Raw genomic sequence first — 68,903 nt, 5'->3', positions numbered from 1 at the left:
CGGCTCAGTAAGAACATCTAAATAGATCTGGCAGAGCGTGTTATTTGTGCTCTCTGGTAGAATACACGATTGTTTGGTGGTGGCTCTGTGGTTTAGGTTTCAACCTGAAGGTGCTAGTGCCAGTGAGTCTGAAGCATTTTGTTAATAAATATAGCAAAGAGCTACACGGGTCTTTTCCTGTTGCATGTAGATTTCCTGCACTTACAGACCACTAACTTTTTTGCAACAAACCCTTTCATGACATGCAAACACATGACTATGACTTTTTATTTATTTTTAAACCAGTGACTTTGTCATGCTCAAAAATAAAAAGCTCATTGTATCCAGAATTTTTTTTTAAAGCTGGAAATTGGTGCATGGAAGTGTGTATACAGTAGATTTAGTAAAAATGCAGAGACGAAATCATATGATAAGGTTGTTTTTCAAATACATATGTGAAAAGTGCTACACAAATAAATTGTAATTAAATTTAATTAAATAAAATATACTAGATGTACAGTAGACTGACATCACAGTGGGACTCAGTGGTGACCTGTGAGAGTTTTGGTGTTGTACAAGAGTTTACTATTAGGCATTTAAATCAAATGTATACAGGTTATGTTGAAGAACATCAGTAAAACCTACTTGTTTTCAGGCTCTGTGCAAGGAAACAAAAAGCATTGACGTAAAACATCCTGTGGCCAAAGGTTTGTGCACCACAGAGTTGTATGCTATATAGCTTTAAGATTTCCCTGCACTGGAACTCACACCTGTGCCAGCATGCCCATGCTATCTCCTACACTGCTTGTATACTGTACCACTTATCCTGTATACAGGGGGGGTCTGGAGCATATCCCAGGAGACTTCGAGCACGAGGAGGACAGGATGCCAATGCATCGCAGGGCGCGCACTTACACATTAAGGCAAATTAAAAACACCAATTAGCAAATCTGTATATCTTTGGACAATTAGAGGAAACCTGAATACCCAGAGGAAACCCAACACTGACCCGAAATAGGAATCGAACCCTTGACGCTGGAGGGGCGAGGCCACCATCACGCCACCCACTGTCTAGATACATATCCATAAAAGCTACAACTGTTAATAGGTGATATATAAACAAGGGCAAAATGTAAAAAAAAATCTTAATAACCTGGTTGCATAAGTTTGCAGCACCTGAATTTATACTTTGCTGAAGCAGCATTGGCTTGTAAATTTGCAGGAGTCGACTCTTCCTTGCAAAAAACGGTCAAAATCTTTTAAACTTCTAGGAGAACTTCTGTGCAAACCCCTTCTCAAGTCACTCCAAAGGTTTTCAATAGGTTTCAATACTTTTGTGAAGTTTCTCCCCATCACTGTACAATGTTCTTGTACCCTGTGATGGACTGGCACCCTATCCGAGTTGTACCCCACCTAGAACCCTGGTTTTATTTATTTTTTGATCACGCAGTTCACACAGATGATTTAGATCTGAACTCTGACTGGGCCGTTTCAAAATATTTAACACTGCTAGTTGGAGCTACTTCAATTAAAGCCCCAGGGAAGCAACTTCATAGTATGATGCTGCCACCACCATGATTAACCATGGGTGTCCAGTTCTTTGGGGGAATATCTGTCTTGTATTTGCACAAACAATTCTTTATGAATTATTCCCGAAAAAGGTCTTATTAAATAATTGTTTCCATGCGGTTTGGTGTAATTTACAGTCCTGTGCAGGAGTCTTGAGCAACCTCATCATTTCCTCATATGTTTTCAAAGAGCCAGACTTTCTGCTATTTTTAATGCAGTCCTGAGAAATACTTCTCCAGACTTCCTGAAGGATTTTTTTTTCTTTTGGCTTTCCTTCTTGGCAAGTTTTTGGTTCTTATTTTCTGTCCAGTCCCTGTACCTGCGCAGTTTCAGAGAAATGTTTTGTGTTTGTTAAGCCACACAGTGACCTACGAATCATTCAAGCGTTAAAAAAAACACATCTAAATTAAGGCATGAAACAGTGAGAAACTTGTGCAGATGATGACAGATGATCAGGCTGATGATTAAAATTGTATTTTAAAAGAACAGCCAATTAAAAAAATTGTATCTTTAGGCACTTTGCAGCCTGTCAAAGTAAAACATTTGTTCATTTCTATGAAGAAACGAAGGTCGGCTTAAGACCTCCACGCAGTACTGTACCTGCACTTGGATGTTGTTTTATTTCATAAGTAAGGGCTTCCATTTGGCCACCGTACCCAAAAGCCCAGATGTGTGAAAAACGTGAGAAATCATTGTCACATGCAGACGGTGACTTGTACTTGTACTTTTACTTGCCAGATGTTTCAGAAGATACTTTGATTTTGCCGTAGATCTCTTGGCAGCTTCACTGTTACATTTTTGTCCTGTTCTTTTAGTCTATTTTGGAAGAACATCCTGTTGTTAATAACTTAATGATGGTCTTCCATGGTGTTCCACGGTACTGTACTTCTAATGTTTTGGGAATTCTTTTGCACAGATTTCCTCCCACATAACCAGAGGTGGAAGGTAACTGAGTACATTTACTTTGTCCCCTATCTTTCACGTATCTGTACTTCACATTAGTGGATTTATTAGTGGATACTTTTTACTTTTAGAAACCGAATAAACTGAAACTGAATAAGCACAAATGTATTTGTACTAGTGATGTGACGTTTGAATCATTTTAGTCTTTGAATCTTGAACATCAAAATGTTTTTGAGTCATTTAGTTCATTACTTTCTTTTGTTCTTCAAATAAAATAAAATGTTACATTTTCAATAAACAGACCCCAAACATGTCTACACGAACAAATTTATAGAGTTCCAGTAATGAAAATATTACAATGCAGCTAAGGACATATATAATAAACAGACTGAGTAGCTCACCTCTCATATCTTCTGGTCTGAGTCGTTTGTTCTTTTGAATCTATTGCACTGCATAGCGTCTATGGGAGTCACGTGTCAAAAGAACGAATGGCTCGGACCAAAAGACTTGAAGGTACCATTCCTGTTTCCTGTACATTCCTGTTTTTTGCGATGCCTTGTGCATTCACGCCCAGAAGAAAATAAACGACTCACTCTCTGAGATACTCATTCTTCTGAGTCACATTAAAGACAAGGTTAAAAAACAACGAATCGTCATGAACGACTCATCGCTAACTTGTACAACTTTCACGTAGCAGCAGTTCATGTAAGTCGATTTATTAGAGGATACTTTTCACTTTTACTCCACTACATCCTCCAAGAAATATCTGTACTCATACTTAACTGCATTTCTGCATGGCCCTGTGAGCTATAGCAAGACCTGTACTTTACATACTTACATAAATGTTAATATAACTACTTCTCTTTTTTACTTTTTCTCAAGTCTACATGTAAAAATGGAGGACTTTTACTACTTTTACTTGAGTTATATTTGCCCTGTGCATTCTCTACATTTTGTCAAGTACAGGATTTGTTTACTTTGCCCAACTTTGCACATACTGTAACTGAACTATAAATGGTTTTCTATAAGTGGACTCTTAAAAACCATAAATTAGCATTAGGAATAATATGTATAATGCAAACCACTGGAACTATTTATGTTAGAAACAGCAGCAAACAAACAAACAAACAAACGTTTTTCCATCCTGCTTATCCCTATAATGCCTATTAAGCATAAGGTAATGCATAACAGCCCGTGACGCATAAAGAGCAGCGCACTGTAGCGTACAGTATGTAGGTCATTCGGTCAGTGCGGACAACCCTAAGAGAAGTAGCTGTATCCGACTCGGTGTTGAGAACCTGCCTGTCTGTTAATGCTCAGTCAGTCTGCAGCCAGAGAGAAGAGACAGAAAACGCAGAGCTGGACAGTTAAGAGAAAAGCATTCAGGTTGGTACATTTTGGGCAGGGCGTGCCGGTGCAGACAAGTCTGCAGTCCCTGCTGTGTCAGCAAGGGTGAGTCTGCAGCTCGATGCACCAAACGTAAAAGCATGACTTAGCCATGGTTTATTTAGCAGCACATGACTGGAAAACTACACCGTGCTGTGTTAATAGAGATTCGCCTGCAGAAAGGATGTGATGCTTGTTGGAGAATATGAATCATGCAATGCAAACTGCAATGCACCAATGCACTCTGAAAATAAATAAAAAACCCTGATATATGAATCAGCAGAAATGAAAATAAACACAGGACGACAGCTGTACCACCACAGCAGAGACACTGTTAAACTGCCTGATGTTTGGGTGGTAAATAAAATGTTGGACGTCAGTGTTCACAGTGCACACAAAGAGCCAGTGTGATCTAACGGCTCACAGCCGCATGCTGGATCATCCCAGTCTAAGTAGGAAGGGGGGGAGATGAGACGGGGTGAATGGTCGTCTGATTGGCTCGGTGGTAAAAGCATGCGAGGGTGATTGATTCGGAAGGAGCTGGCAAGTCACACCTGACGCAGTGCTGCAGCACACCATCGATATGCAGGACATCACACCTCCTCGCCCCCCCCCCCTCCACCGTGTTCCCAACGCCGTCCCTCAGACAGAGAGAGAGGAAGAGACAAGGGTGGAGAAAGGAAGACAAATACAGTACATGGCACACAAAGGATATGAGACGATAGGAGTAGAGTTGAAAAGCAAACTGAAGCGACATAACGGAAAGTGCAGTAGGTTTGTAGACCAGACCGCATTGTCCCATACACACAAACACTGTACATCTGTAAAGGGCTACACGACACACTATAATCTGTGTCCTTTGCACACCATCTTTATGTACAAAGGCTTAAATTAAGCCTGGTCTAAAAATCACTTTACTCCATTATTAGATGAATTCTTGACGTTAATCCATAATGTGTGCAGCACATAATATGGGATAAAGCTAAGAACCTAGAGAAAAGGCAGTCTTGCGGCGTTGTTGCTTTTCATGTACACGGCTGTACTCGGATCAACCTTATTTTCAGAATAGCAGATTTGGAGGTCCGTTGCCATGGTAACTGCAGTGGCTTTATCATGTGAACAAAGAGTCCTACAGTGCTGAGACGGCTGCTCGTCAGCGTATCGTTATAATGAAGAACTTTATCGAAAAACATGCTTTAGGGTTCTTTTTATTCATACAACTGGAAATTGCATTGTGATAAAAAAGAAATATATATATATATATATATGCCCCCTAAATAAATTCTCATGCAGTTCAGTGCTACTAATTATTCTTTCCATGTAGTCAGAGAGAGACAGAGAGAAAGGTGAGAACTGGATCTATTTGTGTCCCTGTATTTTTGAAAGCTATTCAAAATCAGAGATATTATCTGCATCACACGGGAAATTAATTTGCATGAACGCGGGGCTCTTATGTACACGAGGAGTTCTTATGTAAAATGCAAAGCATAATCTTATCAATTTTATATTGGGGGGTTTTATCAAGTGCATAAAAAAATGCACTTCTAACTTTTGATACTGACAGAACAGGACCTTCTTCTCTTCTCAGGACAACTCAACTCAACTTTGCTCAGGGTTTAATGCACCATTAGTTTGTTGGTTCATTGTGCTATAAGCTAGCTGGTTTACTATAGGGAACTAACATTACCTTAAAATTCGCTATTTCTCTTTTCTTCTCTTCGCTCTCACTCGTTTTCCATCCTGCTTATCCTGTACAGGGTCTCAGGAGGCCTGGAGGCCACACCCTGGACATGGTGCCATGTCATTACAGGGCGCAAGCACACAACATACTCACACACTACAGGCAATTTGGAAATGCCAACTCCACACACACAAACCAGAAGGTAAGACTCGAACCCCAGACTCGAACCCTAGACTCTGGGTGTGTCAAAGCCATAGTGCTATCCTTCCCTTCAGAACCTATATTTATCATGAATTCATGTTAAGTGGAACTCTGGTCATGACCTGTGACCTATGTTTATACCTACCAGCTGATGATAATATTATTTCAGTGTCTGATTATGAATAGTCATGACTGACAGGTATAAAATATTCATAGACATACTGTATCTCAGGAATGATAACAGTGGATGAAAACGATGTAGCACGCCATGACCTTATATGGGTGTATTTAAGGAAAAACAGCCACCTGAGGCAGAGATAACAAACAACAACAAAAATGTTTTCTTTTCTATGCATGCAATATAATTTTGGTTTCTTCTTTAAAAAAAATGCACAAAGATATGTACAATAAATTGATGAGGAAAAAGTACATAACCAAATTATTGTGTTTATTTCATATATATATATATATATATATATATATATATATTTTTTTTTATTTTTTTTTTTTTTTAAGTAAGCAAATTTTTCTCAAATAAAAACTTTTCCACCCTAAACAGTTCTCCCTGTAATATTAACCTCAGAATAGTTCCTGCAGTGAGCACACAGTTCTATTTCTAAGCTTCTGTCCAGTTATTGCACGACAACAGTTTTGGAGAATCATTTCAGCATGAGTGAGTAAGTCAGTGTTAGGGGTTTTACACATTTCACGCCCAACTTGTTGATCCATATGATAAAACAAAGTTTGTCAGCTCCAGCACGCTCTCTGAATGAACAGTCGCCAGTGTTATTTGGATGGAGCTTCTGTTTATTTGACTGTATCTTCCTGAACCATGCGAGGCGTGTGTGCAGGCTGTGAATAGATCTTTGTGTGGAGGAACAGTTCGAGTTTTGTTTCCTGGTGCTCCCATTCGCTAGTAAAACAGGACTCATTTAAAGTCAAAACCACTCATTCCACCAGTAAACAGAGTGAGACCACTGGGTTAAACATTAGAGATTTGTGCTCATCTTTATCAGTGTGATTGATAACCGTACAGGATTATTGCTGTGCTTTATAACACGGAGGGAAAATCATTGTTTAAATAACTATTGTCCATCAGCAAGAGAGTATACTGTGTTTATCTTTGTTCTAATAAAATGTTTGAATATTTGCATGTTCTGTAAAAATATAACAACTAAAACAAAATGTTCTTGAATAAATTGTTCATGCAGTGCCCAGCCTGTCCTGTTTGTTTAGCCTGAGGTTTTACACTGATCAGCAATAACATTACAATGCAAAACATGATGCCCAGTACTGTGTAGGTTCCCCTTGTTTCACCAGCTCTGGTCCCTCAGGTCATGACGCAGCAAAACTTCTGGGCGTGTGCCATGGTGTCTGTCATGAAGACGATGGCTGTGGATCCACTGGGTGTTTGTGGGTTGTGGAGTCGTGGCCAGTGTTAACTTTTTTCAGCGATTCGTGCTTCATTGGCTTTTTTGTCGCAGCAGACTGGACGACCTGGCATTTGCTCCCCTCAGGCCAGGAGTTTACTGGTATAATTGATAATCAATGTTAATGGCGGCAGAGTGGTGTAGTGGTTTGCACTGTGGCCTTGCACCTCCAGGGTCAGGGTTTGATTCCTGCCTCAGGGTCTGTGTGTGTGTGTGTGTGTGTGTGTGTGGAGTTTGCATGTTCTCCCCATGTTTCCTCCGGGTGCTCAGGTCTCCTCCCACAGTCCAAAGACATGCAGATTAGGCTAATTAACGTTCCCAATTTGCCTGTAATGTCTCTGTGTGTGTGGAGGTGTTTGTGTGTGTGAATGTTTATCAAATGGGACCAAATGGTCTCACCACAGCCGTAAAAATGTGAATAAATACAATGGTCACTATCGGCCTCCACGGTCCCAAGTTGGACTCCAGAGGTTTCTTGATAGATGGATGGATATAATCAATGTTAATGTGTTAATGTTTTGTAGTGGTCATGTTATGGCTGATCAGTGGATATTTGAGTTTTGTTAGATCCCAGACATTTGCTGATCTGAACAAATCAGATTGTGATACATATGAAAAATTGTATGCACAGGTTAAAAAATATCAATAAATGCAAAAACAGTTAAACAATTAAAAGTTGGACCCATGAACACACTGTTCCACACAGTAAGAAGGATGGCGAAGGTGTAAAAAATGTGTTCAAGGAACAGAAATTCAAAAATAGCCAAAGTAAATCTTTTTATTCCTGCACACACCATGGGCATGTATGGTGACCAAATGGAACTATATACAAGGGGACACTATATACAAGTACATTATATATATATATATATATATATATCAGTGATTTTTTTGGATAAGTTTTGTGACAGCTGGTTCAGACGTTTTGGATTGATTACATACATGCATACATTAATTCCTACATGAAAAGTCATGCTTTGTACCAGACGCATCCTGATTGCCGGCAGATGTTCCAGTTCTGAGAGTGTTTTTAATTACAGCATCCACAAGATCTAACAGAAGTAAAGAATTCTGGGTAAAAATAACACAGGGATTGTCATGCGACTTTAACTATGATTTATAATAATTCATACAGGCACAGCAGTGCAGTGAGTAATATTGTCACACACAACTCCAGGGTGTCCAGTTCACTCACGGGTCTGTGTGGAGGTTTGTATGTTCTCTCCTCTTCCTCTGGGTTTGCTGTGGTTTTCTAAAATAAAAAAAAAACATGATAGTATGTCAAGTGGTGATGTTAAGATGCCACTAGGTGTGAATGAGTGTGTAAGTGTCTACAGTGCCCTGTGTGTTTCCCCACCTCATGTGAAGTGTTCCGGTGCCACCACAACCCTGACCTGAGGGGGGAGTAACTGATGGGGGATTATTTAGTTTTTTCGTAATTTATGTGTCAATAGAACTTGTACCTGTAAATTAATATGTAATACATTTTCACACCGCGTCATAGATAACTTATGGCAAAACTGTAAAAATTCTTTCTTTAGCCAAGGTTATACATATTACTTATATATATATATTATTGCAGGGGGCTTCCAATGGGGGTCAAAACAGCACACTGCACAAACACACAGTCGCACATCCATTACTGAGCAATTTGAATAAATTGATAGATTAGTCAGCCTACACCGCATGTCTTTGCACTATGGGAGAAAAATAAAGTACCCAAAGAAATCTCCACCAAGCACACACACACACACACACACAGACCAGAGACAAAATTCAAACCCATAACTGGGGAGGTGAGAGAGAACTATGCTAATTACTGTGCCATCGGGTATATTATATTCATATTCATATTATGCCATATGGTGGCATGGTGGCGTAGTCATTAGGACTGTGACCTTGCACCTCCAGGGTCAAGGGTTAGATTTCTGCCTCGGGGTCTGTGTGCGTGGTGTATACATGTCCTTCCCATGCTTGGTAGGTTTCCTTCAGGTACTCCGGATGCCAATCCATCACAGGGCACACACTCTCATAGTCTGTCAGACACTAGTGTAATGGCAATTAAACATTTAATCTACAATTAGTGCCTTTGAACTGTTGGAGGAAACCGGAGTACCTGGAGGAAACCCACTAAGCACGGGGAGAAGATGCAAAATCCATGCGCAAGACTTGGGAATCGAACCCAAAACTCAACCAAACTAACCACTACGCCACCGTGCCACCCCTTATAATGAATAAAAAAATAATTTTGGAATGCAACCTGTAAATTTGAAGCATCACTAAAATAAAATAAATGAAATATTTCCTACAGGTCCCTGCTGATGTTATGATTTATATTGAACATTTGCAGTAAAAAAAAAACAAAACATTTTTTGTTAATGCTCGATATCCATAATAATCTCAGCAGTTATCTGTAGTGAAATATTTCAGTGTTTTTTTTTCTTTTTTAAACCCTACAGATGTTAATGGGAATGTTAAGGTTTTTAAAGTGGGCGGGGCCACGCACCTCACGTGTATAAAAGCTTCAGCTGCGCGTGGACGCGCGCGCTCTGAGTGGCGACGCTCCCCAAACAAAGAGCCAGGACGCGCATATACACACACACACACTCACACTCGGAGACGCACCACCACCACCAGTGCCGCAGCAGCATAGAATCACTGAAACACACACTCTCTCTCTCACACACACACACACACACTCTCACCTCTCCATCTCTCTCCCCAGTACCGTAGTGACCCTGCAGCCGACATGACGTCTAACGGGACCAGCGACATGCTGACCATCCAGTTCGGGCTCATCAACTGCGGGAACAAGTACCTGACCGCGGAGACGTTCGGCTTCAAGATCAACGCGTCGGCCACCAGCATGAAGAAGAAGCAGATCTGGACGCTGGAGCAGGACGGCGACGACTCCAACGTCTTCTTCCTGAAGAGCCACCTGGGCCGCTACATCGCGGCGGATAAGGACGGCAACGTGAGCGGGGACGCGGAGACGCCGAGCGACGACTCGCGCTTCGTGGTGACGGCGCACGACGACGGCCGCTGGTCCCTGCAGTCCGAGCCGCACCGCCGCTACCTGGGCGGCACCGAGGACCGGATCACCTGCTTCGCGCAGACCTCGGGGCACGCGGAGAAATGGAGCGTGCACATCGCCATGCACCCGCAGCTCAACCTCTTCAGCGTCACGCGCAAGCGGTACGCGCACCTGAGCGACAAGGCGGACGAGGTGGCCATCGACCGGGACGTGCCGTGGGGCGTGGACTCCCTCATCACGCTCGTCTTCCACGAGCAGAAGTACCACCTGCAGACCGCCGACAACCGCTTCCTCAAGAACGACGGCACGCTCGCGCAGAAGCCCGACAAGAGCACCGGCTACACGCTGGAGTTCCGCTCCGGGAAGGTCGCGTTCCGGGACGGCATGGGGAAGTACCTGGCCCCGTCCGGACCCAGCGGCACCATGAAGTCCGGCAAGAGCACCAAAGTGGGCAAGGATGAGCTGTTCGTCCTGGAGCAGAGCCACCCGCAGGTAGTGCTCACAGCAGCCAACGAAAGGAATGTGTCCACCAGGCAAGGTAGGCATGGGCACATCACTGGGCACATCGTATACCATCACTGGGCACATCGTAAACCATCACTGGGCACATCGTAAACCATCACTGGGCACATCGTAAACCATCACTGGGCACATCGTAAACCATCACTGGGCACATCGTAAACCATCACTGGGCACATCACATACCATCACTGGGCACATATAAAATTGCATATATATATATATATATATATATATATATATATATATATATATATATATATATATAAAATATATATATATATATAAATAAAACATAGGATTATATGTGGATGGATGGTTATACTGTATATACAGCTACATCTCATTGGTCACATCACATTATGCATGGTTGCAGCTAAATATACATGTGTGTGTCTAGATAGATTAAAGCTACATGTCACTGGTCACATCACATCTCTGGTCGGTTTATTCATTATGCATGATTCAGCATAAACCCATAATGTATTATTACCCAGATTTAACTTCTACACCACCATAACCCACCGAGCCATGGATGTCAGTCATCCTGATTCCTTTATGATTATACTTTATCATCCCGTTCTTAATTATAGATCCTGTACTCCATTCCATGGTCTGTGGTCCCTCTGTAGAACCAGAACTCTTGTGCCAAAGAAAAGAAAGGCTACAGCATGCAGACATGCAGAGTTCATTTCAGATGTGAAAAGCTCACATCTGCAGATATTTAAAATAAAAAAAAAATAAAAATGCTGAAGAATTTTTAAACATGTTCTCCATTGCCCCCCCCCCCCCCCCCTTTTTTTTTCGTTTAAAGCCATGGGTTGGACCACTGCATAGCAGCATCCATTTTGTATTTCCTTTCTCCCTGTCTTCCTGTGAATATTGAGATGGCAGGCAGAGAATCTGAGCCGCTGGCCAAGCGTCAGCACTGAGGGCTTGCCTGTTTTTCATGGAATTCCACAACTGCTGCGTTGGTTGAGGATCCAGTTTGGTGTAATTAAATCTGGAGTGAAAGCAGACGTTACAGTAGACTCGGAGGAATATAGTCGGCTGGCGCGAGGCTGTAATAATGGATCTGATTGTGTTGAGACATCTCAAATGTAACAAGATGTCATAATGTTTGGATATGATGACCCCTGACTCCTCCCCTCCTTCAGGGTCAGCTCGTTTTAGGGCCGAGAGGCGTGTGAGTTACAGTGAGCCATGTGTGCACCTAGATTTCCGGTCTTGGGCCTGGTTAGTGTTCAGGGGCATGGTTGGTAGTCCTGAGCCAAAAGCAAGCCCGGTCCACGTGTTCTCTGCATGACAGAATGGAAGAGGGTTGCCTTTGTTTCTCAGGAGTCTTTCGTTTTTTTTTTTTTCCTTTTTCTGCTGGTGATGTGAGGGACTGCTGCGGTGTGTGTGTGTGCTTCATGCTTTAGAGGTTTATTGCCACACACCCACATCTGGCTTGAATTAGGAACTTCATCTTGTAGAAAGTCATCTGCAAGCTTAGCCAGTCGTCTGGAATCAGTGCTTTATGTCCCTCTTGAATAAGATCCTTACAAATAATTTAACTTGTCAACTGCACTTAAAGTTTTTTAGTCATCATGTTCACAGGGGTTTCAGTTTGTTCTTTGTTTGCCAGTTTGTGATTTGTCTTTGGAGGAGGCTGAGATTTTCTTCCTCAGGCATGTGGAGAGTGGTGTGGTGGAGCTGTGAGAGAGAGAGAGTGAGAACAAAGGCGATGTGAGCTGGCCTTGGCTGCCTGTGCACCCCAGCTGCTCGACCTCGTAGGCAGCCGTGTCCGTCAGGACAATGGCGCCTGCCTTGCAAGAGCAGCCGTCTTTTCTTTTAATAACAGCGACTCGCTGTCTGTAGCGGTCTGTCATTTAGCTCAAACGTTAGCAGATTTACCTCTTCCTCATCCTGCTGTTCTTCTCTTGCAGTGCCGTGCTGATGCACCACGAATACGGAAAAGATTTCCTGCATGCTTTTGTTCTAACATATTGATAACATCTGCAGCACTTTTCACACTGCTGGCGAGACAAACGTTTAGCCGAGTAGCTTTGTTAGGAGCAGCAATACCCTCCCTGTCCAAATAACGCACATTTAACCCAACGCTCTCATCTGTTGTGTAACGGCAAACGTCTCGGTTGTGTCTGAAGCCACCCTTTGAGATCTGATTGAATAGCAGCCTTGCTCCCCTGCTCCAGTTGCCATGGTGTGGATGGATCAACTGGGCATCTGTGTGTGTGTTGGGGGCAGGGATGTGTCAGTCAGCAGCTTACAAAAATGTCTGCAGAGGAAGTTTGCTGCTTGGGTCCCTAAAAATGATGAATAACATACTCCCTTTTGGTCAGTCCCTGTTTTAAAGCAAGTTTCTTTTTACAGATTTTTTTTCCCACTCGCAACCATGTGGTTCTCATCGCGGTCATTTATTTTCCTTGCTCGTTCAGGCTTGCATATTTCAGTTGGAAATTTAATCTTGCTTTCCAGGGGCCAGGCGCCTGTTCGGTGCTACTAAACCATTGAGTGGTTGGACGTCTTGGTTGGGTGTCCATGCAGGGACGGATTAGTTAAGACACAAGAAGAGCTAGTTTAAGTTTAAAATGAATATAGTGTGTGTGTGTGTGTGTGTTGCTCACCCAAAAGTAACCTACATTAGCTCATCTTCATGTGGGGGTTCGGCAGGGAATGCATGACTCATACATTGTGTGTCTGTAATTGCAGTGTAATGATTTAGGAGAAGTCTGCATATAACCCGGTGCTCTGCTTTTTCTTGGTCTTTTGTAAACCGGATGCATTCTGCTAGACTGAGTCACAGCTGTTCTGCCAAGATGCTCAGTGGGAGACATGAGATGGGCCACAACTCATGAAGAAGATTAACTCTTGTTTAGTGCCTGCATGCCTCTGTATTTAGGAGTGAAACAAAAGTGTTTTAAACTTGGATGCATTCAGCGCAAATAACCGTTTAAATCCGACAGGAAATCTTCCCTAATCTCAGAGATCGGCTTTTGTTACAGACACGATCTGCTCATTTAAACCGATAACCAGAACGAAGATCTAGCTTATCTGATCAGATGACATGACCTTTGATTTATCCTGATTAACAAGACTTGATGTCCCCCTATCAGGCATGGACCTGTCCGCCAACCAGGACGAAGAAAGTGATCAAGAGACCTTTCAGATGGAGATCAGTAAAGATACGAAGAAGTGCGCTTTCAGGACCTGCGCCGGAAAGTACTGGACCCTCACCGCCACCGGCGGACTGCAGTGCACCGCGTCCACCAAGTAAGTCCTGGGCAAACGGTTCGTTTCATTGGTCTGTGTAACATAACGTCCTGTTCCCTATTGAAGGCTGGGTAAACATCACAGAGGCAAGAGCTCCAGGCAGATTGTTTCTGCGAAAGCTCTGGCCTTGATTTGTGTGTTTTGATCAATATGAACATGTATTTGTGTAGCCTTGTATAGAGCGTGTGATGATTATTTGTGAAGCAGTTTGTTGTTAAAGTGCTAAACAAATAAACTTGAGTTGAGTGTAAGGGGTGGGTGAGGATTAGTTGGAGTGTAAGGACGATGCACGCCAAGGAGAAACGTTACAGCATTCACTGTTACCTCTTCCTTTTTATTTTTTTTATTTTTAATTAACTCTGGATTCAAATTTTATTTTTCACAAAATAAAAGAATAGGAAATTCAGAAATGTGGGACAGTAAAACGGTTTTATTCTTATTCTGGACGATCATACACGTTTATAACTTGTCTCGTCATTTCCTCACAATCAGGACGGCAAACTGCTATTTCGATATCGAATGGCGAGGCAAGAAGATTACCCTCCGTGCCGCCAACGGGAAATACGTGGCAGCCAAGAAGAACGGGCAGCTAGCTGCTAGCATCGACTCCGCCGGTGAGTTCTGACCTCCAGCGTTTCAGTAATGTGGTGAAAATGTCTAAAAAAATGTTTTTATAAAAATTGGGAACAAAAGAGCCATGCTAAAAAAACTCACACGGCTTCAATCCCGTAACCTGTTAATGAACCTAAAACCATCATTATGGAGTCGCTTGCAGAGGAACGAGCAGCGCTTGGAGAACGCTGTGGAATGTTCTCACATGGTGGAACGCAGGCGGTGTACAGGGCAGGTTCAGGAAAAAGAGATGAGAATCTGCAGTAAAAACAAATCGTCACAGTCTCGACAAGTTCACAGTTCATTCCATCATCTCCTCATTCCTCTAATCCTTTTTAAAATTCTTCTCCAATTATCCTTTCTTCCTTCCCACATTTCTCCTCCTCCTTATCCCTCCCTTTCTTTATCTGTTTTTCACTATTTTTCTTTCTCCTCCCTTCCTCATTCTTTTCCTTTCATTTTTCTTTTTCCTTTCATTCTCATTTTTACCTTTATTCTTTTCTGACTCATTTTTTCCTTTCTCCTTCATTTTCCTTCCCTTCGTTCTGCCTCTCTCCCTCATTACTCTCAACCTTCAACTTTTTTTCTTTTCTTACCTATCCTTCTGTGTCGTTGTTCTTTTTTTCCCCTCCTCCTTTCTTCCTTCCTTTGTTTCTTGGTCTGATCATTCATTCACTCTCTTCTTTCTTTATTCTCTTCTTCTTCCTATTCATAATGTTAACATTGACTTGAAAAAGTCCCAATATTTTGAAATACTAAATGAATAGAAATAAAGGAGGGAAAAGAAAGGAAGGAGAAAGAAAGGATGCAAGTAAGAAAAAATTAAAAGCAAAGAATGAAAGGGAAAGAAAAAGAATGAAGAGTAATGAGATGACTATGTAGGTGTTCAGGGTAAGAAACGTTCCCATAAGTACCTTCTTTCTTCTCTGTAGGAGAGACCGAGGAGTTCCTGATGAAGCTGATAAACAGGCCGCTCATCGTGCTGAGGGGAGAGCATGGATTCATCGGCTGCAGGAAGGTCACCGGGACTCTGGACTCGAACCGATCCTCTTACGATGTCTTCGGCCTGGAGTTCCGCGACGGAGCCTACAGTCTCCAAGGTGAGTTCTTCACTCGTTACATCTGACTGGAGATCCAAGAGTGTGAAGGTCTACAGTTGGGGATTGTTCAAAAATCTGTAACAAAGCATTCATTGTTTTGAAGAAATAAAATAAATAAAAGGCTTCTGATGGTGTGTGTCTGGTTAGATTCCACTGGGAAATACTGGATGGTAGGAAGCGAGTCTTCGGTGGTGAGCAGCAGCGACACCCCGGTCGATTTCTTCCTGGAGTTCTGCGACTACAACAAGGTGGCCATCAAGTCGAGTGAAGGAAAATACCTGAAAGGAGACCATGCTGGTGTTCTGAAGGCCAATGCCGACGACCTGGACAGCTCCACTATGTGGGAGTATTAGAAGTGCTCTAGTGACCACCGTTTATTTTGTATTTTTCTTTTTGTTTTGTTTTTTCTTTCTACATATTAAATATGTTTTTTGTTTGTTTTTGTTTCTCACCATGAGCACAAGTGGGTAGGAGAGTAAAAATGAAGCTTTTTGATGGTTTAAATGGACTCCATGATCTATGATATGATATAATAATGAAGACTTTCCTCTAAAATACAGTAAGCATCTTCATACTCCAGCATTCTGGTTCTGTGGGATTAGTGGCGTTACGCGGGTTTCGTTAGCCAAAACTCGGTATGTGTCGTCACTCGTACAGTTTCTAGGGGCTTCACTGTATCAGCTCCCCAAATTTTTGTATACCGTGGTAACTAACGTCTTGTGATTTGTTTAAATGAAATTTCAACTGGAATTAAGATTCGCTAGCGAGTCCGAGGAGAAGCGTGTAGCGAAGTGTTCTCACCGGTTTGCTGGATCTCCTCAGAGGGAAGAAAAAAAAAAAAAAAATGTTGGCTGGGTTTTTTGCGATCCCTTTCCTTGTCTTTGCACAGTTCTGTAAGAGCCTTTCTCTTTGGATATGTTGTATGTTAGGAGAATGTTGTGTCTCCCGACGCCTTGTCGAGCCCTGTGAGTGAGGATTAGGTCTTTAGGTCGTTCCCCTTCTCCACAATTATTGCCAGGAGTTAGAATATCAGTGAGCAGACGACTAACGGCAATATTTATTGGTAGTTGTATGAATGTTGATGTCTGACTGTTCAGCCGTACGCGGTTAAAGTGCGTCCTTTAACCACTGGAATGTCCTGTTCTCGGCACTGAAGACGCTGACCTGGTAGTTTAGCTTTTTTTTTTTTTTTTGACATATGGCGACGTGTGTATTGGAACCTTTTTTTTTTTTAAATGTGCCATTTACATTTCATTTCCCTGTAAAATCAAACTGTGAAGAGAGGCATAATGATACAGCTCTTCATTTAATCTCTGGATTCACATCCTGATGCCGACAGGAGAGGAAAGTGTTAATGCTGCATCTGAAAGGTTTGTTAGTGTTGTTCAGATACAAGGCTGATGTTTCTCATCTGTTTGATCCAGTATGTTGTTGCAGGTTCAACGCTATATTTATGGTAAATTAAGACCGACCTGGACGGGTCAAAGCAGAAGGGCGTGTCTTCACTGCGTTTGGAGGGGAAGGAGGGAGGGGGGGGGGTTTAATCTGGAAAATGCGCTAAAAACTCTTAAACTGGAAGAAAAACACAAAATGTACAAGTTTTTAGTTAGAAGGCACAGACATTATCATATACCTTTTATCTACAATTTGGAGGAATAAGTGTCTACACCAAACACACAAAATATATAAATATATATACAGAGAGAGATCCTATTATTAAATGTATATTTACTATTAAAAGTAATATCTAGAGAGAGCATCACTAATGAACCAAGAGTGAGATGTGACCAAGACCACCTGATTTGGTTTAAATTATATTATAAAATTCTAATATTATCTCGCTTACACTGTGTCAGTAGTTCAGTCTGACACGTGCACCAGTCGACCCCAAATCAGGTGCTTGGTTCTGTTTAGAAAAATCCTGGAAATAATAATAATACTAACCAATGGCGCTGGTTCGGTGAGGACGGTGCAACCGCATGAACACCGTACATGTCATTAGTCACATCTAGATATGTAGAGTAAATTAGTTTGCAAAATCATATAATCTGCCCCTACAGCAGTAGGGTTTGTGATCACGCTTTCATACAAGGGAGTGGTAATGACTGTGCCTTACTGGTCATACTGGAAATAAACACAACATTCCACATACATACTATACTTTGTAAAACTTTACTGACTTCCTTTTTTTATATTGTTTTGATATTATGGTTGCTTTTTTTTTTCCTCTTCATGTGCCATGGGTACAAAAAAAAAGATAAATTGGATTATGAAAACTTAACCTGTGGGTTTGTCATCATTTGTTCTCCCTGTACGTACAGAGGCGGAGAGACGCATCAACAGATTTGGTTATTAATAAAGGTAGAACCATTAACCATATAATGGTAAGAAGACATTAGGAACATGTGTGTGTGGAGTGGCTTAGTCAGACAGCTGCCCTCTAAACTCACTGATGTATGACTGGACCTTCCTGAGTTTATTTTGGAACTCTATCCAGTGGAGCTCAGGAGCAGCGAGAGCAGAGTGTTTCCACACGACCCAGATTGCTCCTGAGAGCAGATTCTCTTTTTTTCTCCTCCTGCTTTTCTGGCCACTGTTCTGCTCATCAATGCAGCCTTTGTGTTGCGTTATTGCCGGAGCCGCAGTTGGCTCGTGATTTCCAAACTCATCCGTCACGTCCTTAATTAATACCCGACTAATCACAGTCTGTTACGCGACACATCCACATTCATAATAATAATCGTTTTGCATTGCGAGACTTTATAAAGCCTTAGAACTGTTCCATTTAACTCTGAGACGTTTCTGTCCACGCGGCCTCTTCCCCTCCTCCACCTCCACCTCCTCCTCCTGCACCGGGGAGACGCCTAACCCAATAAAGGAGCACCCACCAGAGCGGGCCTTTAATCTGCTTTACTGTGCGCTGAGACCCAAAACAGGCTGTGAAATGTTAGTGAGGTTAATGATCAGAGCCCCCAGGGGTCCAGGCTCCGCGCAACATATGCGATATACATTAGTGACGGAGCGCTTAATAGGATACTTATCTTATTAAAATATCGATGTAGGCAAGAAAACAGCCTACACGAGCGAGTGGTTTACATGCGAGCATAAATTTAAGTATATTTATAATTAAAATGACTCGACTTGTGTTCAGTCTGTAATCTTATCATGTGCATGCTGTAATAAATCAAGTGTTTAAAGATAAAGCCGGAGCGTGCCCGGGTAGGGGGGGGGATAATAATACTGAAAGGGTTAAATAATCTAGAGGCAGGCTGCCATCATGGGGTAAGGTTTCCATAGAAACCAAGAGTGTGTCAGTTTAAGAGGCTGTGTGTGTGTGTTGTATGCATTCTAAAAAGAAGGAGGTGGTCGGTGTTGGAAACAGACATCTCGCAGTAATTATCTCGTTCAGTCTCGATCTGGATATGATTATGATTTCACAAGACTCTACAGTCTGTACTGGTCTTTAATTAGTGTAAATCAGGAGCACAGATGGAGTTCAGGTGCACGCTGTATCCATTGGTTTTGGATTTACTCGATCGAAACAAAGCAAATAAGTGAGGGACAGTCAGAGCAGCCTGCATTATTGTATTAGTTCAGTGAAGTCCAACAGGAAGGGAGGATCAGCTGTCCATAAACTGTTCCAACTCAAGGGCCTCGAAAAGAAAAAAAAAAAACACTATCTGAAAGGGTGCCAAAAGTTTTTCCATTATGCAACTGGACATTTTCAAAACACTACTAAATACAATCAGACAAGAAAGACAAAATGGTAAGACAAAAGGGGGGACAGAAAAGGGGGAACGTGAGGAACACAGGAGCCCATGTGCACGCAGACACACACACGGTCGTCTTCACACTGTTTCTGGGTCGAAGGAGATCCTTCAGCTAATGGCTGCATGAGAAACGGGCAGCAGCTGCACTGATCACATGTCTGACCCCAGGAAGTTAATCAAAGACCGTCATGCTACATCTGACCACCCCCTGAGGCGCCGCGGCCGTGCATCACCAGCATCTCATGACCGTTAGCACAGAGACGTCTCCATCTCCATAATGGACATTAGCTTTATCTGGCCAAAGCATCATTAGGAAAGCATAAGATGGTCACGAATAGAGGCCATGTGGCCCGTGGTGGTGGTGGTGGCCTCATGGCCATGTGGCCCGTGGTGGCCTCTATACGTGACCATCTTATGCTTTCCTAATGATGCTTGGGCCAGATAAAGCTAATGTCCATTATGGAGACGGAGAAATACAAAAAGGATAAAAAAAAAAAAAATAAGCACTGCCTTTAGGGTTCCTAAACACAAACATAAAAACTGCAGTTACACTTTATTCACACGTTAGACTTTCAGACTTCCTTAAAAGAAAAGGAAAACACATCTCTCGTACACGCTTCAGGAAGAGAGATCAGCATTACGCCTTATGAACATAAACTGGAGTTAATGAAGCCACAGACACGCGTGCCTTTAACGCTCATAAACCTCACGCTTCTTCACGCCAAGACATAAACTTTGGTTTAACAGCTTAGAAAACCGAGACAGCTTGCAGGATGAAAGGCAGGGCTCCGGTTTCAGGAGGGTCTCGGGCTGTGGGCAGACGGTCAGCAAGCTGCCAAGGAGCCTCAGGAGCTTCAGGAGCCTCCATACCTGCAGGCGTGACCTCGTGACCCCACCAACAGATGGAAGTCAATAGTGTCAAACTGAGCCACCGCATGGTTACGATCAAACCCAGCTCCAGGTCCGACTTAATCTCAGAGACCGAGTAACCTCATCATTATGGTTGTTGAGTTACTCAGATTTTGTGCTGAAAAGCGTTTTAATATTAACGAGGTGATACACTGATCAGCCATAACATTAAAACCACCAACACCACACCTCCGCCTCCTCAGGGCGTGGCTCTGCAGGACATCTGGTGGTGTCCAGTGGTGTCTGGCATTTAGTACGAAAGTCTACATTAATGTATTTTGGTGAAAATTTTTTAAAAAGTGAGATATTTTTTCTTTTTTTCCTCTCTGTATATTTGTTTCTAAATACATAACTATGAATATATAACCAAAATATATTCAAATATTACATTTGCAATACCACATTGGTTAGACACACCTTGGCATCAGAACCTGTTAGTCAGAAAATTCAAATATGACCGTACACACCAGGTCAAAATAATAAAATTAGAATTTTTCCTATGATTTCATTAAACAATTTGGCTGTAAGTTTGTGGTCACATGACCGTCATGTTCACACGGCTCCGACCGAAATCCCTAAACACCCCTCTGCTGGAGGGCGGAGATCCAGCAATCTGTGCCTCGCTTGTTCTTTATCTGGGCCCTGAATGACGGGGCTGTTCACTGCAGGGACCCGGGGTCGGCCTGGAGTCACATGACACAAACATCAGTAATAAGATTTTCTGCTCTTACAACAGCTCAGCATTGTTTAATTCTCAAGTCAGATTGGTTTTATATAAAACACACCAGATCTTCAGAGGTAGAGCTTTGGAGTGGTCAGCGAGTCTTCCTTCACGAAAAGCTTCCAGACAGAGGACTCGATGGTTTCTTATTAACATGACAAGCTGGGTTTATCTGATCTTATTAACTTTAATAAAGAATAAAAGCTTTATTAAGGCTGAAAAGAGAACAAGGTTTATAGCTGTTAGAACAGAACAGGAACTCGGTCACATTAGAAGTAGCCGGCTGAAAAGCAGTATATGTTGTTTATTAATAAAATAAAGTGGTATAAGGGGAATAAAACACTCAGGGATGTGCAGTTATTGAGAAATATGAACTTTTTGAACGGTAATGAAGTCCAGTTGTGTATCGAGCCTCATGGCATCACTACAGCGCTGATCATTTTCATAAAGCATGTCATGTTTCAGTCCTCACACAGTAACCAGGCAACCAGTCACGCTTCCTTGAAATACAACTTCAAAGGAAGATCAGACAAATATGCAAAAAAATAATAAAAAAAAAAAATCATAAAAACTAAAGAGAAACAGTGTAGGACTAGATTCATCAGTGATCAATGGCAGGAAGAGGTCTATAAAAATAACCATATGGGGAAAACACCTAAAAACCCCGAGCAGTATTAGTCAGAATGGTCGTTAGAGCGTTACCGGTTTGGGCTGGACATATGAGGGTGAGTCAAAAATTATCCGCACTCTGGCGGTGCAATTTATTTGAATTAACTTTTTCGTTAATTTATTTTTCGACATAATATTTTTGCTTTTCAATACACCTTGTTCGGTTTACAAGCTTTCGTTTTCCCCTCATTCAAAAAGTCTGAGCTGTGAGCTACGAATGCACTGCTGTCTTCACTCGTAGGACCAAACAGGTGAAAGTCTGATGGCGTGAGATTAGGACTATAGTAAGGAGCTTTAACACCACAGAGTGTCGACAGTGTGGCGCAGAAGTGTGCGGACGTGCATTAAGATCACAACAGACCTCAGATATCGGTGCTCTGTGTTTACTCCGAAGTTTAGAGCACTGTTGATTGTTGAACCGTTTTCCCGATGATGTTCCAATACCTTTGGCCCTTGGAGAATCACAGAAAACTGTAAGTGTTGATGAATTTTCCAGCTGATGGTCGACTTTTGAACTTTTTCTCGGTCAGTGATTGAGGATGTTTCTGTTCCATACATGCCTTTTACTCTCAGGCTCGTAGTGATGAATCCGTGTCTCGTCACCAGTAATGATTCTGTTTAAGGAACTTCCACCTTCTGTAGAGTATCGCTCCACATTTAGTTTACAGATATCCAAACACCTGCGTTTATGCTCTTCAGCACCAGATACACCTTCAGACTGTAAAGAACGATTCCATTTTTGCTCACACTGCAGTTACAAATGACTAATGTAACTAACACACACAGGTGTACAGCAGCGACTGGGGAAACAGGAGACTTGAACGGCTAGCGCTAATAACAGGAGTGCGGATCATTTTTGACTCACCCTCATAAGATTTATTTTTAGATGCCTGGGCTAAAGTCGAGGAAAAACAATAAAGGAGAAATTATAGAATTTTTTTTTTAAACAGATTTAATTGCTTAAAAAATCTAAAGCTCACAATTTTTGTACTCCTAGATGACAAGCCTTAAAAACTCATCATTAAGAAATTACTAGTAGATGTACAGTGTCTTTATTTCAGGTTTTGTTTAAATTCCTTTTTTTGATCTTGCTTCAAAATAAAAACTATAAATGGGGGAAAAAATACCCACCCAATATATTTTATTCAAAGGAAAAAAAAAAATCATTTGACAGATTATTTTGTGTGCATGAGCATAATGTGATTTGTCCACAAATAATAATAGGGTAAAGAAATAAAATGAATTAAACAGGGTAAATTTCCTTTGCAGTTTTTTTTTTTCACACATTAGAAAAGGAAGAAAAAAAAAAATCATAAAAAAAAAAAAATCAACGTGAATAGAATAAGGGGCCGAGGTTATAGGATAGTAGATTCTGGAGCAAAACATGGTTTTAGTCCAAGTCTAGGTCTCAGCATCACCGAGTGTTCAGAGACCCCTAAAGAAGCGATGTGGAGGGCCATAGTGCATAGGCATGTTGAAATCAAAGTTGGCGTTGGGAACGTTGTAGTTGAGAGGAGGCAGGTTGGGTAGCTGGGGCACGTAGGGGGCGGCGACGGGCTGCAGGAAGAGCCGCTGGGGGCCGGGGAGCAGCACCTGAGGGAGGAACAGAGGGGGGCGCACGCCCTGCGGGGCGGCATTGGGAGGCGGAGCGTGTTCCGCCCGTGGCCTTTTTGGAGGGGTGGGTTCAGGGGGAGGACCCACTCTCTTACCGGTGGAGTCTGAAGCAGAGCAACATCATGAGTCATCACTACTAATGTTACATCACAAAGATTCCAAAGGTATAAAGAGAAGATGTTAAAGGGTAAAAGGGTCACCTGACTGATTGTTCTTCTTGTTCAATTCGGCTTCACCCTCCTTCTGGATCTCCTGGATGATTCGCTCGTCATCTTGCTGAAGAGAGAAAGTTAAAAATTAACAACAGGAATCTGAAGAAAAGGAACACACACACACTCTTCACTGAAGAGAACAAGTCTGAGGTTTCGTTGAACGGAAACAGAAACGCGACTGATAAACCTGAGGTGCTTCATCTGAAAACAGAAAAAAAGCCACACGAACACAATGCGACAGCGCAGTGATGCTAAATCCAGTCTGTGTGGGACAAGATGATGCGCAGAGATAATCAGATAATTAGCGCAGTCGTATCCAGACAGAGTTTTAACAACAAGGCCGGTTTCAAAAATCCGCCCACACCTGACACTTAGCTTCGGGATCTCGAATACAGCGATCTGATTAGCGATCTTCATGTCTGTATACGTGTAATTCCGTACACTTGTTTCAGGCAAACGATGAACAAACGCTCATAGGACCGTCCGAAAAATTATAAATTATACAAAATGGTGAAAACACAAATTTGTATTTCACTTTTCACTATGCGTCCGTATTCTAAAAATAATCTAATTGAATTTAAAAAAATCCGGTCGCTATTCATCAAACTGTTATAATGTGCGAGTGATCAGAGCTCATCCATTACACAGGCAGCTCAAAGCTACAGCGCTAACGTGCGCGGACCTCTGGACTCTCGGGGATCACCTCAGAACATAAATTACATGCAGTGTTTACTTTTTGTTATACAACAGTCACAACTCAGGAGGTAAATGAGCCTGGATGTATACACACTGCTGTCACACAAGCATCATTCATATATAATAAATATAAAATAATATATATATACAGTGAGGTCAATAATTATTTGATCACCCTGTGACTTTGCAAGTTCTTTTACTTAGAAATCATGGAGGGGTCTACAATTTTCAGCATAGGTGCATTTCCACTGTGAGCGACAGAATCTAAAAAGAAAAATCCGGAAATCACATTGTATGATTTTTGAACAGTTTATTTGATCACTTGCTTATCAGACAGATTTCTGACCCTCAAAGACCTGTTAGTTTGCTGTTAAATAGTCCATATGCTTCTTACGGAGCCACTCCTTGGTTTTCCTGGCTGTGTGCTTTGGGTCATTGTCATGTTAGAAGACCCAGCCACGACCCATCTTTAATGCTCTGACTGAGGAAAGGAGGTTTTTGCCCAATATGTCACAATACATGGCCCCGTTCATCCTCTCCTTAACACAGTGCAGTCGCCCTGTCCCCTGTGCAGAAAAACACCCCCAGAGCATGATGCTTCCAGCCCCATGCTTCACTGTAGGTATGGTATTATTGGGATATCACTCATCGTTCTTCTTCCTCCAAACACGGCGAATGGAGTTAGGACTAAAAAGTTCTACTTTGGTCTTATCAGACCACAGGACTTTATCCCATGACTCCTCTGGATCATCCAGATGGTCCCTGGCAAACTTCAGACAGTCCTGGGCTGACTTAAGCAGGGGAACCTTCCGTGCGATGCAAGATTTTCAACCATGACTTCTTAGTGCATTACTGACAGTAGCCTTAGAAACGATGGTCCCAGCTCTCTTCACGGCATTGACCAGCTCCTTCCGTGTAGTTCTGGGCTGATTCTTCACCATTCTTAGCATCATTGATACCCCATGTATCTACTTAGACTTTGGCTGATTGTGGGGTACACAGGTGTCTTTATGACAGCTAACAACCTCAAACAGGTGCTGCTAATTTAGAATCATGAGCAGGGTGTAGCTGGACTATTTAAAAGCAAAATAACAGGTTTTTGAGGGTCAGAAATCTGGCTAATAAGCAAGTGATCAAATACGCATTTGACACAGTAATTCACAAATAAATTGTTCAAAAATCATACAATGTGATTTCCGGATTTTTAGATTCTGTCTCTCACAGTGGAAATGCACCTATACTGAAAAGTGTAGACTCCTCCATGAGTTCAAAGTAAGAGAACTTGCAAAATCACAGGGTGATCAAATACTTATTGCCCTCACTGCGTGTGTGTGTGTGTGTGTATATATATATATATATATATATATATATATAAATGAATGATGCTTGTGTGACAGCAGTGTGTATATGAGCAGTTCACCCTGGAACAAGCTGCACCTGAATACAGAAATGTTTTTTTCAAAGTCTAACCACTTACACAATAAATAAAGCTCAGTGGCGGTGTGTATCATGTTACTGCAGTACGTAAGAGGCCCTGCAGCGCGAACTGCACACAGAGAACACTGAATAGAGCTTAGGGAAAGACCAAGGTGAGCTCAGATTATCCTCTCCCACTGACGTGGCTCGGGTCCTGGTGCTGATCCAAAGAATGAAACTGAATCTCTGTTGGTTTAAGAGATGCGAGTGTGTGTGAGGAAATTAGGGATGTGTATAAGCATTTAAAGTACGTGCAGCACTATTTATCTTTATTAACAATTTTTTTTAAAGTCATGTCCGGCGGGGTTGTAATGAGAGTGCGTGACTACAGGGTGAGCATCGGGTTTTACTCAGGAATGGCTTTGAGCGGGCGCTCGTGTGTGTATCATTCACTAGGGTTAGGGTTATAACGTGCCAAAATATCTACAGTGAAAGTATGGCTGTAAGCTTAAATATTGAGTGAACAGTGAGTGAGTTCTTGTGTGAACTTCATATATTCATATTTATATGTTCATTATATTTTTAAACTCTAACACTTGCAAAGTGGAAAATGACAAAAATACAGACTAAAGGCGTTTTCACACCAGGCACAACTGATTCTTACCATGCTCAGAAATTAACGCTTCCCCTCCCCACTGGTCACACTGTTCACTTTGTTTTTTGATCTGAGGAAGTTAACTGCCTAATATTACTGATATTTCGGGAAAAACATCAACAATGGTGCTCTTGCGTGCCTTTTTTACTGTATCAGAGATGGCTATGTAGGTCAGATGATGAGATCAGAGCATGCTACACACACACACACACACAACACTGATAACGTTGCATCTAAACCGTGCTTTATTTCAATTCTTGGGTCCGACTGCCTCCGTATTTGATTCACTCCACGTCCCCGTAAACGCTGTATTGTTCCAACTCTTCTATCAGACTCTGGAACGGTTCCTGAGCGCAGAACTATTGTGGTCTCGCTAATCAAAATGGATCGTCCTCTGGGATCAAGTGTTCTCGGAAACGATCCCGAGGTCCTGATGTGAAAGCGCCCGAAACCACACACACCCTAAACTCCGCCCATAACGCCAGCTGAGCCCCTGTAGCTACTTCTTTTACTCTTTATTGAAGAGGATATAGACTGGTCTTCATTTAGATTAGCTTCAAATTGCTTTCTAATGTATAATCATTAAACTGATTTTTACAAAATGTTTTATTAACATTGCATAATCAAATTTATGTATTTAACTTAAATTAACTAATGTATTTAGTCTGAACAGTGTAATCTTTAAGATAATTAGTACCGAGTCAATTTTATAAATAAATTTTATTCAAACTCACAATCTCTCACAGGACATAAAAGGTTTTCACAGCGTTCTCTGTCCACATTCGGCTCGATAACAGCGCGAGGCGTAAATATATCGTACAAAAGTTTCTTAAGCATGACTTAAGATGACTCTGGACTTTTCCTGTTATTTCAACATCATCACTGCAGCTCCTGTTAATCTTCTTATAGGAACCAGTGATAGTTTATTTTTCTTTCTTTACATAATTTTTAAATCCTAAGATACTTATTAATTCATGAAAATAATTCGAGTTGCTTATACTAGTTGTCACAGAGGCAAAAAGACCCTAAAGACCCTGAAATCGCTCATTTTTGGTTTTGAATTTTGCAAAATGGGAAGCAGGTTTGCCAGGTGGACATAAGAAAAAGACAAAGAGAGAAAGACAGGAAAACAGAAAGAGAGAGGGAGACAGAAAAAGAGAGAGAAAGACAAAAAGAGAGGGAGACGGAAAGAGAGGGAGAGATGGACTTGCTGTCTCTTTAATGCTTTTCCACTTTAGGGAAACGGTGGGGGACGTGACTTTACCGTGGGATCTGTCCAGAGCGAACACTTCTTGCACTGGCGGCAGGGGGCGCCGGGTGAGCGCGCATGCTGGCAGAAGTGGTTGTAGCCGTTGATGGGCTCGCGGCAGAGGTAGCACATGAAGGCGCCGCACCGGCACGACATTCGGTTGCAGCCTTCGGACTTGACGAGACCTGCCGAACACTTATGGCACTTCCGGACGCGGGCCGCCGTCATCCGCTCCTCACTGCGTGTGGCACAAACACACAAGCAACAAGCGCGTTTACACATCATCATCATCATCACCGACAAGACCGACCATACAAACACCAATAGTGTGATCACAGCCTGCTAAGAAAAGAACATTCAGTTTAGCCACTATATGCAAGTATTTCCTGTAAGGGGGCGAGAAAAGAAAAAGGTGTCAAAGGTGCGAGGTAAACAGGATACGCCATCTTTGGACTGGACCTGCTGTTTCCTTCAACCAGATGCAGGAAGGAAGCCATGTTTTTACACATCCTGAACAGACCAGGAAGTGACTGGACACATTTATTCAGACTTATATTCTGTTTGTTTTTCTTTAACACACTGCAGCACTGTCTACCCAAAATGGCTGTCTAACTGTACAGAGGCAATTCTAATGATGATAATGATGATCTTCCCTGTGTTACATTAGTTATTGAATACATTGTCTGTTTTTTGTTTTTTGTTTTCTTTCCCCCCAGACAGGCACTTACAAAGCCACCCGGAGCCGGATCTCATCCCTCTCCAGCACCTGCTCGCATGTCTTTCCTGCATGCTCCTTCCACAACACGTGGCACTTCCGGCAGCTCTCCTGAGGAAAAGGACACAAACAAACCAAACAGAAAAAAAAAAAAAGTCATCAGCTGAATGGGTCTCATATATATATATATATATTTGAAGGCGAGTGCTCCAGCTGTTACACCACTCATTACTCGGATGTACATTAGAGTTTTTGTTTGTGCACGGGGAAGCGACTCAAGTTCCCAGCATTGTGTCTGAGCTACGGGCTTTTGTGTTTTATATCCTAGGAGTCGTTTGATATTAGCAGGAAACCCATTAGGAAAAAAAGGTCTGCGCGGATTAAAAGGACATAGACGCATTAGCAGTAAACAAACAAGACGCGTTCGTATGGATACCATACGGACGTGACTCGTCTGTCAGGCAGCGAGCTTGACGTGTTTGGACAAGAGAACAATGCCGGGGCACTGGTGCTGATTTGCGTGCCAGCGTTATGAGAATTAGAGTACAGTAAATGCCTAAACAAATCTGAAACCCATGAGTTCACAGTCGTGCGGCAGGAGGAGCAACCGGTCTCTGTCTGCGCCCGTATTCGAGTTGCCTGGAGACGGAGTGTTTCATCTGTTCTGTTTTAGTCATGCTTGTCCACAAAGCTTTGCCTTTCAGCTGACTGCAGAGGACATCTGTCCCTGTGCAAGTGTGTGAAGCGGGGCGCCGCTGAAATACCGCAGGGACGCCCACGCGGTTCACACGTTACTGCGAGTCGTCTTACTGCAGGAGATTCGCATGAGGAGGTTCTGATCCACGGAACTCGCTGTACGTTTTATATATATTCTACTGCTGCTGTTTGTTCAAGAAGGAACACACTTTATAGAAGCACACCAGCTTCATTCTCTCCCTCACACACACAGACACGCAGTCCAATAAGGACCCTTTAGCGTGTGTGCTCAGTTGCCTAGTAACCACTCCCCTTAACTAAATGCTGGTAGACATCAATATTTAAAGATGGAAGAAGGTGAAGTCTAATCCCATGACATTTGACGGCTCGGGAGTCTCTGGGAGAAGTCCATGTCCCTGTATACCCATCTACACCAGTCTCCAGTGAGACAGAATGGACTTGAACACATGGTTCTTATAGATTATGAAATGACAGACTCAATCGTTTTTCCACACACACACACACACACACACACACACACACACACACACTGCTGATATAATGGGGTGTATCTAGGTTTTAAAACAAAACTAAAGAACGTAAACATTAATGTAAAGCAGCTACATTACTGAGCATCTGTCTCTTCTTTACTATCTGGGACAAAAGCCAATCAGACACACAAGCAAGAGTAAAGAGAGAGAGAGAGAGAGAGAGAGATGGGCGGGGTGGTTTGCAGTTCAACACCAAACAGAGGAGGGAGCGCCCCCTGCTGGAGATCAACAACACGGCAAGGGAGGGACAAAATGCTAAAACTAAAGAGGGACAAATACCAGGTCTTACACAGTCTTCAGGAACAGGAATAACCTGGATGTATGAAAACTTAACTGTCAACAATCATCATTAATTTAAATTTCTATAATTACTTTACGCTGAACTGTACTGTTCACGCTACAGACCTGGGCTTGCTTGCTTTTCTGAGTCATTTCCTCTTAACATGTATGAAAGGTTTCACAGGAATCTGGGCAGGAGTCGGTACTTTCTTTTGTACGCTTTCTAAAAAGAAAACTTAAACAGCTTTGGGCTGGACGGATGGATGGTGTAATGATAAATCTAAAGTCAGGCTTCTTACATGACTAGGGTTTGTGCAGATGTCTTACATGTCTTGAGACTTTTACACAGTACTTTATGTTTAAATCACTATTTAAAAAAAAACAAATAGGAATAGTTCCCCAGGTCCTTCCCAAGTCCACATGGTACCATACAGTAGGTGTATAGAGGGGGTGAATATAGTGGGTATGAATGATGTCATGTCATACAAAATAGCCAGTATAAACTCAAACCTGACCAGGATAATGCTGTTCAATGAAGCTGAATCAATGAACAATTTAATAAACAAATGAGTTTTAAATAATAATAATAATAATAAGGCGCCATTTGAGAAAAGTTAAATTATTGGGCTGCATCAAGCAAAGAAAACAACTAATGAAATTTTAGGAGAAATTACCGGAAATGGGTTAAGAATTCTTCAATACATTATAACATCCCAGACTTTGTGAAAAAAGTGTGATTAAAGGGGGAACACCCCCCCCGCCCAAAAAAAACCCAAAACATTAATGATCACTAAAACACTTGAAGTCGCATAACAAAAATAATATAAAATCAACAGTAAAAGAAAAGAGCCATGAAAGTAAGAGCATTTCCATACTCAGTTCAGTGGTTAAGAGACTAGTAATGCAAAGGTCCCAGGTTCAAACCCACAACCACCAAGTTGCCACTGTTGAGCCCTTGAGCAAGGCCCATGACCCTTCTCCCATAATGTATAATGAGATAAAAATGTAAGTAAGGACGTCTGCCAAATACTTAAATGCAAATGCGTGTAAAACCACTTATTATTGAGACTCATCAGAAAAAAAGGCTTCAATTTGCTAGAGATCATAAAGACTGGACTTTAGAGCGATGGATGGAGGTCATGTGACCTGACTTGTCCAGACTGACCCTATTCCAGAGTGATGGGCGTGTCAGGGTGAGAAGGGAAGGACATGAAGCGATGCTCCCATCATGCATAGTGTCCACTGTACAAACCTCTGGAGACAGTGTTATGATCTGGGGTTGATCAGTTACTCAGGTCTAGACTCAGTAACGTTATGGGGCAATAAAATAAAGTCAGCTGACCACCTGAATGTACCGAATCACCAGGTTATCACATCTATGGAGGGTTTCTGACAGCATGACACAGCATTTCCACTCATGAACTACTAATCAAATCAAAAGGCGGCTCAATAAATTCATAAAGAGTTAGATTTCTTTTTTTGGGGCCAGACAGTGTATAAATAAATCCTTATGTGCCGCATCAGTAGACTTGTTATATGTAGCTCATGTTATTTGTGTCAGAGGTCATTTAAAAGGGCAACATGTTTTCCAAAAAAAAAAGAGTCAATTTTTCTTTCACTCGAACCATAAAAACCGTCATCAGTTAGTGAAAAGTACAGAGACTGTAAATCCACCCTGCAATTGTACACACTGCAGCACAGAAGCATGAAGGAGGTGATGACTACACCGAACCTGCATGACTGTCTGAGAGACATTACCGTCCTGGCACCTTCGCTTATATAGCATGACTAAAAATACCACAGTGACATCAGGCTTGTGAAGAAACACACACCTCTAAGCCGCACAGCCACTTCCTGGATGGTTCAGAAGGTGCTGGTGATAAGAGGTGGAGACGACGTTCTCAAAACCTCCACTTCCATGAAATTTATCATTATTTTCCCCCCTTCATTTCCTGGTCAGCTAAGCTCCATCATGTTCCACACACACACACATACAAGATGTTCTCTGTTTCTGGATCGCACCCTATCAGTGGCCCATTAGCTTGATATATTTGTTTGGTTCTGTCGAGAATCCTTCTCTGTCCTTGTCTCGGCTCACAGGTTTAAGTGGAAAACTACCAGGCCGCAGGTTTTCCGCTGGCATGTTGAGGGAAACCACACGGTGGATTTTATAACTGTGCCATTTTATCCTTATCTTTCAATCCAGCCTTTGGTTCGAGTCAAAGTGAAGGCAGTGTTTATCAGGGGACAAAGCTGTCCTAGAGCAGGAACCGTTTCAACCACACAGGATGTGTGCATGTACCAACCTCTCTCTCTCTTTTTTTTTTTTGACTGATGTTTTTTTTATTTAAACACAAGATGAAAACCGATATAACGGCAACAACCTTTATCTGGAGACACACTGGGTCGGGTTGCTGCTGCAGTTAGTGAAATGTTCTCACGGCTGAACCTCGAGTCGTCTGGCCTCAGGTTCGGGTCGGAATCGTGTGAAGTGAACGCGGGTCTTCCTGTAACAGATTTCTAACTCTGGCAGGCTGCGATGAATGTACGCAGTGTGTTAAAAATGCACAAGCGTGCAAAAGCCTGCCGTGTCTCTGCTCTTCTCTGTGGCGTTTCCTCCAAGCCAGCGCAAAAAAAAAAAAGGAGGCAGCAGCATCAGACCTTATATGGCAGAAGAAGACATTAGCAGCGCCTCTGATTGGGGAGCTGCTGCCGCTGCAGTCTGCGCTCGCTCTCTCTCTCTCTCTCTCTGTGTGTAAGAGTGCTGGTCTGTAGCAGCCTGGGGGACACTACACACACACACACCCACAAACACCAACACACACACACGCACAAAATCAGGAGATGACAGAAATGAAACTAAAGGTGTGAAATCGGGTGATGTGATGAATCTCGCGTGTATTATTCATGGATTACTCGGGTGGAGCAAACCCAGTGCGACACGTTTCGACAAGATCGCCTTGTTAAAAAAAATCTTTGCCTTAAAAGGTACGATGCTAGCATGTGGAAAAAGGAAATCAAAAGTCAAAAGTCAAAAGTGTGAAGACATTTCATTAAATTTTACTCCAATGCACAAACCGGTTAACATAAGGGAAACAAATAAAATCTACAGCCTGTTATGGCTCCGAACCGTATAACAGATTTAAAGTACGGGTTATTTTTTTTAACAGAATGTAAAACACAAAAAAATTAATATTTTACACATGAAACAAGATCTGATGCGAACATAAACTGCAGGGCATTTTAAATTTCAAGGCTTCGGTATCAGCCAATCGGAGGTCGGGAGTAGGTGAAAGGGGTGGGGCTATAGGCGAAGAAAGTGTGTCGGTTATATAACGGCGTTTCGTCTAATGCATGAGGAGGGTCGAAGTTCACCAACAGGAAGTTTAAGATTTAAGCAGACCAGTCTACGTGTGTGTTTGTGTGTGTGTCAGGAGCGTGACAGCTCAGGGTGCTCATGCCACTGATACACACGAGGGCAGAATAACAACCTGCTCCACCTTTCTGTTGAAGCAAAGTCTTTAATCCGAGTACACGAGGTCTATAAAAGCTGAAACTCAAAAGCTTTGAGAAGTCAGGGAACAGACCGAGTTCAGAATTTTCTGTGCAGTTTGCACATTTTTGGTGAAAAAAAAAAAAGAAAAAAGAGCAGAAAAAAAAAAAATATATATATATATATAATATATATATATATATATATATATATATATATATATGAGTGAAAGGATATGACTCAGATCTAGCTGAACTGTGCTGGTCGTTACACTTCACAAGAATGGCGTAAAGCGGGCCAGAAAAAAATAAATAAAAAGGAAGAGAAAATGGGTCAGGAGATGAAACTTAAGCCACCCTGTTTTGCTCGCCATTTCCTCTTTCCTCTGTCCTGTGACGCGCAGAAGAGAGAGCTGGAGAGAGTGAGAGAGAGAGAGAGAGAGAGAGAGAGAGAGAGAGAGAGAGAGAAACAAAATGGAGGCCTGGCCTGAGAGCAATAAATTGACCAGGAGTAGCCAGGACCATGATGATGGAGGGTGCCTCCCTCCCCCCTCTCTCTCTGGGGTGAAGGTACACCAGGGGTGGAGTGGATGTCTGGGGGAGGAAGTGTGTAATCAGAGGCAGCTGTGGAGCTGGGCGAGGCGACACTCTTCCTCATAATGGATGAACACTGCCATCCAGTGGGCTAATTATGTACTACCAAAAAAATAAATAGAAATGACATTTTACAGAAAAAACAAGAAAGGGAGAGAAAGACAGTAGCAGAGTAGGAGGACAAATTGTAAGGCGTTAGGACTCCCCAGGTCCCGGCATTCTTCTGAGGTTCACCGGGTTGAGTAATCGGCTGCTAACGTGGAGTCGCTCGTACGACTCCCTTCTCCTAACCCTGCCTGGTACATTCCAGCCGAGTCCTCCCACATGCAGCTCAGATAAAACAACAGAAAACCAACAGATCACACACGCTCATGCCTAACATGAAAATCCCACAAGCTCACGATTCTTTAAATGCTGTTTGAGGTTTTTGCACAATGTTATTTACACAGAATCCAACATTGGCCATTGGTTTAAAAAAAAAACATGCAACACCAGCAGGACAAGCACTTATAACTATACGATTCTGCTGGTTTGGGCTGAATAATTAAATCAGGACGCAGCGGTCAAAGCTCTGAGTGGTGCAGACATTTACAGCCGACACTATGAAAGCTCGTCTTTGTTTTCCGTTAGTGCAGAAAGGCCTGGTAGTCCGTTTCCCTGCACTAATCATTACATCGCATTAAAGGCCATGCAAGTGCCTTTATTACAAAGTCAATTACGGTTTCTACTCCACTGTGCTGCGTCTCTTCGCCACTGTCTGGTGTGATTTCTTTTGGTGTCTGTGGTAACTCAGTAGACCTTGTTGGAGTTTACTTTTATTGAAATTACTGCAACTCAGAACCTCAGAAACGAGAAAAGACGTCAGACGAAACAGTCAGTACGATGTTCAACTCAATTAGAACATAGAAGAGTAGAAAAAGCAAGTCTGTGTCTCTGCAACGTGTGGTCAAGTTTGTGTGGAGGTGCACGTTAGGCTAAAAAAAAAACTACGACGCAGAAACGTAAATCACACTGAAATCTAGCAGGACGGGACCTAGAACTATTTTCAGGTTAACATCAAGATTAGCAGAGGTCAAGATATTAAGACATGCTTAAAAAAAAATCTGTCAGATGATCAAGTTCATTAACAAAAAAATTAATAAAAAGACACAGTCGTCCCTGACTTACTGTATGAACTTTTAAGTTACGAAATTTCCACAGATACGAACAGACCACGGTTCCATGTGAACAAATGATGCGTGTGGGTTGCGGAGAAATGAGTCGGCTTCACCGGTTTCAACAAATCAGTTTCAATTTCAGACAATAGAAAATATCTGTCCTGTAAAGCTGTCCTGATGGAGAATAATCCTAATTTCAGAAAATCCTCAACAAAACAGAGTTCACAGTCCAATGGAAAACAGCTCTGAGACAAAATGTTTTCCGTTCAAGCGCACAGTAAACACCATGTAGCGTTGTCTCTCACTCCCAGGTTGGATTTAAACATGGTCAGCTGAACCAAAACACCAATTGTGTGCGTTTTTTTAATGCTTTACTTTGTATATTTGTGTCAAAGGCCTACATGACTCACTTTGTCGGACTTGAGAACAAATCCGATTTAGAAACGTGCTGCCGGGAACGGAAATCGATTGTAAGTCGGGGACTCCTTGTACAGAGTATTATACACTGTGTGTACTAGGGACGGGAATCACCAGTCACCACCCGATACTTTAAAATTACAATTCCTCGGCGCAGATTTTATTAAAATTGCAGATTCAATATCAGATATTTTCCCAATTTTGTTACAATTTTAAATCTTAATTTTAAATCTTCAAATACAAGAGTTTAACATTTAACATCAAATTTAAATTAAAAACAAAGCTACAGTGTTACTGCACAGCGCGTATCTCAGTTACATCATCCGCAATAGTTATTATTTCAAAACAAACTTGCCAATTAATTCCCTTCTACCTTTCATGCCGATGTGGGAATAGTTTGGAATGTACCGCCTGTAGGATTATAACGAAAGGGTGACGTTTTATCTCCTAGCACATGGGGTGAGTGACTGTGACCATGTGGGCATGTGCGGCTTATAACGCACAGGATTTTAGATTAATTTGCCCCCGCTGTGTTTTTAGTCTGGTGTAAGCGTGTGCCAGTGCGGCGATACGTGAAAGTGTGACTTTACACACTTAATACAAACCGTACTATCACTTCCTCCTCACGGCTACAGATCATCGCCCCCTCACTACACAGTTTCTCTTTCTGTGAGTAAATCAACGAAAAACTGAAACTTAATCTGTACAATTCACAAGAATGTTTAATGGTAATCTTAATAAACCCTCGCAAATATTTTGTAAGTAGAAGCTGTTAACGGTCATTACATTTGTCAGGACACACCAAGAAAAATGAAAAAAAAAAAAGTGAAAAGTGTCAGAGCTTATGTACTTGATATCCACATTACCTGAATTTTACAGTAAATTAACATAAACCCCCTGTGGCTCTTTTACATATCTGTTGTTTTCAATCCTCACTATCATTCTACATGGAACCCTCCCCTTAAATTAAATGAAAAAATCTTTTTTTTGTTTGTTTGTTGTTTAATCCATGTTGTTTGGTAGAATATAATTATATTACTTTTTTATAATGGTTTTATTATTATTATTATTTCTAAATCAAGCATTACTGTTTTAGCCAATCTATTTATTGTAATGTTATAAATATATTACAGAATAAAAATAAATCTGTTTTGCTCTCTCTTTGTTGGTTTAATTTTCACACAAGTCTTTAAAGCTGAACTCTGATTAGAGTACAGTACAACAGTACTATCAGACTTTCACCTCACCATAACCAAGTGCATATAAAAGGAAAAGTAATGCACTGTGTGTGGTTTTGTTCCTGAGGATTAACTTCAAGTGTTGAACAAATACGACACTCTTGGTCAGTCAAAGATCTTTAGAAACCTCAAGAAGCAGTAAGTTAGTGTGCAGCTATGAGTCTGTAGAATTATTACACAACTAAATGAAATTTTCTTTTAAGTGGTAAGCATACCAAATAAAAATAAAAAAATCATAATTAAGAAAAACTCATATTTTTGGGGATTATTATACAATTTTCTCATTTCAGTTTTTTTTTTTAAGTGAGATTTCCTGTTTTAATAATTACTCTGCATTGTTCATCGCCACACATGAAACGTACAAAGTGGAAGTTTCAGTACTGTGCAAAAGTCTTAACCCACCCTTATTTCGTCACATTAAATTTATTTAAACAGCGTGGATTGAATTTAAAAAACGCGAATAAATGTTTTTACTGTGACGGGCTGCAAAAAGCGTAAATATATAAAAATAGGTCGTTTCTGTAACAATCTCAGCAGCAGCAACTTCATATGAGGAAAAGAGGGGTGGGTCAAAACTTTTTCACAGTACTGTATGTGGAAGACTCAGTTACACACTTTACTTCAGTTATTTCCTGTTAAGACGTGAACACGACTGAACACACAAAGATGCAAGACATAAACAGGCCCCTAAAGTTTTATAATAAAATTGAAGCACTGAACATGTGATGTTAATATTATGACTACGGCTTGAAGTGGACCCCCAACCCTTTTAAACATTCCTAGGAGATCTGTCTGATTTAAGAGCGGACTCTTCCAGAGACTAACAGCTAGATCTAGAAATCCTCCTTTTCACCATTAACACTACTACAGTTCATTTTAAAATAAAAGTGATTATAATAAAGTGATTTCCATCTGGTGATAAGAACAAGAACAACTAAAAATACGGGTGTCTTTATTTCCTGCATGTCATGTACATATAACATCCTTTTAAATAAGCAATAAAAAATTTGCTAAAAAATTCATAAACGCTCTCCAAATTGATTTTCTGAACTGCTCTCTCTCTCTCTCCGGCCCTGTGGCTCGTCTCTGCTTCCAAAACAGCGGTCTTCTGCTACAAACGGCTTTAAACGTGTGTGTTTGAAACATGTATTGCACACACTAACCTTTCTGCAGCGGGGATTGGGGCAGCTGAACAGAGAGATCTCTTTATCCAAAAGTGCAGGGAAGTTACAAAACGGACACCTGACCAGCTCGTCCGCGCAAGTGGCGGCCACGGCCTCCTCGGCCTGACGCTCGTAGTATTTACACAGGATGTTCTCCGGTAAGATCTTCTCCAGCTCGCTGGTGGGGAAGGAGCAGGTACAGTTGCCGTCCATACAGCTCAACTCCGACTGCAACGCAAAGCACACCCACGATTAAACACTGCTTAATATATAAATTAATTATAAATATATATATATATATAATTTTTTTTTTTTCATTTGGAAAGGTGAGTTAGTGTATCAGGGGATTATATAGAGAAATAAAGGGAGTTTTTACTCTCAGAACTGTGTTTTGTTATTCTGTACAATCAAAAGTCCCGGCTTAACTTTGGTCAATTTCAGTATTAAATCAACACCAGGTTTAATATCAGCCGTTAAAGTTTCATTTTTACCACAAATCGAATTAAAACAGAAGCAAGCTGAAAGTGAAAGTTTTTAAGAAACGATGCTGAAAACATAAACACGGGGGATTTCAAACAGCCAAGAGTGAAAAGAATTGATTTAAATAGTGCATACACACAGTGTAATTCCCCTAATGCCAGGCAATGTTTTGACAGTTTTAGTCATGTTCTGGTTGAACTGTGGTAAACAATCATGTAATCTCTCTTTCTGAAAAACACAGATTGTTATTGCACAGGGAAACCACGACGTGTAAACTCCTCCGAGACTTACGAAGCCCTTACACAAACCAGACTTCTGCCATAAATGCTAAAAATATATATTTTTTTAAATCACCACATCCACAATTTTATATTCTGTTCACTGTTAAACAACATATTTGTTTATTATTATTATTATTAGTTTTAGATTATGTGATTTGTCTGCTGTATATGTACCTGTGTATGAACACATACTAAAGAAATGAATCACGTATCGAAATGTATTTTACACACACATGAATGTATAAAATATTAATTAATTGTTTATGTTGCAGCTATGCGAGTTGTTGAGTTATACCAAAAATAATGCACTACTTCTAACCAATCAGATTCAAGCATTCAACCATATAGCGGGTCATGTCTAGCGGATCGTTGGACGTTTGAAGATTGGTTTATTCTGTAAATTCAGACGACCCTGATGCTTACCCGCCCTGATCCGAACACGGCCTCCTGCGCGTACTTCACCAGGCACTCCTTACAGAACAGATGGCCGTCGCTGCACTGGGTCATCTCCTCAAAGGCGAATTCCCCGCAGCAGCAGCCGCACTCGATCAGCTGACCGTCCTGAGGAGTACACGCCCACAAAATGATTAAGACGCAAACAGTTTACCCAGGAGGTGCGCTGAATTTAGTTGACAGGACACGAGTGAAAGCTAGGAGCTGCCTTTATAGCTAGTTCCTTAATAATAGTAGTTTTATTACTCTTGAAGAAAGTCATTTCCAATTTGGTTATCAAATTGTACAGTTTTATTATAACAACTGAATCAGTCATGTTAATACTAAGATTAAGTTGAGATCATCAACAAAGATGTTGTTTTAATTGTATTAATCTTTATATATTTTTTTAAAATCATTAAACTCCAAAAAGTGATTTGAAAACAACCAAATCAGCTCTTTAATATCATTAATAGGTCCTTTCTCTAACAAGTGGACAGGTCTCTGAGCTCCTTCCCCTAACTCTGTGGTAAAGCTCTGGCTGGAAAAACGCTTAGATACAGCATTTTTTTTTTAAACCTGGAACTTCTTTTATTTCACTACTCCTCCAAATCACTGTTTAAGCGTCTAATGTAAATTAGGTACTGCTGAGCCACGCCCTTTCACAGGACAGCAAAGCAGAGCAACAAGTTGGGGGAGGGTAAGTACTTATATGATGTCACATTAGGGGGAAAAAAAAAAGGCTAATCGACTTGTTTAAACACCAGGCGGGAATCCCCCCCCCCAAAAAAAATTTTTTTTTAGTTTGTACGAATATGAATGTTCAAAAAAGTCTTTAAAAAAAAAAAAGAAAAAAAAAAAAAAAAGGTACTCATATTTGCAACTACATCGCTGAATGCAAAAAGGAACATGCACTAATCATTTCCCTTAATTTTGAGCTGCTCAGCTGTTTTCAATTTTTATGGCAACAACAGGGTGAAAGTGTTAGACATGGAAAAGAAATCTTAAATTAGTTAAAAAAAAAATAATAACATCACTAGGAACAAGCTGATAAATGTTCCTTTACACATCTATAACTGTGACCTGACAGGCTTACCTTTTGATACTGCTCCTCGTTCACTTGCAGCGCCAGAAGGAAATCTTCGTGCTGGAAGCAAAATCAAACATATTAAAAATATAAACACACCAAATTTTTTTACTTTTCCTAAATTTATTTTCCAGGATGTTGAATATACACTGCCTAGGCAACATGAAGTCATTGTTTTAGGATGACCTGCGTCAAGCAAAGACAACAACTAAGGAGATGGAATGAAATGACTGCGATTGGGTTGAAAACTGTCCAGTGCATTAATAAAACTTGAAAAAATATGGAGATGAACGATTAATCCAACGTAATAAAAACCTCTCTTATATATTTAAAAAAAATCAGGAATAAGCATGATTGGAGATGACTTGGTGAAACTGCATCACAAAAAATCTACAGTAGAAAGTACAATGGATTGGAACTAAACATCTGTGTGTCCATTAAAAAAAGCACTTGTTGGTGAGACTCATCAGAAAAAAGGCTTCAGTTTGTTAGAAAGACTTGACTTTGGAAGGATGGAAAAGAAGCGATGCTCCCATCATGTACTGAATCACCAGGTTATCACATCTATGGATTGTGACCAGATATTGTCCTTATATATATATAATGAGAAGCTGCGATTTTGTAAACACTTCATTAACAAATCTGAAACATTATGATATCTTTGTGGTGTCTGGTTCAGGTTACTCTCATGAAAACTGCAGCTGTTTGTGACATTTCATGATGAGTATAGCGAAACCACTCAATTAATACTGTATATATGGTGTTACAGTTATGCTATTGTACAAACTAAAATAGCTGATACGTTCACAGTAATGCAGCCTCCATATCCAAGAAACTTCTCACCACCTTCAGTCCTCTAAATCTTTCTTTTTGACTCGACTAAAACTAAAAAGTTATCTTAAAACATTTAAGTTAACAGATCTTGAGATCCACTTCCTAACTTCCTATTAATCCTTCTATTAAATGTTATTTACTTCTCAATTATTAGCCAATTAAATTTTTTAACAACACAAATTATATTATTGATGTATTGGTCGTTCTTTTTCATGTCCTTTCGGCACAGAGAGTGAGCTCATGTCTGAGTGAAGATGTTATCTTCCCATACGCCGTTATGTCTGGGGGTGATGTCAGTGTAAGGATGGGAGTGTTCCCTAAAATTCCTTTTCCTAAAACATTTTCCCCTAATGTCCCAGTTTGGCTGCAGTTTTCATGGAGTGACCCTTATCTTTCTCCCATATCGCACGTCCTGACATACGGCTCAAGATAAACACATTCCTTCCGAGTGCTCGTGGTATTCCTCATATGAAAGTAAATGCCAAGGGGAAATTAAAATCTGTTAAAAATAAATAAATAAATAAATAAATAAATAAACTAATCGTACCTCAGCCATTTCCTTTGCTTTCTGCTCATAAAACTGAAGCTCTTTCATTAGAGAAGGCTCAAGCGGCATGTCGAAACTCCGGCACCATCTCCGGTTCTTCTCTAGAAAGAACATTTTCCTTTCCAGTTTGAAGGAACCTGGAAAGTTATAAATAAATAAAAGGCAATTCATAACCTGCGACAAGGTGGATGAATGTGCTGTTGTGAGGAAACCCAGAGAAGTTCAACAGATTTGAAACCCACAGTACAGTGTTAGATACCACCTGGGGTTGCCAGATCACAGTAAAAAAAATAAAATAATAATCAACCCTAAGTAGTGCTAAAAAGTAGGGATGGGAATCACTGCGAGGGGTGTTGGGTGCCAATTACATTTGTAATACGATTCTGCAACTATCACTATTTTATAAATATCTAGATTAGATATTAATTCTTCCAACTAGATTTTGTTACAATTCTAAATAAACTGCGAATAATTCACCCTTACCCTGGGATGCTGTGACGCCTGTCATTTTAGAAATAGTTTAGAGCGCCACCTTTAGGATTATACTGGAACTATGAATTGAACTATGAAACAAATTTTTTTTTTTGTGCCAAACTCCGTGAAAAGCCACTCAATCTGGCAACACAAATCCCAGCATCTAAGTGTTCCTCCCCAGAGTGTTGTGATGGACAGACCCACTAAATGTAACATCGTCAGAAATGTTGGGATCTTGTGTGTGTCTGCTTATTACTTTGTCCCCTTATGGGTTCACACTCACACCCCATGTTGAATGCGATCTGGAAAAATTATAGTTTTTTTTTTAATCAGATGTACATAACTGCACAGTGACATTGATTCTTGGCGTATCACAGCGAAACAGTGGTCAGAGCGCAGATGGGGCACCTGAGCAAGGCTCTTAACCCTAACAGTGGCAACCTGGTGGAGCAGGGCCTCGAACCGCCGACCTTCTGATCAGTAACTCGGTGCTTTTAACCCTCTACCTAGAGCCACTACTACCCGCATTAGGTGTTCTGACTCTATACATAATAAACTTCCAAATATAATTTCCGAACATTAACTTCCAAATTATGAGGTCCGCCCATGAAGTTGACGTGTAATGTTATGTTTATCATTTTAATTGTTTACTTGTACCACAGTGTACTAGGAGACGGTATATATATATATATATATAAATAAAACAATAAATATCTTGAATCTTTTACAGTATAAGAGTGCATGTGTGAAAAGTGTGTGACCATGTAGAGTTTTTTTTTTTTTTTTTTCCAGAAGGAAGAGAAACGTAGTCAAGGTAGTCACCCTGCTCAAACATGAACTTGATAAAGGCTCGTTCGTTCGGCTCTTTCCTCTTCTTCCTCTTCCCTGAGGGGTCAGTAGAGTTTTCTTGCCACTTCTTAAGGGCTTCATATAAGGCCTGGAACAAACAAACAAGAATCAGACATTAAAGCCTAATAAACCCCAAGCATGATAAACCTGGGAGATTAGACTCAGAATTAAAGTGTCAAATGTTAAATAAAATCCTAATTACACATTTACAGTATTATTAAAAACCTGCATATAAAGCTATTTTAAAATATTAAAAGTTTGGAAATCAGTGCAATACGCGGTACCTTGCGGGTGATTGCATAGTGTCCTTTGAGGCAATTCAGCGCCCATTTGATATCCTGGCAGCTCAGCATCCTGAAGTCTCCCATCAGCATTTCTGCAGCCTGCATTGCAACCTCTGGGCCGACGCGGTTTAGCTTTGAATAGTCGAAATAGTTTTCTGTTTCCTAAAGAAAAAAAAAAAAAAAAAAGCTTTAATCAATCATCTACGTATTCATAAGCAGTAGCACGTCTCGGCCGCATCCATGCCTCTAGAACACCACGTGTCCTGGGGCTCGGATCAAGCAGACAGCGAGACGCCTAGTCATTCACACCTGGTGTCAAGAACGTGTCGACAGTGACCACTTGTGATTCATTCTTTGTTTCTGCTGGAAAAACAGGCTGTACTACATATTTATCACATCAAACTCCCTCAGAGTTTATTTTCAGAATAAACTCTCCCATGTGTCTTAAAATGAATCCTAAAAATCAATACCTGCGGATACATGGACAATATTTCTTAATCATGATAAAAATCATTCCGGTTAGAGATTCCACCTGGGGTTGCCAGATTACACTGACAAAATCTCTGCAAGGCAGTGTTAAAAACACACCCATACAACTTAAGGGTTTACTTACTAACTGGATCCCACGAAAGAACGTATAAATACCCATCCTAGGTTCTTTTTACCTGAGATGAATAATGATTAGTGCAAGTTTGGTGGAATTTTAAAGAACTGGTATTTTAAATCAGGAACAGAAAGTAAGAGAAGCTTTACAGCAAATCAGGAACATCAAACGTTAGTCTCAATCGGAATAACATTGCAAAACTCTCAGTTGGAACGGCCTGACCTGATCCAGTCCGATTGGAATTTATTTTAAATCAAAATGTAAAATTGGGTCATGTAACAAGTTTCTGGGAACGCGAAACATCTCTCTCCCACCAGTCTTTACATCCATCCACTGGGTCTCTGGCTGATGATGGGCTTACTTATTATCCATCTAATCAATCATAGATGACATTACAATCTTTTAACCGACCACAACACAGAAAGCAGCACTTATTAGGAACCTTTAATTTGGATGACAAAACCAATTCTTTTTTTGTTATATAACCAGCAGCTTCACAGAATCACTTTGTGCATTTCAAAAATGCAATATTCCGATTAAAAGCTTTGTGCATGTAAACACACACCTGATCAGATCCGAGTCAATATAAACAGTTTGGTTGGAATCGGATTGAAGGAATATCATTGCTGCTGTTATGTCCAGTGTAGGAGCTTTAGAGATTGAAAGATCTACGGTGAGATGTACAATATAATACCATTCCACTGTGATGAGCTTTACTGAGAATAAACAGTTATCAGGGCGGTACTGACCGGCACACACACATTCAACAGCGCAAGTTTTCATGTTGTGCAGCAAAACAATTGATTTAAATATTAAAAAAACACAGATGAACTTTGTTGAATGTCAGAACAAGATTGTTTTTGGCTTAGAGTAAGAGCTTTAGGCACCATATGAGATATGATGGGATTTATAACGGTGAGCTCTTCTGAAAAAAAAACCCCAAAAAAACTAAATTATATTGACTATTTGCAAAGGCTTCGTTTAGTTTTTTTTTTTGACGTCACACATTTTTAACTGTTACATGTTAATGTTAAAGTACTTCCTTAAGTCAGATCGGTTCCTGTTCTCACTTACGTTACCGCAGCTGTAAACATCGTTCCCTCACCATCACCACATTTCCTCTCAAAAACACACAGCTTTTCTTTTTTTACTGTGAAATCAGAAGGTATTTCCTGAAGACTATCTGTCTCACAAAATTAACTGAGTGTTTAAAAAAACCTCCTTAAGAAGACTTAAATTCTTATAAATGTTTGCTTGGTTCTCTGTTCTTAAAAAAAACTAATAAATAATTTAATTTATTAGGGCTTGGATCATAAACTAGGTTACACATGTTTATAATCAGAATTTCAGTCATTTAAACTTTTGGGGGGGCAAATTCTATTCAGGTTAAGTCTAACCAGAAAAATTAAGATATCTTTTGTTATTTTTACTGTTATTGGAATATGGGAGTGGCGTCGCAAAAATTTTAAAAATTATTTGGTCTCTGAAAGAACCACTAAGTCCTGAGCTAGTTTTTTTACATGTGTGACCTTTTCCCCCTCCAGTCATGTGTGTATGAAATAATAAAATAAAATCATTGTACTGCCTAGGTTGTGCTGTAAAAAAAATGATGTACAATCCTAAGCTATATATATAGAGCTTAGGATTGTACATCATTTTTACTGTATGTGTGTATATATATATATATATATATATATATATATATATATATATATATATAAAAATGTGTGTATATATACACACACACACACACTGTATATATTTGATTTCATTCTACACAGGGATCTGAATATCGTTCATTTTCTCCTAGGGCTCCTGAAACAAAGATCAGTCCAAATAAACTCTACAAACCTGTGTTTCACTGTCATTCGTCTCGAGGAGTACACTTCTCTGAGTTAATACGGAGTTCGCTTTGCTCAGGTACTCTGGATTCTCCAACAGCATATTGCATATTCTGATTATAAACAATAACAAAGAAAAAAAACAAGACAATCACTATGTAACCAATATAAGGGTGATTTTATTGAGTGTCTAACGGTGCACTGTTAATTTGAAAACAAGTTACTGACAGCATGGAAATGAGCGTTTTATTAATCGCGCATCTAATGCATTTGCACTGACTGAACACAAGACGTTCTAATCTGCCTCTCCAACAATATTAAACAAAAACATAATAATCGAGTGTGAGCAAGTTTTTTTAGAGGCAAATAAAGGCAGTTTAATGTTGAGCCTGTGCCATTAGTTTTGAATGGCCTGATATTCCTGGATCACAGTGTTATAGCGACACACGTTATATATTATGTGGTTTACGGAATATGAACATTAGCACTATAACCGACATTGGCGCTCCATTTCCACTTAAAATCACATCTCAGGTGCAGTGTATAATGTTTTTTTTTTTTAACAAAATTACAGCAGAACCTCAGCATATAAATTTCATTAGTTCTGAGGGCGAGTTCTTAAAGTGAAAATTTCTATTGTGAAACTAACTTTTCCCTTAGGACATAATGTAAACGTAGATAATCCGTTCCAGCAACCCAAAAAAATACTACCAATATTATCGATTTCCAACAATATAATTATATTTTATTATATAAAAACAATAAAAACATTTAGAAAAGATGTGTAAATATGAAATAATTAGAAGTTAGACCGCACTCAAGCTTAATTTATGATCCCTTTCGGCACCGGCTGTTTTTTTTAGCCATGATTACTTTTTTAATTATAAATAATAGCTCCCTTTAGCTCCCTTTTCTTCTTGCCACCGTCCTTGCTAACTATGTGGTGCGGTCGTCACTAAATCCTGCACAAAAAAGCTAAAAAAAAAAAAAAAAACACTGGCTTTCCACTGATGCAACTTAGCCACTTGTCCGGTCACATGCTGAAAGCGGTTCATATGCTGATGCAATTTTCTTACAAAATGTCCATTCTTATATTCGTTTCCCGAAGTTCTGTTGTACTTCATTTATTTTTAAGCTGTGATGAACATATAGTACATTTATTTAAAATAGTAAACTTCAGTTCACAGCTATTTTGAATTAATTTTCTTTTATACAGACAAAAATGTTCACCGTTTTACAAAAATGATCATTCAGACACAAAACGCCATCTTTTCAGTCAGTAAATATCCTCATTTGAAGTTGATCCACAATATTCTGAGAATCAAATCAAAATTAAAAACGTGAAGCCATTATTATAAACAAATTAAATTATTTCCCGGGCGAATCACTACACCGCTACCTGAAAGAGAAACACTTTAGTGTCGATCACAAAGGAAAATATTTGTGCTTACACATTTAAATCCTTCACTTCACTTCTCTCGATCAGTTCCACCACGTACGGCTCTTCGACGTCTGGGAAAAGGTCCACCTGTGACACGTACACATAAGCCAAACAACACGATTTAACACCATAACGTTATACACATGCAGTCTGATATGAACAACTTGTGAACAAACAGGTTGCAGGTGAGATAGTGCAGATCGCTTCCTTATGCAATAAAAAAAATGTCTATGGTAAATATGAGAAAGTATTCAGTAGTGTCGATGCCAAGTCCAATGTGTCAACAAATCTACTCTTTAAAAAGCGAATAAACAGCGCATAGCCACAGGGGAATGTAAATAAGGAAAGATTTACCTCTTTACAGGTAAAACAGACGCCAGAGAGCAGAAGAACGTTTCTTTTTTTAAAAAAACCTGATAAGATCAGCCTTACTGCTGACTGTTTCAAAGCCCTGACAATGGAGACTCCTTGCAGAAACGCAAACAGAAATGATGATGCGTGAAATAGATCTGTGATGTGCCTTGCAAACCTGATTTATGATTAGGTTGTAAAACAATAACAACAGATTAGGTCTAGTTTTCATCCTAATTTTGTTTGCTGTTTATTGACATTTTTGTAAAGTCTTCTGTTAGTGCTTGTGAAAGCCGAAGAAATTTAATGTCAGAAAATGTTTAGGGAACAACGGGAGTGTTTTTGTACACACAATGTATGTTGACCAGCCCTACTGTGGAAAGGAAATTGCTGGCACGACTAATTTGCATGTAGTAACGCCCACAAAACTCCATAAAAGGTAAGGAGCACAGACTGTTTAAAAAAAATGAAACGAACAGCAAACAGCAAAAGTTATTTCAACTCACTTCTATGCCAATAAAACTTTTGATGATGATTATTAAAAATAGATTCGGGGATGTATTGTGATTCTTTTATGTGACCCCTAAAGGCACATGGGTGAGGGAAGGAAAAAAAACAAAAAATTTTTAAAAAAAATTTAAAAAATAGATGAATAAATAGAGACCACGTGCCTCATACTCCAGGCTCGGTCCAAAGATTCTTTCACATATTTTTTCCATCCATGTCCCTTAAGGGGCACCGTAGCAAGTCATATATATCACCACATTTTTAATTTATACATTTGCATTAGAGGTGGTAAAACATTGCAATTCCACTATAATCCTGCAGGTGGTGTGCTCTAAACTATTTACATAGCAAAGTATCCTGTGTGGTAGGAGAAAATTTTTTGATAAGTTTGTTTTTAATTCTAAAAAAAAAAATAAAAATGAAAAAAGTTTTATATTGGATCGAGATATTCATACAATTTTGGATATGGTGATAACATTGTATCAGGAGGTCCCTGCTGATTCTCGTCCCTAGTAATAATAACGACAATTTTATATATATATATATATATATATATATATATATATATATATATATGGAAATAAATCTGTTCATATCCAGCATATGTTACTGGCTATAATATTAATATTGTATTAATTTCAGATTTTAAAATGTATACGAATATCTCTTTGAAACCTGAGTTCTGATGAGAAAAGTGTTCCACTTGACCTTCAGCACTTCTATTAAAACCATGGAGAGAATCAGATCACTGTAAGGCGACTCAAACTGTACAGTCTTATCTATTATTTTTATATAAAGGGTTGTATATTATTATTATATAAAACGATTATTATCATATAATTTAATTCAATTTTATTTGTATAGCGTTTTTAACATTTGACCTTATGGCAAAGCAGCTTTACACAATCAAAAGGATTATTTAAGTTTGTATATAGTAGTTATATATTATTATTATATAAAGAGTTAAATATTATCATTATATAAAGGGTTATATAATATTATTATTATATACAGGATTATATAGTATTATAATTATTACATAAAGGGTAATATTTATATTATATAAAGGGTTATATACTATTATTTTTATTTAAATGATTATACAGTTTTATTATATTATAAAGGATTATATAGTTTTATTATTATATAAAGAGTTATATATTATTATTTTATAAAGGGTTATATAGTATTATTGTATAACAGGCCTGGAGCATAATTTTAATGCTAACTGGACGGTTTACCACTCGTGCGACGAGAGCATTCAGACTGTCCTGCTGAGCCGTTTGTGGATCCGGAGCTGGAGGCTCGGCGACTGTAGAAGGACCAGGCCTCTCGTTCTCAGCGTACAGCGGTATGCGAGCGGGGACAAGTTCAGGAATCTGCTGATGCTGTGGTTGATGCTGCGGGTGCTCCTCAGGCTCCTGCGCTGCGTGTGAGGGCTGAGGCGTGTCCGTGGGCCGTTCCTGGGGGGGAAATGGGACTACGGCCCCGGCGTACCTTTCAGTTCGGTGCGGACTCACCACAGCCACTTTCACACCCAATAACTCCGAGTTAGCCGGGGTGAACAGCGCCGTGCCCTGACCCGCCGGCTGAGTTTTAATGGAAATGTGTTGTCCAACAAATACAACATCTTTAGATGTGGAAGGTACAGCGTTCTGGTCCGTAGTGAAGACACCAATGGCTTGATTTCCTGATGCGGGCTGAGCTACAGAAGTGTGAGGAAAGTGCGAGTCCATGGGGTTCGAGCCCGACGCACACGGCTGGCTTTGGGACGAGCTGCCTCCCCATTGAGCAGCAGGTCGGATCAGTACGCGATGAGGCGGCAACCGAGCCTGGAGCAGAAACAAGAACTTTCTTAGATAAATGACTGAACACACTAAATACATTTAGGACATCCTGAATTTAATAGCCTTGATTATTATTAAACACACACAAACAAAATACAACAAAATTATAAGATCAGATTACGTTCCAGAAAATTTTGATCCGCTACCTCTAAAATGTGCACTTCGCCGTCATCGTCGTCTTCGTCTTTGACTTTGGGCCTGAGCATGTTGAGCTCGTCGTCCGAGTCGTCAGATATAGTTATGTAGGTCCTCCTTCTCGATGTGCTATCTGAGCGGGATCACATAAATAAAAGAACAGGTGATCTTACATTTCAGAGATTCTTCGCTTGAGTGATCCACAGAAACACTAAACTACAATCAATAAAGATTCACTATAAACTACACTTCACTAAAAACGCAGACCAGGTCTGGAGCTCTGTCTGGATGTACCCAGTAAATGTGTTGTACATCACCCATGGGTTTTCGTAGCACTGCTGCAAACACACCGCACATACTGTGTTAATGTCTATTCCGCTGTGCCATTAAGAGCATCCTTACAATCTGCATCTCAGTGTGGTGCAGCCACTGCGCTTTATTTTTGTTCTGACTGTAAAAAGCCCTTCATAGAGTTGAGAAAGCCGACCAACCAATCACGGGCACCCAGCTACCCGCCCTGGAGGACATTTACAAGAAACGCTGACTGCGAAAAGCAAGAGGCACAAAATAATATGTGTTTTACACACACACGCAGTCATAATGTTATAGTAAACAGTATACACGTGCACGGATGTTGATTATACCAGTGAGAGATGGCACTAAGACCCAGCAGGGGCTCGATTGTCTTCACGTGATGCTCTGCATCAAAACAAGAACAAATGCGTGATACATGATACTCGGTACTCATAAACCAAGACTTGTTCATTTTCCAAGTCAAAATTTATTGAAAATCTTTGCTTGTCTTGCAGAACACTTGCAAACTGTGTTACTCGCAATCCAGCATTAAAAACGTTAAAAGCGTTACCACTCGCAAGTGGTAAAGTGCTCGCCCCATCATCCGGAGATCGCTGGTTCGATTCCCAGGTGATGCTGTAACCTGCAGCTGGAGGTCTAGAGAGAGCTGATTGGCCGAGCTCTCTCAGAGGGGAGGGATGAGAGGTACTTTGTGCTCCCACATTAATCACGGCACTACAGCCAATCAGGGGCGTCTGTGAGCTGACGTAAGGGGAAGGAGCGGATATCGCTTTCCTCCGAGTGTGTTACTCCGCCCCCAACGGTGCATGAGCGAGCAGTCCGCAAAGATGCGGTCAGCTGGCATTACAAGGTTCGGAGGAAACACGTGATAGTCTTCGGCCCTCCCGACTGAATGGTAGTAGTAGCCTTAATGTGGGAGCCCCCTAGTGACGGGGAGGAATTGGACACGACTAAATTAGGGAGAAAATCAGGAAAAATCTCTGAATTTTTTTTAAAAAATAAATAATGCAGAACTTATACATGTACAGTCGTGGCCAAAAGTTTTGAAAATTACATAAATATTGGAAAATGAAAAAGTTGCTGCTTAAGTTTTTATAACAGCAATTTGCATATATTCCAGAATGTTATGAAGAGTGATCAGATGAATTGCAGAGTCCTTCTTCGCCATGAAAATTAACTTAATCCCCAAAAAACCCTTCCACTGCATTTCATTGCTGTCATTAAAGGACCTGCTGAGATCATTTCAGTAATCGTCTTGTTAACTCAGGTGAGAATGTTGACAAACACAAGGCTGGAGAGATTATGTCAGGCTGATTGGGTAGAATGGCAGACTTGACATGTTAAAAGGAGGGTGATGCCTGAAAGCATTGTTCTTCCATTGTTAACCATGGTGACCTGCAAAGAAACGTGTGCAGCCATCATTGCGTTGCATAAAAATGGCTTCACAGGCAAGGATATTGTGGCTACTAAGATTGCATCTAAATCAACAATTTATAGGATCATCAAAAACTTCAAGGAAAGAGGTTCAATTCTTGTTAAGAAGGCTTCAAGGCGTCCAAGAAAGTCCAGCAGGCGCCAGGATCGTCTCCTAAAAAAGATTCAGCTGCGGGATCGGAGTGCCACCAGTGCAGAGCTTGCTCAGGAATGGCAGCAGGCAGGTGTGAGCGCATCTGCACGCACAGTGAGGCGAAGACTTTTGGAAGATGGCCTGGTGTCAAGAAGGGCAGCAAAGAAGACACTTCTCTCCAAAAAAAAAAAAAAAAAAAAACATCAGGGACAGATTGATCTTCTGCAGAAAGTATGGTGAATGGACTGCTAAGGACTGGGTCAAAGTTGTATTCTCCGATGAAGCCTCTTTCCGATTGTTTGGGGCATCTGGAAAAAGGCTTGTGCGGAGAAGAAAAGGTGAGCGCTACCATCAGTCCTGCGTCATGCCAACAGTAAAGCATCTTGAGACCATTCATGTGTGGGGTTGCTTCTCATCCAAGGGAGTGGGCTCACTCACAATTTTGCCCAAAAACACAGCCATAAATAAAGAATGGTACCAAAACACCCTCCAACAGCAACTTCTTCCAACAATCCAACAACAGTTTGGTGAAGAACAATGCATTTTCCAGCACGATGGAGCACCGTGCCATAAGGCAAAAGTGATAAATTAAGTTGCTCGGGGACCAAAACGTTGAAATATTGGGTCCATGGCCTGGAAACTCAGTCGAATTGCAGTTGTCCTGAAAAGGAAGGGCAAACACTGCAAATACTGACTCTTTGCATAAATGTCATGTAATTGTCGATAAAAGCCTTTGAAACTTATGAAGTGCTTGTAATTATATTTCAGTACATCACAGAAACAAAGATCTAAAAGCAGTTTAGCAGCAAACTTTGTAAAAACTAATATTTGTGTCATTCTCAAAATTTTTGGCCACGACTGTACATTCTACAGAGACCATAACTCTAATACCCAATGCATCTTCTGTTCGTTATAACACACTGTTATTTGATGTAAACAGGCCACACCTATGCACTTCTGTTTAGAAGCCGACTAAATTTCAGTGTCTCTGTACTTGCACTTTGGAAGAAGACAATCAAGATGAATCTATCAATCTATTGCATGCACATATTATATAATAACCTACTCGACATGTTAAAAGTTATAAAGTTTGACCTGTTGCTTATGGAATGAAAAGAAAATGGTAGCAGTATGACAGTCAGTCCAAAACCAGTGCTCTCACCCTGCACTTGATACAGTGGAGGAAGAGGAGGAGCCTTTCAGTCACCTTTAATCCATTTTAATTGAAGAGCATGACTTACCCATGACAGATCCACACACAGCATGCTGCTTGGCAGAATTACACAACCGCCTTACGGACTTAAATGGAGATTTTTATTTTACGAGTTGATTGTAAATGTGCTGCTGTGTCATCCTTTAAACGCTGGATATGAAGACGAGCACCGTAGCAGGGCTCACACACTGTGTTTAAAAGGAACGAGAATTTAATCCAACACTGCCAGTGATGATGTCATAGTACATTGCTCAACTCATGACCTAATATTTTGCTTAACAATATGCCTTTTGCCCCATAACAGGACACAGGACAACAGGACAGCATTTAAAGGCCCCGTCTCTGTAACACAGGTCTTAGAGCTCGCCCAAAGTCTGTGTTAATGCTACAGCTGAAATAAGACACAAACTGTGTCCTCTCGTACCTAAAATCCTCTTTATAACCAAAACCTCTTCATAACCAAAACCTCTTCTCTGAATGTGTGGTTTTTGACAATTGTCTATTGTCTATTTAAATAAGCTATTGCTGAGCCACGCAGAGGGAGGAGCTCTTCTTATATGAGGTCACAATAGGGAAAATCTAATGATGTTAAAAACCCGCTTAAATAAAAATATTTTTTTTAAAAATGTAAAAAAGCAGAATCCACCCCCCAGGTTCTTTGGTGTGTACAGTACGTGTGTGTTCATTCACACTGAAGAACCAAGTGAACGTCTAAAAATGTCTATCATTAAAATGAATGTATTTAAAATGACTTTATCGCACGAGAGGGAGTGCTGTTGTGCTTAGAACCACATCACAGCCGTGCTGACATCCAGCGAAACAGGCAAGATATGATGTCACCAAGAACTAAGGAAGGTAGAAGGCACTGCTAAAGGTTTTTTTAGGAATGTTGGATCACTGATCAGGGAAGGAAGCAAGTAAATTTTTTTGGACTGGAAAGTCAGCTTTAAAGGGCCAGCAAATGGATGAAGAGAGAGATCTATGTGAAGCAACATAGAAGAAGATGATTGGCGCTTTTTGACCTTTTGTGCTTGGTACACAATTGTTAATATCTGAGGCTGAAGGTCTGATCACCGGTCACGACAGATCAAATAAAAAAAAAAAAAAAAGCTGATTCTGCTCATTGGCTGATTAACCGGTTCATCTCTATTAGAAATCTAATAATTTGTTTTAAATTAATCGATTTTGGAGTCAGTGCGGCAATACTTGATTTTTTTTAAGCTACTTATTAGTTATTTTTGTTTATTATTCTTATCATTCTGTTTTGATACTGGGGGCTCAGTGGTAGATTTTGTGCCTGCCATGAGGAAGGCCCGAGTTTGATTCCCACCAAATGCCAAAAACCCAGTCACTGGATGCAGTGCAGGTCCCAGGCCCGGATAAAACTGCATCAGGAACGAGATCTGGAGTAAAACCTGTGCCAAGTTGTGTGTGTGTGTGTGTGTGTGTGTGTGTGTGTGTGTGTGTGTGTGTGTGTGTGCGCAGATCAGACGATCAGCTAAAAGACTAACAAGAATGTTGTTAACATTCTACATTATGTTCACTCGCCCTCACTCACTCATTTTCTTTACCGCTTTATCCTGTATTCAGGGTCGCAGGGGGTCTGGAGCCTAGCCCAGGGGGCTTAGGGCAGAGTTCCAATCCATCACAGGGCTCTCACACACACACAGACACAGACACACACACACTACAGGGAATGCCATTTGGGAAAACCATTTAACCAAATCTGCATGTCTTTCGACTTTAGGAGGAAACACACCAAGCACATGGGGAGAGCAAACTCGACCCCTCGATCCCGGAAGTGCGAAACCACAATGCAGGCTTTTAAAGTAAGGAAAAAGCTACCTTTTTTGTGTGTGTGTTTCAGAGAATCGAGATCTCAGGTCCCGTAATGATTTACATTTTAGCAAGAATCGTGCAGCACTCACTATAAGTGCGTTTAATCGCGCAGACCTCTGGACTGACTAGCCCGTGATGGATGTACAACTCGACAGAGACACTACAGAGTGTGATCTGCGGTCAGAGACCGGACGTGGCACCGACCTTGGCTGCGTGGTGCGCTGAAGCTGCCCAGGTGTATGACGTCATCATCACTGGTGTTATCAGCCATGGTAAGACCTCCAGCCAGACTCCCTGAGTCTCCCACCGTCTCGCTCTCCGCTGCACACTAACACCCATGCACACACACACTGGGCCCTGAAATCAGAGGGGCATCACCCTGTGGAGAGACAGACACAGAGAGAGAGAGAGAGAGAGAGAGAGAGAGAGAAAGAGAGAGACACACACACACACACACACACAACTGAAATGAGATCATTTACCTTATCATAAGACTATTGATCTAAGTGCTTTTTAGGAAAATCTGATTCAAGACATGCAACCTCACTCTCTCACTCTCTCTCAGACTTTTAGTTTAGTTAGTTAGTCACTAGTTATCATCTAGTTAACTAAACTAAACCTAAACTAAATGTAAACAACGACAAACAAAGTCTGACAAGCACAAGGTTTAACATCATCTTATCTCCTGGAACTCAAATCACCACGTAAACACACACACACACACACACACACACACACAAACACACCGAACTTAGCTAGCATTTGCAGCGTGCTAGCTCTCTAACACATTAGCCTTTTAGCCAAGTCAACAGAGGAAATAAAGTGCACACACACACCCCCACAGATTAACTCTTCATCTTCATCATCACATGGAAACAATCCGACAGATTTAACTCGAGTTCAGTAAGAGGATTAGTTTTAAACCCCTACCTCTGGTTTATATCGTCACAGGCTTTACCGGATATGGAAACAAACGGTCAAAACAAGCCAGGTGACGTCATCCGCATGAGACGGCGTCCCGGGGCTGGTGGAGCATGCTGGGAAATGTAGTCAGTAGTGGGAGGTTTGTGGAGGCGCGCGCCTGAGGGGCCTGTAGATGTCGCTGTCTTGCTGATTTGGTTTTTTATAAGGTTTTGTTGAGCAAAATGACTGAAAAGAGAAACACTCACTCACTCACTGATCCCCTGAACCACTTTATCCTGTGTAGTCTAATCCCAGGAGACCTGGTCAGGGTGCCAATCCATTATAAGGCACACACACACACACACACACACATACATTTTCAGATGATACAGGAAACACACCTATCGTCTGATCTTTGGAAATTTAAACAACATTTCCAAATTCTATTTTTTAAAAGAGTAGGCTATGCAGGCTAAATAAATTGTAATTTAATCAAACAATCAATGCCAATGAGGCATTAATTGCTTACTTAAATATTCATGCATTTGCTCACACACAAACACACACACTTGTTAAAAATTCACATTTTATACCGTACCGGTCAAAAGTTGGACACACTTTCTAATTCAACATTTTTTACTTTTTTGTTGTTGTTTGTTTGTTTTATGTTTAGTGATTTCAAAACTGTGAAATAACACACATGGCATTCTGTAATTAAATAACAACAACAACACGCACAGTCAGTTGTTATTTTAAGATATAAAGCTCAGTTGTTCTGGATCAGTTCCTACAAGAACAGTATCGTGTCGAGTGTGTTTGTAAAACCCATCAAGCTCCATGATGAAACTGTCTCTCATGAAGACCTTCCCAGGAAAACAAGACCAAAACTGAGCTCCGCTGCAGAGGAGAAGTTCATTTAGAGTCACCAGCCTCAGAAATCACCAATTAACAACCAGCACCTCAGATTAGAGCCGTGATGAAGCTTTACAGAGTAGAAGTAGCAGATACATTTAGGCATTTGGCAGACACCCTTATCCAGTGCAACTTACATTTTTATCTCATTATACATCTAAGCAGTTTTAGGGTTAAGAGCCTTGCTCAAGAGCCCGACAGAGATAACTTGGTGGTCATGGGATTTAAACATGGAACATTCCAAACTGATTTTTTTTTTCCGAACCATATTTTGGATAAACGCCTCCAGCATTGTTTAACAGTGTAGAAAAAAAAAACCTTCAGATCAGGAAAGACCATGAAGTTAGAATGGGCATACAAACTTTTGACTGGTAGTGTACAGTAAATTCAAATAAAAATGATATTTGTCACATACACAAACATACACAGTGAAATGCAGGAAAATGCTTAAATGCTTAAATGATTGTTTGTGAAAAGGTGCAGTTGCATAAAAAGATCAATAGATAGATTTTCCTGCAATAATAGGAAAGAAAAATAGCACAAAAAATACAATCTAAATACAAATATATACATATTTACACTTAATAAAATAAATGTAAAAGAGAAATATATAAAATGTATAATGAAAAATGTACAAATGTATAATTGTGTACTTGTCATCCTCCAAGATAGCATCCAGGTTTTATTATTTTTATTATTATACAAGTAATTTTTTTTTTTTATTTTAAAATTGATTTTGCAGTAACCACTATCCATCATGGCAATATTATATTTTACATGACGTTTTATATTTTGTATGACAGAGCAACTTGATCACAAAATATCTTGCGGGAAGTGAGTTAATATTTCAGTTATCAAGGGATCACCTAATATTTAGAGATTTCGAATATAAACAGTAATTCAAAAAGTTTTTGTTTTTTCTTCTTCTAATTTTACAAGCTCCGGGGTCGAGGGGTTCGATTCCCACCTCGGCTCTGTGTGCATGCATGTTCTCCCTGAATGTGGGTACTTCGATTTCCTTTCTTAGTCCAAAGACATGCAGATTAAAGTTATTTTCTCTCTCTTATCCTATGGTGTGTGTGTGTGTGTGTGTGTGTGTGTGTGTGTGTGTGCACACTGCAGTGGATTGGCACCCTGTCCAGCGTGTACCCTCTCTTTCTTGCACTCAAAGTCTTCTGGAATAGGCTCCAGGCCCCCCTGAGACCCTGTAAGCGCTATTTATGGTCAGAAAATACCAATTAATACTGTATTAATTGGTATTTTCTGACCATAAATAGCGCTTACAGGGTCGCAGGGGGGCCTGGAGCCCATTGGATGAGGACCTGATAGAGCTTCACTTAAGGTCTAATGTTCCTGCTGAGTTTGGGCTGATGGCGATCAGTTAGGGCTAAAAATCTTGTTATTACCAGAGGTATGGACAACGTTTAAATCAGTCTTTTCAGTTAAACCTGCCTGGACCAGTCGTTATAACAACGTGTGCCAGTAACATCAGCGAGGCAGACAACCGCTCCCGTCTCACAGAAATAACAAAACTACAGCACAGACCAAAACACAAATCTGCACTGCAATCATTGAGCACAAAAATATTTTAAAATAAACATAATCAGTGGTTGGAATTTTCCTTAAAATAAATCCTTTTGATATTGTTATAAATAAATTATTGATTTCATTGTGAAGACATTCTCAAGAGAAAGAATTTTCCAGGAAAAGTATTATGTATTGTTATATTGTGCACTGCATAAAAAATTACCAAAAGAAATCTAAAATTAAACACAGTTCCCAGTGCATTTATTATTATTATTTTTTTATTTTGTCTTTGTAACAATTTTAAAAGAGAAAAGGACATATACAAATTTATGAAAGCAGGTCATCTAGGATATAAGGATGTTTTTAGGTTTTATATTCCCTTTGTGCCGTCAGGGTGGCCCTTGCCCCTGGGGTGTGGCTCTGTGGGACCTCCGGAGAGTGTGTTGTGGTGAGTGGCACCGGGACATTAGTGGCAGGTAGGGTGCTGTGGGTTGTGGAGTGGGGCCTCTGTGGATTGGGCCTGTTTTTCGGGTGCATCCCCTGGGTGCTCGATTGGACCCTAATTTCAGGCTGAGATAACGTTCGGTGTTTTGTATTGACTTTTTTTTGGTTCACACAGGAACACCAAGAGTCGTGGGACCATGCTCCTGTCACCAGTTTTCTGGTATATAATTATTAAATATAATACCGTATATTAAAATAGATTTAATACCCGTGTCGTTCAGTATATTCAGAAATAACTCATTAAGGTAAGAAGACTCCTAGTTTCTGTCTGTATTGTTGTTCCAAAGTGCCTTCAAGGGCATTTTTTAAGTATAATGAATTTTCACAGCTAGTTTAGTTATTCAAATGTGTTTCCTCAAAAAAAAAAACCTTCATAAGAACTATGTTCTCCAACATAATCATAATAAACATAATCTCACAGAAAGCTTATCCATGCAATACCATGTGCTTTTAGTGAATTAGGCTGTAGTTAATAATTCATTTAAAGAGTCCTTGACTGCTAACTGCTATCTCTTTAACCTTCCCTGAGTCACCTAATTAAATAAAGACCAACCCTGATGTCCGTCACAATCCATTCAAGAACTTTAAGATGCTTGTAAGCACATAAAAAAATCTCAAAAGCATTTAAACTAAGTGATATTAATCTATAAAATATGTATATTCAAGGTCTTGAAAGGATTGTGATGAAGATCAGGGGTTTGTCTTTATTTAATTAGGTGGCCCAGGAAATGTAGAGGAGGAATTTTATATATAATTGATCATAATTATAATTATATACGTGATCATAATCATGTACAGACCCTGAGAAGCGTGCTGAGCTCCCTGGTGAGGTCTGTACATGGCCTCACACTCAGCTCTGTACCTGGTTCTAAAAAATAAGCATCTAAATACTTAATGTCTACAGTGTGTTTGTGTGTGTGTGTGTGTGTGTGTGTGTGTGTGTGTGTGTTTTGAACAGTGCTTCTTAAAGGTGTTTTTGTTGGTTTTACCTTTTAGCAGTTTTTAGCAGTTTCCTTTTAGAGAGTTTTTCTTAGAGATGGGTAAAAAAAATAATTTAGTTATGTATTGTGATTCACAATTGATCTAATCGCCACAGATACTCGCCAACTGCCAAATCGATTTCTTAAAATTAATTTTAAATTGATATACATTTTCATTGTAGTTGGTGAAACATCACTGTTCCTCTATAATCCTACAGGGGGCGCTCTAAAGTGAAGGAATGGAAGGAGCGAACTATTAGCTAAACATGTTTAGAAGTAGGTTATGACAGGTGACACACCATCGATACGCACTGCTCAGTAATAATGAAGCTTTTTCTGTTTTATTTAATTTACATTCGCAGTTACATTTTAAATTTCTGTGTTTGAAGTTATTTTGTATTGTTTAACTAATAACTGTATAACTAATGTGATATGCTATATTTAATTGTTAAATTCAGGTAGAAAGGTGTTGAATAAGTATTTAACGTTATAGAGTTATGACTCAGTTTTTTTTTAATGCTTTAAAATTGTTAAAAAATCTGAAAAAAATTATATAATATCAGGATGATACAGTACTTTCAAATGGTAATACAAATCAAATCAGCATTTAGGTATTGTAACAATATTGTATCAGGTCTCTGATGATTCCTTTATGTCAGTAGACGGATGTACGTGCAAGACGTAAACAGTTTTACAATAAAATGTTTGCACTAAGATTTCCTAACTTTATTCTGAATATTACGTGTTTCCTTCTTTTTTCCCCTCTTGAAGCATGAATAGAAGTAAAAAAAAAAACAAAGACATGCTCTGGTTTTTAAATGCTTGCTTGCCTAAATAAATTATGCACAGATGTCTTGACGACTCTAACTACGCTAATATGAATTTCCTCAAAACATAATTATTACTTTTTATAATTATTAAATCAATATGTTATGCTGCTGTGTGCTGGGGATTTCAGTGATGGACACTAACAGACTGAACAAGATCATTAGAAAGGCTCTAAACTGAACACCTAGAAAATGATGTCAGTGATCATAAAGAACCTATTCCACACACTCAGCAAAACAATACAAGGAGAGTTGAGGAGTTCAACGGACCTGCAGGTCATTTCTCCCGACAGCCATCACAGAGCACTCTTCATGCAGCACGCTAATCCATCATTTTATTCACGCAGCACAGTACAGGCATGCATCATCTGTACTAGACAAAAGAATTAATTAAAAAAACAGTAACTATGTGGACCTTGTATATAAAAACAGTACACTTTAATTCCATTTTATTTGTATAACGCTTTTAACAATTGTCATTGTCGCAAAGCAGCTTTACACAGTCTAAAGAAATTATGGAAGTCTGCAGGAAATGAGAATGTGTGTGAATCAGAAAGATCAGATGAACGAGCCGAGTGTGACGGTGCTGAGGGAAAAACTCCCTGAGATGGTAATAGGAAGAAACTTGAGAGGAACCAGACTCAACAGGGAACCCATCCTCATCTGTATACACTGTTAAATGTTGTTTCTGTGCAAACAATATGAATAATAATATAATAATTTTTATTGTATTACCTAAACAATATAAAATTATCAATCACTAGACACTAGGCTTGTTTTTGTATAATAAGCTTTTGTAAAATAATAATCAAGTTTAACTTAGAGCAACATCCCTTTAACAATTTTGCAGGTTGGGATCGGTCAGTTCTGGGACTTGTCTGGGTTGCACCTTTTTTTTCTTATTTTCTTGTTTGGTATTTTCTAAAATTTCTAAAAATCTCTCTGTACAAATACTGTTGGGAGACTGCTGCAGTTGGGAAGAAGAACTCCATTAGCAGATTTCTGGACTCTGGTAATCGACAGTCATTTTCTCTCTAGGTCTGTTTTAATTGTCAGAGAAAATGTCACTGTGGCAAAAAGTAAGAATTTACTGTAACAAGTGATAGAAATACACCATTTTGGCAATTTTATAAAAATAATGTTATAAATATTTAAAGTTTATATTCAACCTGTTTTTTTTTTTTGTTTTGTTTTTTACATCTGGTAATGTTAGTTCACAAACTATATTGTTAAAGACATTTGTGCTTTTTTTTGTTATTTATTTTATTTTTTCTGTAATGTTACTGTAATTTTTATTACAAATAATATGTTTTTTTTTAAATATTAAGTTCTAATTATTTTGCATTTAAGTTGATTCTTCTTTAACAAATTTTTTTTTTTCTTTCTTCTGTGGATTACTAAACGTTTTTTTGCAACTGTAAATGTATAAAATACATTCAAAGATCAATCAAATGTGCACAAACTGCTGAGAATTAATGTTTTATGACTTAAAAATTATGTGAACTCTACTTCAATTAAAAAGTGTTTCAAGTGTGATCTTTGGGAAAAGTTTGGAAATGTTTGTGAGAAATCTGCATGTTAAAAAGACTTCCAGTTTTTAAAACACATAAATTTATGTTAGACAATTTGTTTAAACTAAATAAATATTTTCATTGTCTTAGAATTACTTAGTCTTTATAATGATTATACATTTAGTATTGTAATTCTTTGGGATAAATTATAGGCAGTGTGTGTTACACTTAACTGCCTGAAGTGTTTAAAAATTGCCCTTAAAATGTTTGGAAAAAATCAGATGTGAGTTTTAAAAAAGCACCTTTAAGCGGCGTAAGCTGCACCCCTGAGATTTTTAAAAAAATGCAATCAATATTGCAGTGTCAGTAAAATGAAATTATTAGTCAGTTTTTCAAATGCTTCTCCAACTTCTTTGATGCTATTCCTTTCACATTTGTCATTCTCTTATTGCATTTTTTTATCTAATCTCGTTATTTCACATTGACTTTGTATGTCTTAGTAATATGTATCGAATAAACACACAAAGAGCCGTGTTTCGTGTGCAGGCCAAGAACAGTCTTTTGTTTTAATCATGAGTCTGTTCTGCATTGTCTGAAACAATTATTCTCTGTATTTCCTTTGTGATATCTCTGGTGGTACTAATGTCAACCTCAATTTGTTCAGAAACGTTCCTGCAAACTTTCAAAGTACAAAATAACCCCAAATCCTTAAATGCCCAGAGGTCAGTGCAGTGATCAGTGATATTTATCTTGACCATTTTACAGGAGACAAACACCTCATTTAAGCATCTGAGATAATTTATGCCTTTAGCGAAGATTACTCGGGAAAGGGAAGCCAAAGCGGCGTGACCTGCACAAATAAGACAAGAATCGTCAGAAGAAAGCGGTTGCGTGTGAATGAGAGTCTGCTGAGTGAGCGAGCGCCTGTTCGGCACGGATCATGCTGGATCATTTAGGTTAAGAGCCTGTGGGAAACAACAGACTAGTTTTAGCTGTTCATGTGTTCCAAGGAACCTTAAACAACACAAAATACTGCACTAATCAGTCTGGGGAAAAGGCCTTCATGTAAACAACTGTACTTGCAACAACAAAAAAAAATTTTTTTAACATGCCATGAAGGGAGTGCTTAAAGTGCTTTCACTGTCTGTCAAATGGAACAAATCAACAGGGATTTCACCGCAGAACAGCTTTCAATTTTATATTTATTTCCATGGGGCTCGGTCCTCCCAACAAGTTATGAATGATAATCATATGATAAGAAGCCACGCTCTTATAATATGTAAAAAGCCACATTCTTTTTTTTTATTATAAGAAAATAATCAATAACAGGCTGCTGTGATGTCATTTAAGGGGAAAACAGAAAAGTTATCGCTCCAAGGTTTATTATTATTTTTTTTACATCAGAACATTCTGATCTGCTTTATTCTGTTTACATCACTGTGATTTACCAACACTAGGGATTCTTTCTTAATTCATTCCAAATAAATGTTTTAATCAATGATATAATTGTTACATTTAAGCTAGTTTTTGTTATCACTTACATTATAGCAGCTGTAAATAACAGTCATTTTTGCACCTGTCCTTGTTTATTGGCTTTCCTAAACTTAATAAGACAATAAAATAAAATTAAATTAAAAAGCTTGTGATTTAAAAAAAAAACTGGAAAGTGTAAAGTCCTTGCCTTTGTCTTGAATGATTCTTTAATATGAAGAAGAAACCCTCCATAGATGTGATAACCTGGTGATTCAGTACATTCAGGTGGTCAGCTGACTTCATTTTATTGCCCCATAACGTTACTGAGTCTAGACCTGAGTAACTGATCAACCCCAGATCATAACACTGTCTCCAGAGGCTTGTACAGTGGACACTATGCATTACTATGTTCTTATCTGAACTGTTAAATAAACTGTAGCTGTGATTCTTTTATCTTTTTATTGTTTGATGATGCAAATTCACAGAGCGTTTAAGTAATCTCCATAAGGATTATTTTAAACCACATTTCCTCCACAAAAGTCACTGTGAAAGAGTGGTTACTGTAGAAACGGTAAAATATTAGAATGGGTGCCTGACACTTTCTGATCAATCATATTGAAGAATTAATATTAGTATAATAAAGTAACACTGAAATACCTTTTAGAGGAAATATTAGCATGAAACATTAGCATGTTGTCGTGAACGTGTGAATGAAAGTTACGATCGATCCTGATTGCATTGAGCTTGACATGTGAATCAGAGCTTAGGATTAATTACACTCTTTAGGACTAACTCGCTGTTCTGCCAGGTTTAGTACACACAAACAAAATCACTCACAAGACACTCTGAAATGTTGGCCAACGGAATCTGTTTTGCAGAAGAGGACAGGAAACAGGATTTTTTTTGTTTGCTGTTGTCGTTTTTGTTTTTAGAAATATTTGACATTTTAGGAGCATTACAGCACTTCGCATCTGGACACAAACATATAATAACTGCAATAAAACTCAAGAAGCTTTCATAATATATTAATGTACATTTTCTTCACACACCATACAGAATGTAGAAAGTCTAAAATAAGAAATATTCATGAGCAAACTATAGAAGAGAACTATAGATTTTTTTAAATGAATTCGATAACATTATAACTACAGTCGTATATCCTCTGACTTTATTCTGAAACCTGAAATAGATTTGTGCACATTTATACAGAGCAACCAGCAACAATGTCATGCAATTCATTTTAAAAGCAAACGATTGTTACACCACTGTTTCCCCAAAAAAGTCTAATTAGAGGCGAACATGTTAAACCAGTTAACACCCGAAACAGCAGAACAACACACCTCTCTCAACTCTCATTTTAAATATTTATTAAATTATTAGACAGATCTTTGTTGTTGTTGTTGTTTTAAGTGACGTGCTAGTTAGGAGTGAAATGTGATGTATTTGTTTATATATTTTAAGCTACGTATCACAATGACAAATATTTGAGTGATATTCCTCCATTATTTTATTATGTTATATTAATAAGGTTTAGGCATCTGATACAAACATTTCTGTGTTTATGACTGTAATTGTTCTGATAGTTTTAGGAGTTAAACTACCACGAACAGTTTTGTATCCACGTCTTAATCAGTGAACAGCTGGATACCTCAACAAAGTGGACATCATTAGAAATAAAACACATTTCCTGATATACAGTTGCATGTTTCACTATATAGAAAATCTAACATTCTTCTTAAAGAAGGAATTTATTTTTGTTGGCGCTATTCAGTTTAGCCTAAATTAGGACCGGTTCCTATTTGAGTCCGGTTCCACTTAAGGTTTCTTCCTCAGGGGTTTTCCTTGCTGTTTTCACTTCGTTGGGACAAACCGATGAAGCTACACATTTATAAATCTATAACTTTTATATGTTTAAACTTATGTTTAGAATTTTTAGTTTTTAATGCAAAGCTGCTTTCTGATAATGTCTATTGTTAAATCTGCTATATAAATAAAATTGTATTGAATTGATGTGAACTGATGTCCAGTGAAGTGAATAAATTTAAATTTATTCTTGTAAAAATCTTTTATGATGATGTTCAATTTTATGTGGAGCTCCTTATCACTAAAATTACAACATTTCTAACAATTGTTCTTTTTAAATAAAAGTATTGTGATGTGAAAAGCTATAATCATTAAAATGTAAATTTCTCTCTTCATAACGTTTGTCACACGATGATGAACTGTATGTCTGCAGCCTGATCATTTCTGTAACACAAACCTGGTTATGTTTTAGTGTTAAAGGCTTTAAAATCGTTAAAATCAGCTAAAAACAGCCATTTTTTAAGCCTTTAGCATTTTGGGTTCCATGAAGCAGTATGTAAAGAAGCTACGAGCTGCTGAAACACATGACCTCCCCTTTACACATGTGATGTACCCTACTGTACATACATTCTGTGGTTTAAAAGGAAGCTAGGATCAGAACTGAAGAAGACGTATTTATTTAGGAAACGTTCCATCTGAATAAAATCTCAAAACTCAAAATGTCCGCACCACTTGTCAAGTCCGTTCCCAGGCAAGAAACCAAAGCAGATTAAAATATTTTTTCTGGTTGCTCTTGTAGGAGAAAAAAAAGCTTTAGATTTTCTCTTTAAGCTCCATTCAGGATCAAACCTAAACCTTATTCTGATTTCTTTTCAAAACCCATATTATTTCCAGTTTTCTTCTCATATCTGGTCTGATCTTATTGTTTTTTAAATGTCATCTCTGCTTTCCTTAAAATTCGCGCATTAAAATGCCTACGCATTAAAATGTCAGTTCTGATATGAATAAATTTCATCCACTTAAGAGCAGCTTATAAAAATCCTAAAGGTCCACCACAGGCATTGAGACCGACACCGGCCTACAGTGTTAACTGGTGACTCCCAGATGACACGGATTTCTGAGATGAGTGATAGAATCTCTTTTTAAACCCAGTCCCACTCTTCTGCTTGTCTCTCAAGTACTCTTGGTAGTTTCTGGTCAGAAGGGTGTACAGGAAAGGATTGATGCAGCTGTTGAAGTAAGCCAGACACGTCACGACGAAGTTCACACACACCATCGTTTTATTAGAGAGCTTCCTGTGTTCGAAGTAATAAACACTAAGCAGCTGCCATAACCAGAACGGTACAAAGCACGCCCAATACGTAAGAACGATACCAAATATCATGTATAGTACTTTCTGTTTGGGGCATCTGGTCCCGCTCGATGCTTTAGACGAGGAGAACATGGTGGTTTGGGACGTCCAGTAAGTCCTCCCTAACCTGAGATAGAGATACCCGATGGTGCAGCCGGGAGCCAGAATGCAGGTGTTAAAGAGGACGGTCAGGTAGGCTTTGTAGGCAGTCATCTGCCAGGTGGGGTGGCATATACGCTTCTGAACGCCGTCTTTGATGCTCGTTCTCAGCTCGATCATGATCATGGTAGGGAGAGAAAGGGTGAAGGAGACGAGCCAGACGGCGCATGTGACGGCTCGTCTGTATTGCCTGGAGCGAGTGACGGTGTCGAGCGGTCTCAGCACCGCCACGTAGCGCTCGGTGCTCATCACCGTCAGCATGAAGATGCTCGCGTGCATAGTGATGAAGTCGAGGCTGAAGAGGACGCGGCACCCGATGTCGCCAAAGTACCAGTCCTTGGCAAAGTAGGTGCACACGACGAACGGGATGGTGCACAGGTACAGCAGGTCAGCCAAAGCCAGGTTCACGATGTAGACGTACATGGTGCCGGTTACTCGTATCGCCACGTTTATCACCACCAGGGTGTACACGTTACCGGCAGTACCGATGAGAAACATCATAACCAGGATCGTGCCGAGGAAAATGGTGATTACCATGTCCTGAGAAGACACTGATCCATCCGAAACCGTCAGAGACGCGTTGACGAACACAGCCGAGTCGTTCATGCTGGTCCCCATAGCAGAGCAGCAGATAAGGCTTATTTAAGAAAAGAATGATGAAGAAGTGGAGCAGGAAGCATCGTAGATGAAGGTGTCACTGAGGACACACGTCTTTAAAGCTCAGTTTGTCTCCGTTCCACATGCCGGAGACCTGTGATGTGAGGACCTCGATTAAAAGCAATGTGAAAGCAGCCCATACTTCAGGATGGAGTTGGTTAACACACAGAAAGAAATTAAACGTTCCAGGAGACGTCCTGGTGTGTGTGTGTGACTTCCAAACAATTTTCTGCGCGTCCTTTGAATTTATATCCGTCTCCCAAAACGAAGCGATTCTGCAAAAATCGAGGTGAATCAGAACTCCGCGGGGTTTTAGGTGGAAATGGATTTAGATCCGAGTGAAGGTTTGGAGCGTCTCTGCAGCACTCAGCTCTGATGCGCACCTTAAGAGAGTGTGTGCGCCTTTGGAAAGGCTCTCTCTCTCTCTCTCTCTCACACACACACTCTCTCCCTCTCACACACTCTCTCTCTCTCACACACTCTCTCTCTCACACACACACTCTCTCTCTCTCTCTCTCTCTCTCTCTCTCACACACACACACACACACGTACACCCTCCTCCTTTCCATCACTAAAGCAGCACTATTTAAGATAGTGGTCATTTCTTTCCCTTCTATGGTGGTATAAACAGCTGTGCCAAGTTTATGATTAAATCTGATGGTTCAGACCAAAACATTTTGTTTATTTCTTCCTTGTTCTTATTACAAAACACACACTGATGCAGCAAATTACTGCGGATTTGATTTTAAAATCCAGCAATCCAGGTTTTTTCTTTTTTTGTACATATGTTAATTCACTGGAGAACAGATGTCATTTTTTAATGCACATAATATTTATTATCCTCTTTAAGTGGACAGAGTGTCTCATCGGACACAATGTCTTATAGGCTAATTTGTTTGATCAATGCTTATGGATATATAGTGACTTTTTTACTGCGTATTATATGTAATGCAACATGATGACTATAGGTTTCTAGTCTTTATTTAAATCAGAAGGGTAACATGTGACATATTATTATATAATTAGGTGATGATGGAGCTTTAATCTCATCCTTTGTGGCTACACTAGCAAATGCATTCAGTCTCACAAGGAAATAGAAGTCTAATTGTCCTCTGTCAGCTTGACTGCAAGAAATCCAAGCCACGCCCATCCTACAGCAAGTCACGGAACAAATTTAAATCTATGGACAGATTAGGAAAAAGAGTCGAGAGGCAGCAACGCTTTGCTAATGTCAAGACCATGTGTGTTTAATTGGACCTGCATTTTGGCCGACTGGAATTTCTTCTGTATTACTGAAACCAGACGCAAATAAAGGCATGCACAGATTTGAATAAAGAAAAAAAATGGCACAGGGTATCCTTTTTCCACAACCGCCATCAGGAAAGACCATTTAAAATGACAGAATATATTTATTCTTATAAACTGCCATAAAAGACATAAAAGAAGAAGTGTTGTATCTTAAGTCACG

General features: G+C 39.9%; 3 protein-coding genes across 4 annotated transcripts; 1 reads left to right on the top strand and 2 right to left on the bottom strand.

The window, feature by feature from the left end:
* Positions 1-9,757: 9,757 nt before the first annotated feature.
* fscn1a (fascin actin-bundling protein 1a) lies at positions 9,758-17,968 on the top strand. The gene is made up of 5 exons (XM_053493015.1): positions 9,758-10,721; positions 13,819-13,975; positions 14,468-14,589; positions 15,520-15,687; positions 15,835-17,968. Exons 1-5 carry the CDS (start codon positions 9,899-9,901, stop codon positions 16,038-16,040), a joined length of 1,476 nt encoding a protein of 491 aa, XP_053348990.1. The 5' UTR covers positions 9,758-9,898; the 3' UTR covers positions 16,041-17,968.
* Positions 17,969-21,367: 3,399 nt separating this feature from the next.
* Positions 21,368-55,821, bottom strand: rnf216 (ring finger protein 216). 2 transcript variants are annotated; one of them, XM_053492031.1, is made up of 16 exons: positions 55,759-55,821; positions 55,033-55,207; positions 49,906-50,027; positions 49,154-49,744; positions 47,065-47,141; positions 45,624-45,726; positions 43,169-43,330; positions 42,858-42,972; positions 41,562-41,698; positions 40,190-40,240; positions 39,085-39,222; positions 37,901-38,128; positions 28,327-28,424; positions 27,614-27,836; positions 23,571-23,646; positions 21,368-23,474 (listed from the first exon to the last, which is right to left on the bottom strand). In XM_053492031.1, the coding sequence occupies exons 2-16, from the start codon at positions 55,097-55,099 to the stop codon at positions 23,182-23,184; spliced, it is 2,481 nt and encodes an 826-aa protein (XP_053348006.1). In that variant the 5' UTR covers positions 55,100-55,207; positions 55,759-55,821; the 3' UTR covers positions 21,368-23,181. The 2 variants fall into 2 exon arrangements, with proteins under 2 accessions (XP_053348006.1, XP_053348007.1); XM_053492032.1 differs by having other exon boundaries at positions 55,665-55,786.
* A 9,874-nt stretch (positions 55,822-65,695) lies between these two features.
* uts2r5 (urotensin-2 receptor 5) lies at positions 65,696-67,414 on the bottom strand. Its single transcript, XM_053493049.1, has one exon. The coding sequence runs from the start codon at positions 67,394-67,396 to the stop codon at positions 66,347-66,349; it is 1,050 nt and encodes a 349-aa protein (XP_053349024.1). The 5' UTR covers positions 67,397-67,414; the 3' UTR covers positions 65,696-66,346.
* Between the last annotated feature and the right edge of the window lie 1,489 nt (positions 67,415-68,903).

Source organism: Clarias gariepinus, chromosome 3 (assembly GCF_024256425.1).
Source record: "Clarias gariepinus isolate MV-2021 ecotype Netherlands chromosome 3, CGAR_prim_01v2, whole genome shotgun sequence".
NCBI lineage: Eukaryota > Metazoa > Chordata > Actinopteri > Siluriformes > Clariidae > Clarias > Clarias gariepinus.
The sequence above is the reverse complement of the archived record's forward strand: the minus strand, read 5'-3'. Positions and strand labels throughout refer to the sequence as shown.

Coding starts and splice junctions, on each gene's coding strand:
- uts2r5 (XM_053493049.1), bottom strand. CDS start 67,396: ATGGGGACCAGCATGAACGACTCGGCTGTGTTCGTCAACGCGTCTCTG.
- rnf216 (XM_053492031.1), bottom strand. CDS start 55,099: ATGGCTGATAACACCAGTGATGATGACGTCATACACCTGGGCAGCTTC. Junction 43,331..45,623: donor CGAATGACAGTGAAACACAG/GTTTGTAGAGTT, acceptor TTTTTTCTTTAG/GAAACAGAAAACTATTTCGA. Junction 41,699..42,857: donor CAAGTTCATGTTTGAGCAGG/GTGACTACCTTG, acceptor ATAACTTTCCAG/GTTCCTTCAAACTGGAAAGG.
- fscn1a (XM_053493015.1), top strand. CDS start 9,899: ATGACGTCTAACGGGACCAGCGACATGCTGACCATCCAGTTCGGGCTC. Junction 10,722..13,818: donor GAATGTGTCCACCAGGCAAG/GTAGGCATGGGC, acceptor TCCCCCTATCAG/GCATGGACCTGTCCGCCAAC. Junction 14,590..15,519: donor TGCTAGCATCGACTCCGCCG/GTGAGTTCTGAC, acceptor TCTTCTCTGTAG/GAGAGACCGAGGAGTTCCTG.